This window comes from Stegodyphus dumicola, chromosome 6, assembly GCF_044657685.1.
Source record: "Stegodyphus dumicola isolate Sdum_Otavi_A_Nest chromosome 6, ASM4465768v1".
In the NCBI taxonomy this organism is placed as follows: Eukaryota; Metazoa; Arthropoda; class Arachnida; order Araneae; family Eresidae; genus Stegodyphus; species Stegodyphus dumicola.
In genome coordinates, this window is record NC_140773.1 from 16,828,509 (window position 1) to 16,900,597 (window position 72,089).

Here is a 72,089-nt window from a genome sequence, read left to right on the forward strand (position 1 = left end):
TATGCCTGAACATCGAATCCAACTCCAACATTACCCGTAGCAGCCTCTTGGGTGAGCATGACACCCTCTCATTGCCTATAGCACCAATATGGGCTTTCATCTAGTTCATATTCACTTCATGTATTTTCTCTCAACTTTTACAAGGAGATCTTTTATATATGAGACCAAAACATTAGTGTTATTAGCAACTATTGGTGTTTCCAAACCAGATAATGAGTCTGTATATACAGAGTGCGGTGACAAACTCTCAGGAGAGATAGAATACACCTGGGCGATGGGAAATCACATGACTAAACGCTTTTCTGGCCCGGTAGTGACGACACAAAGTCAAGAAAGAAAGGACACGGACGGGGTGAAAAAACATGTTTATTATTCTGAGCACAGCAAAAAAAAAAAAAAAAAAAAAAAAAAAAAAAAAAAAAAAAAAAAAAAGAAAAACCAACATGAAGAGACAACGATCATCATCAAAGAAGGTGTTCGAAATTAAATTGAATCCGAATCGTGATTCAGAACCCGTGCGTCATACATCTTCCATGCGATCTTCCATTAGATGATGCAGATCTTCTATGTTTGTTTGTTTCTATGGTTGTTTTTGTTCTTATTTGTAGGTTTCTGCTGCACTAAACATAATAAAACATGTTTTGTCTCACTGTTTTTGTCCTTCCTTTTTTACGTTCTGTGTCGTCACTACCCGCGCCAGGAAAGCGTTTCCGACCATGCATTGCCGTGTGATTTCCCATCGTCTAGGTGTACTCTATCTTTCCTGAAAGTTTGTCACCGCTGTACTGATACACCTTATACAAAGTGCTCTCCATGCTGCTGCATTGAACTCTATGCACAATGAACTCTGTACAAAGTAAACTCTGCAAAATCTGTGCACAATTACACAATGATACCACCAACACAAATATAACATAGCATTATAACTCACATCACATCCATCTTCCCAAATGCAAAGGCATTCCTCCAAGCACAAATGTCAAACTGAAACACCTAATTAATTGTAACATGTTATCTCGATATTGATTCTGTATACCAATATATCTGTACCTCGATTACCTGTACCCCAGTTTATCTGTATAATTGTTCTTCCTATGTAAATAACTTGTTACTTTAATGTAATTTACTATGTCAACTGCGTAATGTAATGACTTGAAATATAATCTTTTATCTTAATAAATGCCAGAAAAGGTTAGTGCAGTGGGGCAATACCATTTTTTGTCTATGACGATGTCGTGGTGCCCCCTGCACTTTTTTCTGTCCTGTCCTGTACTGATACACCATCTTCTGCATATTGTAACATATATCTCGCCATGCATCTTATTTCGCACCTTCTACCATGTATCCAGGCACTTATATCACTCTGCACCTCATATTATGTATATTTGCATCTGCATATATCTGTATCCACAGCATCTTGTATCATATATCTCGCAACATCCTGTAACATGTAACTGATTCTGCACCTATATATCTTATATTCATAAGTATGTGTTCGTCACTCAATGTGTGTCACCTTAGATATGTTCTTATGAATGTCGCCTTATACATCTCATGCACTCCATGTTCCTACGCAAGATGTATTTTGGCATCTGAATATATATATATCTTCTGCACAGTCTATCTGTAGCCACCGTATGTTCTTATGTATCATGTATCTAGGCAATAGATAAAGATGGACGTGACGCTATGCCGAGTAACCGTATTGGTAGAGGAATGGTGTCCACGTCCTCCGTTGCATGTACTGATACACCCTGTATACTAATATTTTTTTTAGTTAGGCTTTCATCAATCCTTTTAAGAGAAATTATGATAGCAGCCAATTCGGCTTGAAAAACCGAATATAGAAATATACTATCTTTTAATTGAATATTATAGTATCTTTTAATTAAACGTAGTTAAAGTTCCAGTTCAATTATGACGGGATAATACGTTTTATTTTCTCTTTTAATATTACGCAATTAGGTGAAATGGCGAAAATTCAGAAAATTTTAAATATATTATTATTTTAAAAATAGAAATGAAAAATAACCAAATTAAAAAGAAAGGGGCTAATTCAACTTTAACCTAGAATTTTGCCTTACAGATATAAACAAGCATTTATGTTATTATTATTATTTATTAGAGTTTTTTAATAAATACTTTAGTGTGAAAAAGTGGATTTCATCTGTCTGCGTAAACAATAATACATCTAACCATTTGCTTACATTTATATGTTTGTAACAACATAAGTGGTCCCGTTATGTTGCTATAATTATTGCAAGAAAACTTTCATTTTAAGTACCCGATGGCAGTTAAGTTACATTGAGAGTAATGAATCTAACAACAGAGAGAACGATACCTCTTCTCTAATAACGATGCAAAAAATACTATTCATAGTCATATGTTTTTCAGTCTGATGAGAGTCTGATTCATCTTTCTAATCAAATGGTCGTAAAAGCTCAATTTCCATCCAATGTTTCACCTATATTCAATTTTAGTCGATTAAGTGTGGCAAAAAATTTATCATAATTAATCAGAAATCAATAACGCGAACAAGCAAACAAACACAGAAGCAGACATTCTTCCTTATATGTATAGATTTTGTAAAGCGTGCAAATTTTTGCTTAACAAACTCTACGATTTGAAAGCGAGCAGTACACTTTTCGAAATATATTTTTATCTCCAACATTTGAGACTGTTGCCACTCGGAAAAATGAGTGAAAAAATTATAGCTTTCAGAGTTTTTAATTAGTATGTCGGCTGATTAAAGTCGTACGAAGATGGGAATAGTCGAAATGACTTTCCAGAATATTTGGAATCGTTAATAATGTATTTAATGTGTGGCATTGCTATTTTTATTTCATTGTAAAACTTAGAAGAAATTTTTTATTAGCAAACACTGGTGTGCAAAACTTAAGCAACAATGTAAATTTTAATCAGATAGCCATGAAATTGTAGAAAAGGGGTTCTTGCGTTCAGTACAATGAACACGCAATTCAGTAGAAAGGTCATGCGTATGTAAATGTCAAGAAAAAAACGTCACAGGCTACGTGAGCGTACACAAAACGCGTACGATCGGTGCCCTCAACTCGAGATTACCTCTAAAGGAAGGATGGAGATGCAAAGACATTCGCTGCAAGTGCAGGGAGTTCTTTCGTGAAATATTGGATAGAAGAAATGATCTGGATAACTTCACAAGTGGAAAAATGACCGAAAATCTGGAGTAGGGGTGAAGTGTGACCAGTATAGCTGAAGAGTTCGGAATCAACAGAAGGGGCGTTTCGCGCGTTTAGAAAGCCTTCCATACCATAGGTGCAGCTATTAGAAAGGTTGGTGGTGGCCGTTACAGGAAAACAACTGCAGCAAATGACCGATATATAGTCCTGCAGACGAAAAGAGTGCAAAACCAGCCAGCAAAGCGCCACAGCTCAACAACTGTGAACAGCAACGGGCGACAATTGTCGTGGTTTACTATGTCCAAACACCTTCACAAAGGTGGCCTATGTGCCTTCCGTCCTGAACGCTGCATCCCTTTGAACGTTGACCATCGTCATCACCATTTACAGTGGTGCAAGGAGCGCAAAAACTGGGCATCTCATCAATGGAGTCGTATCCTCCTTACGGATGAGAATCGTTTTAGTGCCACAAGCGATTCTCAACACAAATTGATTTGGAGAGAGCTCGGGACACGGTTTAATCTCAGTAACATTACGGAAAGAGACCGTTACGGTGTCCTGAAGATCTCGTGTGGAGAGGCATTATGCTGAACGGGCGGACGGAGCTCCACGTTTTCGACAGAAGTTCTGTAACCGGACATCGCTATCGTCAGGGAGTGATCCTTCCCCATGTGCGTCTGTTCCGAGGTGCCATTGGAGCAGACTTCGTTTCTATGGATGATAATGCAAGGCACACCGGACTCTTTCTTTTCAGAAGCTACTGAAAAGTGACGATATCACTCGAATGGATCGGCCAGCGCGCTCCCTTGATTTAAACCCCATAGAACATGTGTGGGATGCTTTGGGGAGACGCTTGTGACACGATTACATCCTCCGGGGAACACCCAGCAACTGAAACGGATGCTGATTGAGGAATGGGCACTTTTACCTCAAGATTTGTTGGAAAATCTGGTGCTGAGTATGGAGAGACCGTTGGAAGCAACCATTGCAGTAAGGGGAGGGCATATCCCATACTAAGGAACACCTTTTTATTGTTCTTCCTCTTGTACAGACAATCAAGTGTAACGATACTATGAGTATTACGCTTTCGTCATCGTTTAAATACAAAATGCTGTCTCTTAATTCTGAATTTCATGTCTCTCAGATGATTTCTCGTGGAGTTATGCCAAAAAGAACACCTGCTGCTTAAGTTTTGCACACCAGTGTACAGTTTGAAAGCGAGCAGTGGCAACACTTCTAGAAAATAAAGCACATTTTTATCTGCAGCGTGCAAGACTGTTGCCACTAGGAAAAATGTGGGCGAAGATTAGCATTTTCAGAGTTTTTAATTAATATCTCTGATTTTGGCTACATTTGTTTGGGAAAAAGTGGACGTCGACCTTTTCCAAGACCAAGAAAAAAATTGTAGAAAGTTTGCGAAATTGTAGAAATGGGCGAATCTACACATTTGTGCATAAAATGTTAAAATGGTTTCCTTATTGTGTTTTGAGCTAAAAAAAAAATGCATTGTAAGTCCTTACCTTAGGAGCGAAAAGACTTACAAGTAAAAACAAAAGGCAGATCAGAAATAATTGCTTAATATAAACTTTCCTGCAGCTTTCTATCACAAATGATCTGTGTATTTGTTTTGTACTTTTTAGAGGAAAGAAAATGACAGGAATTAAATATGATCTTTTGCTATAGCAGGACTGAGGAAATTTTGTTTGCTTTAAATACCCGGGCGACTTAAATTATAGTTAATACGGGTATCACTGTTTGGTTTATCGGAAAACGCAGATTTAATTGGAGAGATTTTCTTCAGCAAAAATTAGCTTTCCCATTAAATGTCCAGTTTCTTTTTCGTAATTGTTTTTCGTCACGATATCTGAACGTGCAGCCGAAAATCGATTTTTCGGTTTGTTTGCTGAACCGCCACGCATGTTGGTGGTGGCATAATAAAATAGAGATTGAATAGATAAGTGTGACTACTCAATTTTATAAAGCGATTTATGACACTGCGTTGAAAAAAACAACTGCATGAAATTTCTGGAGAAAAATAATCATATACAGTCACTTTGGAAAATATTTTGTTGCAGGTATCATTCTTAAATTCATCAGAATTACTTGGATTTTTCATTTTTTAGAATTCAAACATAATTTTGACAGCGATCTTTATCGAAAGTTAAGTCTGACCATTTTAAGTTTAACCTGACTTGAAATATGCCTGCTAGTTTTGTTTTTTAGTTTTCTTATTTGCGAGTTTTGGGCTTGATATCTTTTTAGACCAGTCTGCTTTCTTTTAACTTCAAAATATTAAATAATTTTTTTTTTGTTTAAGCCCCGGAAAAATCGCTAAATCATTCAGGTTTCTTTTAACATAAAAGCCCGATTTATATAATTGATATTCGTACTTATAGGCTAGTGTTCAGTAGCGAATAGAGAATCTCTAAACTTTTATTTAAATTTTATAGCTATATACGCGTTGCTGAAATATCTCTTTGATAAGGGATAAAATCTGCAAAAAGTAATTAAATTATATTTCATGCAAATGAGTTTTAGTTTCAAAGAATCGTCATTTCAATTTATCGATTTTTAACAATTTTGATGTTTACATAAAACTAACAGAATTAATTCTTTAATTTGTATGTATGGCTTTCATACATTTTCAAAGATGTTCTCAGACTTGCCCTGCATTACTGCGTAAGATTATTAAAGAATATAAGAGATTATATTAAAGAATATAAGAGATTATATTACAGAATATAAGAGATTATATTAAAGAATATAAGAGATTCTATTGAATATTAGAGATTATATTAAAGAATATAAGAGATTCTATTGAATATTAGAGATTATATTAAAGAATATAAGAGATTCTATTGAATATTAGAGATTATATTAAAGAATATAAGAGATTATATTAAAGAATATAAGAGATTATATTAAAGAATATAAGAGATTATATTAAATATTAGAGATTATATTAAAGAATATAAGAGATTATATTAAATATTAGAGATTATATTAAAGAATATAAGAGATTATATTAAATATTAGAGATTATATTAAAGAATATAAGAGATTATATTAAATATTAGAGATTATATTAAAGAATATAAGAGATTATATTAAGGAATAAAAGAGATTATATTAAATATAAGAGATTATGTTAAAGAATATTAGAGATTATATTAAAGAATATAAGAGATTCTATTGAATATTAGAGATTATATTAAAGAATATAAGAGATTATATTAAATATTAGAGATTATATTAAAGAATATAAGAGATTATATTATATTAAAGAATCTGTAGAGTTATTAGGATTGTTTGATGCCGGAGACGTGAAAACTGTGCAGTGTTCTCTCCGGGGCTCAAACCCAGGGCCTCTCGAATACACGCCGAGTGTGCTAGCCGTTACACCACGAAGGCATGCTGAAAGGAGGAAGGAAATAACTTACATACTTCGCCTTTTAAAGGCGAAAAAAATCATCCTTCCCTTTCTAGTTCTTGCGCCACTATAGAGTCATTAGATAATTTTCTGGAGCAAGGAAGCTGGAGAATGAGCAATGCCCTCCTCGGAAATCTAGCCTAGACCTCTCAAATACGCTCCGAGTGTGGTATCGTTGCACCACGAAGGCATGCAGAAAGGAGAGAGAAAATATCTTATATCTCCTACAGAGGCTGTTCGCACATTTTTTAGACGATTATGGTAAGTAATAAAGACGATTAGGGTAATAAAAAATCGTTTGTTGCAAAAGAAGTAATTGCAATTGTACTATGTTTTTAAAAGTCAACATTATCGTCTGTGGCTTGAAAGTTTTGTTTTTATTCAAAATGGCGAATTTAACAAAGCAGTGGTTCGAAGGCTAAATTTACGCTCTTTCCGAAGAGAAATATGCATACTCCGTTATCTAAAAATGATGTGAGAGTCATGGTTTTGTGATATCTAAAGCGTCGATAGGTAATATCATCAACAAGAAAGGAAAAAAAACGTCAAATTGGAGCCTCAAGTGGAACAAAAATTCCAAACAAGTATCCAAGGAGAAAACGGACATCTTCGACTATTGGAAAGGTACGTTGTTTAATGTTAAACGAAAATCCCCCTAGTCAAAGTACAGTCGCAAAATCGTTAAAATGCTCGGTGTCCACTTTAAACAAAATGATAAACGTTGATTTAAATCTTAAGAAAGCGAAAAAACGCAATGTGCATCGTCTTCTTTCAAAGCATATCGCTCGACGCAGGACACGCTGCAGAATTCTATATGAGAAACACTTATCCAAAGAAAAATGGAAAACAATTGTCACAATAGATGAAGCATGGGTGTATTTAAATGATTGCAACAAAAAAAGAGCCACTTATTATCATGAAAGGGGAAAAAAATGTAAGTACATGGTTCAAAGAATCGAAAGAACGTTTTTCTAAGGGATTCATGATTGTTGCTGGTTTTTCTTATAATGGCAAGTTAAAAATGAAGAGAGTACAAACAAATGTCAAGATTAACTCCAAATACTATCAGGAACATATTTTATCGCCAATTTTTCTGAATGAAATACCATCGCTTTACCCACAGTGGCATCCAACTGTGAGACTCCATCAGGACAAAGCTAGCAGTCACACATCAAAATCCACTGTAAATTTCCTAAAAGAGATGGAACAAAAAACTGGTATCAAGGCCATACCCTTCACTGATATCCCTACTAAATCTCCCGAAGTGTCACCTATGGATTTTTATGCTTTCGGACTTTTAAAAACTGTATTATCCAAACGTTGTCCCAAAACCCTAACAGGACTCTGGAAAGCTGTTCGGGAGGAATGGGATAGAATATCTCTTCTTCCACTTCAAAAGGCATTATTATCCAGGAAATTGCGGTGTCGAAAGCTACTTCAGAATAAGGGATATCAAATAGAAAATTTAAAACACAAGAATTTTATGTAGTTTAGTTTTGTTAATACAATATACATCGTCTAAAAAATGTGTGAACAACCTCTGTACTTTCAAATAGCTTAGTTTGTTAATCCATAACAGACAGATTCAGTCTGAAAAATAAATATCTTAAATTTTGCTCAATGGCTACAGATTCGAATGGAAAATGGAATGACACATTCGACACAAAACCTCATTTCGAGACTAATAGCCCTTAGCTCTTAACTTTTTAACTCGAAAAATAACTATAATTAAAATACGTGCAAAAACGCTAAAGCTACTCCTATTGCTTCTTTAAAACGTGTTCTTTGTACTTTTCTTACAACATATATCTATTATATTTAATAAACGTAAAATACGATTCAATACTCGTGAGTAAAATATGCATTCATGAGGCTTTACACACAGCTATGATAAATTCAATCTCACTACTTTTAAATGTTGTACATTTGCATAGGAAAGTCATTAGCCACACGCATTTATTTAACATGAATGTTTGAACTTGTTATAACAGAAAAGGAAAGGAATCCTGGCGGTTGATTGAGCAATTACACCAAGCCTAAAAAAGAAATGAGTAAAATGAAATAAAACTCTTTTAAATTATTTTTTAACGACCGAAAACTTCAGTTCTGAAATTATAAAATATGCTAGATCATTTCAGTGTTTAGAATGTATTATCACAATCATAGAATTAAATTATATGTTATGACTTCCATAAGTTGTTAGTGATGAAGCTATCATTCAAAAGTTCCTCAAAAGAAAAGACATCTTTTCAATATACAAGCAAACTTCTAGTCTGTAATTACTCTTTTATGTATTCGAAAAAATCAAGAAAATGCTTGAAAAAAGAAATCGTGTAATTCTGATATTCAGAACATGTGTTCAGACAGCAATTAAAAAGTTTTACCTCTTGCTTTTGTGCAATGTACTGAAAAAAAAAAAAAAAAAAAAAACAGTCAAAACATAATTTATATTGACTTGTTTTTCATGACATAATCTATGATAATTTGTCACTGACTTGTTTTTTATGATCTAAACTTGAATGTATAATAACTACTGCTTAGTTTTATTTTTAGAGTATTTTAGAAATTTTCCATACGCTGCAAGGAAATCAAAAATATTCCTCAGTTGTCAAGCTACCAATCCACAACTCTTGCAGTAGTTTTGTTTAGTTGTTAACCTGAGTCACTACTTACGATTAATTTGCAAATTAGCTCAAAACTATTAGATCCACAGACACAGCAAAATCCAAATCTTTTACCATAGGTAACATAACTTTGTACTGGAAACAAAACTTCTTCAATATATGCCGACTGAAAGGTTTTAATATCTAAAATGATATTTGCTTAAGACATTTCAAATGAGTTTGTAAGGATCCTAAGTTTTACTAACGTTTATTTTATTTTAAATCTTTACTATCACTTCTTATTTTCTACTTCCGTCCAGAATTAAAAGCTTTAACTTATTTATGCAAATTTGTCTTGCTAACGCCAAGTACTTAAGTTGTGGCTTTTTGCCAAGCAAGAGAGAGGAAGGAGTTATTAGAAGCAGGCCGCTTGCCATAGTAGTTTTACTCGGTTGCTGGTTGCCTTCAAGGCCAGAGGTTTAGTCCTCTTGATAATTTCAAACGTATCGTAGTTTTAGCAGCTCTCTGTACTACATAACGGATTTTGTTAAATAACGGCCAATCTTGAAGTTAGGCACTTGTATATTAATCCAAAGTTAGTTTTAGTTAGAGTTTTTAGTTAGTATTTTTATATTTTTACGTTCAGACCACAAGTGGTTGGTCTCTGTATTCCGAAGTTCCGGAAATCGCTGTAAAGATAGAAAAAATAAAGGGTTTTGTATACCCTTTCTGTGTGTATTGTCTATTTCACAATTTATTGAACATAGCTTTAGTAAGCTCCCTGTTCCGAGTCAGGACAGTTAATGTTTCCAAAGCAAGTAAAGAGGAATACAAGTCCTGATAAGTTCAGTTGAAAATTTTCGAACACCATAGCAGGCACATTAGAAGCCTCATAAAAGTTTTAGACTATTCAAGTAACTACTCAAGGAGGAACATTTACATATGCATAAATTGTGCGTATGTGTGTGTGTGTGTATATAGTATGTACTCTCTTTTGGCAGGTAGACAATAATTTAATTTTGATTTTCACATTTTTATTCCTATTGAGAAAAATTAACACTTGTTTCATTTATATAATTTTATAATGTAACATACGTATGTTCAGGTGAACATTAATAACATTTTTAAAGGGTTTCTATTCATTAGCCTAATTTGACATCTATTCCTCACACAGTTAAATTGTTTTAATTGTATATTAATTAAGTTTATTTAAGTTCAATACACTGAAATGCTGTTATTTACTAGCCAAAGAGGCCGCGAGTAATCTCGATGCGGAACAACTGGCAATAAAATTACCAAAATCCTATGTAAAGAAGGTTGTTCTAAACGCCGCACTCAAGCAATGGCAGGAAGAGTGGAAGTCTATTCCGCAAGGAAGAAGGACCTACGAATTCGCTCACAAAGTCAGCCTTGAGAGACAGATATCTCAGCCACACATCACCAGATTTATAACGGGTCATGGTCCATTCCCCGATTATTTTCTAGAGCGAAGAATAACAAACACCAACATCTGTGTGTGTGGCCAGCCAGGTAGCCCGGACCATTATGTCACCTTCTGCCCTCTAACACGAGAGTGGCACATGCCGTTTTACAACACAGATCCAGCCTATAAAAGATTCTTCATTCGCCAACCAGCGGTACTTAAAAAACTCAAAAGTATTATGGACAGACTGCAAGCATTAGGCCAGGACTTGTGTGATTCGGCTTAACCACAACCCTATCCTTTATGTAAATGTATATTAATGTATAAGTGTATCATTTCTATTACTGTATGTATAGCCACTTAGGATGATACACGATTACGTGTTACCATTATTCTTCATCTATCGTATAATGTATAAGTGCCATTTTCAGTATTTCATTTCCATTAATGTATAAGTCTTTAAGTGTATCATTTGTACTAATATATATGTATAGCCAAGTAAGGTAATACACGAATATGTGTAACCTTTAATTGTCATCGTTCACACTGATACACAATTTTCATTCTCAGTGTATCATTTCTGTCAACGTATAGGTGTGTATGTATCATTTTTATTGATGTGTGTATAGTCCAGTAGAATAATGTATGATTATGTGTTTTCATTTATCGCCATCATTTGTATGTGTTTATGCATATCATTTCTAGTAGTTTATGTATAGTCATATAGGATGACACACGATTACGTGTATTCATTAATTGTCATCTTCTGCATTATTGCGCCAGTTGCGTCAGTGTTTCATTTCTTTTAATGTATAAGTGTTTATTGTTTGCCTATCTCATTAACCCCTTAGACCAATATACATATGTATCCAATGTACCTATACCACCAATGTAGCTATGAATGAAACTTTTTATTAATTGTATACTGAAGCATATATATGCACACGCCCTTGTTTGGCCACGTCAATACCACATATTCTCCATTAATATATTTCCGATGCAGCCCTTTCAGGAAGTCGCCAGGGTTGTGTTGTTCTAAATAGGTGCGGGTACCGGACGACACCCGATTTGTCATATTAAGCCGTCCGGGTGTCCGGCCCTGCATTGACCTGTCACCTGTTCCTAGGAGATTATTAACCCAAGAAGGTCAATTTTCCCAGAATTGTATGTTTCTCGCACTGTGATAAAACAACGGTACCTAAAGACATCAAATTTTGAATAACACACACCTCCACTCGAATGTCGGCCTATGGAAGCCCAAATTTGTAATTTGTAATTTGTTTTATACTCTGTTTCATATTTTGTAAAATTTAACGAATTTTTGATTAACAAACTCAACGATTTCAAAGCGAGCAACGACAAAGGCGGGGGATCTACATCGCGCATTTTTAAATTGTTTTGTGATATTTCTGTTGAACTGAATTTGATGATAAAGGCGAAGAACATGATATTTAATAAATAAGGGTAACACTCAAAACGTTAAAAAAAATGCCCTTTTGAGGCGTAATATAAAATCTGAAAACTTTCAGATTTTTTAAATTTAATTCTAAAATTAAATATACAGCGAAGTTGTGTAGTGAGAAGTATTTAATAACTATAACTTACTGTTTATTATAAGAATTTTAACAAATCTTCGTCATCTTTTAAAAATCTCTATACTTTTTCTATAGGGTTTATACAAAAACCGACTTTTTTGAAAAACCGGTTTTCGAATTCAATATTTCCAAAAAAAAAACCGGTTTTAACCAAGTTTCAAATTTTTGTCAAAAAAAAAAAAAAAAAAAAAAATAGAATACAGAACAATATTTTATTTAAATCATATAAAATAACAAAAAACGAAATCAAAATATTAAAAAAAATTATGGATTACATATATGGAATACTCATACAAAATAAAGAAATCAATATTAAAGTCAAAATATATATATGTGTACTATATGTAATAATAAAATTCCATAGTCAAGAATAAATTTAAAGTTCTAACTGTATTTAAGACACAATAACACGCCGAATAAATACTAATTCAGAAGTCAAACAACAAAAATCAGCGTTATATTTTTAAAATTTCACAGCTGCAAAACCGCAATTTTTGCGGTTTTGCAGCTGAAGATGGTGGTTCGGTAAAACCATCGAAACTAGTCCTGTGAAAATTTTAAAAATATAACGCTGATTTTTGTTGTTTGACTTCTGAATTCTAACTGTATGTTCTTTTCTTTTTCAATGGCGACGTTCTCTTATTTGAAAGTACGTGGAATTAAATTCACAGCCCCGTAGTCAAGTTGTTTTTCCCGCCTTTTCTACACGTACAGTTATAGAATGTTCTGGAGATATCTAAAGCGAACTGGCTACTCGTCTTCTTTATTGAATTCGTTCCTCTAAAGCATATAATGATTTCAAACTTATTTCAGTGTTTAAATTTTTTGGTTCATTTAACAGAAATTCAAATATATCTTCACTTGTTAGTAAATTGGCTTGTTAGTGAAAACGTGTTTGTTGCCTCAGTTGCATAGAATTAATAGCAAACCAAATAAGTTTAAAATTAATTTTTACATAATAATATCAATTCTTAGTATAGAAAAGCGATTTTCGAATGTAACAACTTTGTAGAGACATTAAATATTTTTGAAGCAGGAGAGATGAAAAATGAGCAACGCCTTCACCGGGAATCGAACCACGGACTTCTGGAATACGCGACCAGCATGCAGATCACTACACCACGAAGGCAAGCTGAGAAGGTGGGAGAAATACCTTATATACTCCCCTTTTTAAAGGGCGACTGGGGTTTTAGGGGACCCAATCGCCAAATCCTGAGTGTGGAGAATTATCATCCACCACCATTTAAGTTCGGGCCATCATCCACCACCAATTTGGAAGCAGGCATCATGAAAAATGAGCAACGTCTTCACCGAGAATCGAACCACGGACCTCTGGAATACGCGCCCAGGGTGCGGACCACCTCACCACGAAGTCATGCTAAGAAGGAGGGAGAAATACCTTATAACTTTACTTTGAAGACTGGTTTTTAAAAACCAGATTTGAAAACACATCAAACCCTATTTTCTTATCTTTTTCGATTTTGGACTTTTTTTTTAAACTTCTAGCTTGTATACTGGAAAAAGCTTAAAATTTTTAGAATTATAGAAAAAGGCAACATATGCTGAGTAGAAGAAACTACAAACTTCAGAACAGAAATTTTGTTGTTCTTAAAAATACATAATAGCATATTTTGCTTCATCTTCTAAAGTTCATTGGCATTGCTTTGATTTAAAATATTTTAACTTATTAATTAAACGAAAGCACACTATATTTTAAGATAGTTCTACTTTCCTCACCAAAAATAATAGCGGGATATATAATTTTAACTTACAATAGAAAATGCATGCTAGAAATATAAGTTTCATAAGTGGATATAAAAAGTGACAGAAACTGTCCAATGAATTATACCGTAGATGGGGCTGCATCCCAAATTGAAATAACACATTTAAAAATGCTAACTATTCTCCAATACGAAAAAGTAAATAAATTTTTAATAAGAAAAATTTTCCTGGCAAATATCTATCGAAGATTTTGAAATGAAAAATCAGATCTTAGTCAGGAATCGAAAGCATCAAATCACAAAAAAGAAAATTCGATTTTTCGAATCTCGAATCTTCCAAAATTCCTAGAATTCGAGGATTCACATATCGCATCTCTAAGGTTACCTGAGGAAAAAACACCAAGTGCTAGTTATATTACATTTTTAAGGTAATATTTGCAAACGATTTGTAAAAGGCGTCGATCAATGCATTTTATTTTTTAGTTTTCCTGATAATATATCCTTATTTCCAACTTGACTTTTCCTTGAGCAATAAATATCTGTTATTTAAAGTTTTTAGTTGCGCTTAATAACTCTCAGAAATTTGCTTAAACGTCTACAATGCACAAGACAGTAAGGCGGTTTTTCCTCTTGCTTACAAATGTCACAGCGAGGATTAAGAAGATTCATGTCATTTATTGTTGACGTAAGAGTTCATTGTTGTCTTTGCAGTCTTGAAATACAGTCAAGGCTTAACGATGGGAATGTTTAACAATATGCATGATGTTTCTAAGCTAATGTTTGGTTAAAAAAGTTAAAAACTGTGAGGTATATTTATGGTTTTTATTATTTCCATATTTTTACTCGAGGTTTTTAATTTAATGTATGTTTAAAATGTTAAAAATTGTGAAAAACATTTATGGCTACATTATTTCTGCATAGTTATCTGAAGTTTCTGGTTTAACGCTTGGTATAAAAAGTTGAAAACTCTAAGATACATTTATTTCCACGTTTCAAATCAAACATAACGTTTGATTTAAAAAGCTGAACATTTTAAGTTACATAAGTCAAGTTTGCGTAAGCCGTACGCTCTAAGAAAAATAGGTGTACATAGTGGGCTATGGGAAAAAATTAAAAGGTAATAAATTTAAGTAATTGTGGTAATAAAATCTTGTGTTATCATTGCTGATATTTGTTGCAAAATATCCCATACAGTCTATGTTTTAAATAAAATTTATTAACACTAATTTAATACGACTTAGACAACCAGTAAGTTGCACTACGATTAAAATTGGAGAATTGTATTAAAATTCCTTTTCCTCAATTAATTTATTTATACAATTAATTACAGCAATGATCACGAAGATATTTTTTTCCTTTTCTTGTCAGCTCCATAAGTCGTGTACATATCCTTCACATTTTAGACACTGAATCATATTCTCTTCTTCACAAATATTACAGGGAGACGAATACGATGTGAAGCAATATGGTTGACTATGGCGTGACTGCTTTTTTTTTTTTTTTTTGGTAGAGACGCAGTTGGCGTGATATTCCTGATATAGCTTGGCGATATCTCGCCAAATTAGTGAGAAAGCCATTTACTTAACGTTAAATAGACTTGCTCCAGTATTCTTACTTTTCCGGCAAGCTTCGCTCTTTAGCTTTTAAGCTTTTAATGATACATTATACAAAAATATAAATAATATATATATATATATATATATATATATATATATATATACGTATACGTTTTGCTTATGCATAAATTCAAATATTGATTGATTTATGCAGGCTCATTTATTCCACCTATAATTCAAAAATAGTAATTTGTCAGAAAATGTGAAATTATCTCGTGTAAGATAAATAAGTGCAATAGGCAAAAAAATAAACAAAAACAAAACACACACACGAAAAAAAAAAAATATCCCTGAAAGGTTTCAAACTTTAAATTACGTCCAAAGGGGCGTTTTTTTAACATTTTGTGTGTTACCTTTCTTTATTAAATATCATGTTCCTCGCACTTAAACCATAAGATCCAGTGCAACAGCAATATCGCAAAATAGTTTTAAAACGAGCATATCTTTAGAATTTCCGATACAGAGACTCACGCGCTGGAGATAAAAATGTTTTTTCTGCACAACGTTGCCATTGCTCGCTTTGAAATCCTTGAGTTTGTTAATCAAAAATTCGTCAAAGTTTTAAAAAATAGGAAATCGATCATAAAACAAATTTCAAATTTCAAATTTGGTCTTCCACATGCTCATATTCGTTGGAGGATTACGTTATTCAAAATTCGATGACTCTATGTAGCGTTGTTTTATCACAATACGAGAAATATACATACATTTATGCAGATTTTTTATTATTTAATTTATTCAAATATAATGCAGGACTCTAACATTTGGTGGCAACAGTTTGAAAAGTGAAACGGACATTTATAGTGATTCAACGCAAAAATCGCAAAACGAAAAGAATAGTCCTTCAGAGACAAAGCCGTTTTGGATTAACAAACAAAAAAATAGCGCTTTGCACTGAAACAGTTTCAGTGTTTATCAAAATGACATTCAATGGAGTGGTTTAAAAAGCAATATGTGTTTCAAGAGTTTAAAATTTTCACAGATATTCTTAAATTGTTTAATTCCATAGGCATTAAATTCATCACTAATATTAAATATATCAAAAAAATAAAACTTCTCGTAAGAGTATATACGTACTTACGTACTAAGGAATAAAATCCCTTTTGAATCGATTTTAAATTCCTTTTATAATCTGTTTTGGAAAAAAAAGGTGTTCTTTATTCTGTGCGTACGTACAGGCATCACGCAAGAAAGCTCAACCAAATGGCTTCGGGAATGATTAAAATTAATGTTTTCTTTAAAACATGATACCCGAATTTTTACAATTACAATAATCTTACAAGGAATTAAAAAAATCTGATGTGTACACCACATGACTTCCTTGTATTGGAATATTAAATTATACGCATTTTTCTTGCATTTCATTTAAACTTATTGGATTGAATTAAATCTACTTCGCCGACAGCGCATAAACCACAATAGAATAAATGCATTCTTTAAAATTCACTCTAGTAGTATTTGTTTACCATAGCGACACTCAGGCGCTAGATTCACTTAACAGTATTAATAATTATATAACAGTTAACTTATATAATAATTATATAACGGAAACTAAGTTAACTGTTATATAATCCAATAATTATATAACAGCTAACTTATATATTTCGTTCATATTATAACTCATAATGCACAAAATTTATATCATTTAAAGAATAGAATTATCTAATCGTTGCCACATGTTCTATTCAAATACTATAATAAAGCTAGAATAATGTTTAAAAGAAATTAAGCAAATAAAACAAAAAAGGAAACAGTTTTTCACAGACGATTGAGTATTTCTCATTTAATTAATTCAGTTCTCACTTCGCGAGAAGGCAAAAATACATAAAAACTCAAAATATCTGTATTCAAAATTACGAAGTAAATCTTAAGGGCTTATTTCCTCGAAAAAATTCCAGAAAGGATTAAGCATGATTTAAATAATAAATGAAGGCGTTATCTTTGTTGTTGCGAAGCTAAGTTTCTCTAGATTGGCAACAAATTGGCTATCCTGCTGTTTCAAATGTAAACAAGAGCAATGGCCACCATCAAAAACATTATTAGGCTTAGTGGCCCTTAAACAATTTTAAAATTGTTGATAATTCTAAAAATATTGCATACAGATTTACTAAAGGCATAAAAACCTTAACCGGAAGATAAAAACAACATAATTCAATCATTTTTAAAGCAAAAAATGTACAATTTAGAAACATATAAGAGTAAAGAAACTGAGATCACTGAGCCGGGTAAGAGAATGGATATAATATATAAATATATTTATATACGTTTGGTGCGGCCTTTGCAACCAAAATACGAGGTGCACATCTACATGTTATAGCAGTCCTATATACAAAATTTCAACGTTCTGAGGCTACGCGTTTTTGAGTTATGCGAGATACGTACGTACGTACGCACGTACGTACATAAGTTTGTACAGACGCCACGAAAAATTCTCTTCAGAATTCATTTTAAAGCAGTTTTATAATTTTTTTGAAGGAAAAGAGTATTTTATTCTGTCCTTACGTACAGATATCACGCCAAAACATCGTTAAATTGCATTCGATAGCGGTCAAAATGGCATATTTTCGTTGAAATATGCTGCCTGAAACTTTTCGCGATTACAATAGTTCCTTTTTACTTCGTACAAGGAAGTAAAAAGAAGGAAATATACATTTTTTTTTGCAGTATCTCCTCATCATATACAATTTTCGGAAGCAGCGAATAGCAAAAGACTAATTAAAGATTCTATAATCAACTAGTTATAGAGTATTAGATGCATATTTTATTTATGAAATACGTTTTAAATAATTAACTGCATATACGGCTATCTACTTTTACAACATGGAAGCTAAATCAATGAACTAATATGCACCTTCGCCTGGCAATGTCTGTTTTATAACGGGCAGTGTTTTATGGCAAAGTGGAAACAATATTACTTTTTTGAGGTATTAATAATAATTCTTTGTAAATTAAAGTCAAACTTTCTGATAATGTACACAAATTTCATTAAAAAATCAAGAAACTTGTCGCTAATGGTATTCTGTTTCCCGCTTCTTCTTCAGAATATAATAAAACAGAATTTAGTGAAGTATTATTGTAATGATTAAATGTATTATTAAATATACGAAAAATTTAGCACCAAATACAAGTCAGAAAATCATTTCTCTGCATATTAATCTTTAAAGAAAAGTCTGGTGTATGGTGTATATAATTATAGCAAAGCACACTAGGGCTATCTGCCTAAGGGGAGGGATGCCTTCGTGGAGGACTTTCTAAGGGAAACTGGCTCATATACACTAAAAAAAAAAGTCTGAAGCTTTCAGATTTTATATTACACCCAAAGGGGCGTTTTTTTAACGTTTCGTGTGTTATCTTTATTTATTAAATACCATGTTCTTTGCACTTAAACCATAAAATTCAATTAAACAGAAATATCGCAAAGTAATTTAAAATAGAGCATATCTTAAGAATTTCCGATGCCCAGTCTCGTGCACTGGAAATAAACATGTTTTTTTTTTATACATTGTAGCCATTGCTTGCTTTGAAATTGTTGATTTTTTTTAATAAAAAATTTGTTAAAATTACAGAAAGTTAAAAAGTGATACAGAATATGAAATAGACAATAAAACAAATTTAAAATTGGGACTTCCATACCCATATTCGGTTGAGGATTAAGTTATTCAAAATTGAATGGCACTAGGTACTATTGTTTTATCACAATGCAAGAAATATGCATACATTTATGGAGATTCTTCATTGTTTAATTTCTTTAAATATAATACAGGGTGATAATATTTGGTGACAACAATTTAAAAAAAGATTCGTCGTTTATTCATGAATCAACGCAAAATGCCAAAACGAAATTAATAGCTCTTCTGGGCTAACGCACTTTGGGTTAAAAAATTTTTCACTTTACCATGCATTCATAATTAAATAAAACCGACATTTCGAAGAATGTTCATTCTTTGTATAAGTTAATTGTTATTCAAACCATTATTCTGAATTTTAATATCTCAAATATCTTTTGTTTTCATATCAACTTCCCAATTCTCGTTACTTAAATAAGCTAGAATCGAAATCAAGAACCCGATGATTGTGTAAGATTGTTTAAACATTCGCTTCACATTGTTTTCAGCAATATCATTTTTTGGAATATTAAATCAATGGTTTCAGAACTCATTCTGCAGAGATAAAATCAAATCCATAATCAAAAACAAAAAGGCTTTTTCCATGTATAACAAGTAACAATGGGCGTCTAAAGTAACTTTTCCTTCTGCATTAAGCAAAAGGAAGAAACGAAAGTAGGACGTTGCAGTTTTTCACAATGAAATTCTTGAAGTCGCTCTTACTAATGTGTCTACCTTCCAGTGAAAAGAGAATAATCCATCTTTTTCACTCGCTATGCATCACAAAAACATATGCAAGTATGCAACTGGTATTCATGTGAATTCTGATTCAGAATCTCACAATTAAAGATAAAGAATAATGTTTCTAAAAGGATATCTTAATTCTAATTCGAGAGTTTCATTTAAAGTTTGGCATTCCAGTAGCAGGTTAGTAGGGTAATTATTTTCACATCCGCAATGTACAAGATGAACTGATGCCTAGATTAGAAAATTTAATTTTATTCAAGAACTGCTGCTTAAGAGAGAAATCCGATTTGCTTAGTTTGAATTGCTAAGGTATTATAACTACGTTTCAAAACGTTACTTTGAAATTCTTCTCAAACAGGCTTTATTTTGAACGAAACGTTTCTCAAATCGCTTCAAACTTCAGTTATTTTGAATTTTTGTTATGACTAAGCAACAGTTATCAGAAACAAGAGAGTATTTTGTCGCCAATCGGTAATGTATGAAACCTCTTTCTTAATTTCACTATTATGAAAAACCTTTTCTAATTAACGTGAGGAAAAGGATTGGATTGGATTATTTTATTATGGCAAAACACACGAGGGCTATCTGCCTAAAGGGAGGGATGCCTTCGTGGAGGACTTTCTGAGGAAAACTGGCTCGTGTACACGTTACACATGGGGAAAACCACGAAAACACCCATGCAGCCAGCCCGTTCGCGGGATTCGAACCTCGGACCGAACTACCAGTGTTCAGCGACTTTACCGCTCGGCCGCTGGTGGGCTGTGAGAAAAAGAATTGTGTAAGAAGTTATTTTGTCTATAATTATTAAGAGTATTTTACGGTAAATGATGTTTATAGGTAAGTTTGATAATAAACTATGTTTCTAAATAGCCTATAATATGCCAAATGCAAAGTTCCACTTATTTATGCTTCCATCTACAGCTAAGAAATAATCGAATGATATTGAAAAAATCATGTGGTACGTTACACATTGTAATCTCTATTTATTATTAGCACAAAGGATTGTTTGGCATTTTGCGTTGATTCACTATAAATGTCGGTTCACTTTTCAAAGTGTTGCCACCAAATATTATCTCCCTGTGTTATATTTAAAGAAATTAAATAATGAAAAATAGGCATAAATGTACGTATGTTTCTCGCATTGTGATAAAACACCGGTACCTTAAGCCAGCCAATTTTGAATAACGTAATCTTTCACCTAATATGGACATCTGAAAGCTCTTACTTGGAATTTGTTTTATTATCAATTTCATATTTTGTAACACTTTAACGAATTTTTTATTAAGCATCTCAACGATTTCAAAGCGAGCAATGGCAACACTGTACGGTCCTAAAAATATTTTTATCTCCAATGCGCGAGGCTGTGTATCGGAAATTCTAAAAAGTATGCTCATTTTAAAATTATTTCGCGATATTTCTGTTGAATTAAATTTCATGATTTAAGTGCGAAGAACACGATATTTAATAAATAAAGTTAACACACCAAACGTTAAAAAATGCCTCTTTGGGCGTAATATAAAATCTGAAAACTTTCAGATATTATTTTAATACTATTATTAATATTATAGATATTATTTTAATAGATATTATTTTAATACTACTATTATTATATTAAATGTAATATGAATTCGTAATATTTTTCTGTGATACCATTTTACGTTCAAAAAGGAAGCGCAGAAATAAGTGTTGATGATTAAATTTTGATTTCATTCACAAATAGGTTTTAGTTTTATGACTTGATAACAATAGATATTATTTTTTATTTAAGAAATATTTATATTTTTTAGCTGAAAAATATTTTAATGATAACCTTTTTTCTGTAGTTTGAATATTCAGAAGTTAATTTTTTAAACTTTATTTATCATTTAATATTTACTTGATAAAGAGTAAACATTTTGTACTAATTTGCTCCAAATTACTTATATTAAAGTTCTTTAATTAAATATATATAATATATTTTCGGATACTCGGAACGAATTTCATCGTTTACGTTTTTCATCGTTTACGTTATGTATAATGAGTTCGTTTCATTTCGAGATTACCATTTTTGGAGATGCTTAAATTTAAGTTAAATTTCCTTTGACTTAAATCTAACCATCTCCAAAAATATTTAATAGAATCTAAATTCTACTAAAGACTAATTAATTCCCTACTTAAAGTTTCGGGATATAGCTGGCATGTTATTTTTCAAAAATAAGTTATACCCTATAATATCTCCAGAGGACAACAACACATTTTGAGTAGATATTTCCAAGCTTTGGCGTTATATGGAGTCGTTGCTTATCTTTTGTGAATTTATATAATTTCAGCCATTTTTCTTCGTTTATCATTTTTAAAATTTTGGGCTTCTTTAAATTGTTAGGATTTTCTTAATCACGTTTAATACCTAACATGAAAAAACGTGCACGAACTTTACATATTCATATCTCATGGCTTTACCTGGGATTCGATCCCAGATGTAATTGAGTGGATCCAATAATATTAAAATAGTAGAATTTTTCTCTAAGCTTATCCCAACTGCAAAACAGTTTTCCTTACAAACTCCTTCTTGAAAACATCTTTTTAAAGAGGATAGTTCTCACCTTCTTTGTCACAATCAACCTGCACACAGTAATTTATCAATTTTACTGCATAAATTGCTTTTCACTCAAAATTGAATTAGCGAAAATGCTTAATCAGAATGAGTTCTTTGGTGCTCTGCATTGGTTCTGGATCTCTTCAATTCACGGAAATATTTGGCCTAACTTAAATTGCCAGTTTGGCATCGCCTTATTACTCGAGTAAAGGACGAAACACCTTTTATTTCTTAATTATTGTTCGTTGAACGGGAGTTGGTTTGTTCCCCTTGAAAAGTCAACTAATTTCCGATCAATGACAATGATTACTTGCTTTTAACTTTAATTTAATTACTTGCTTTTAATTTAATTTCTTTTTACAATTGAAATTTTGTTATTCATGATTTAATTCAAGTCCCCGTTATATATTTTTAACAATTTACATACAAGTTACTTTAAAATAATTTTCGAAATTAAACTTACTAACTATGGATTCACTCTTTTTAGATAATTCTACTAAAATTAATCTTAGGAGATAATATAATCAATATTTCTTTAGTAAATAAATAAATAAATAAATATAATAAAATTCCATAGTCAAGAATGCACTTAAAATTCTAAGTGTATGTTCTTTTCATTTTTAATGGCGACGTTCTCTTATTTGAAAGTACGTGGAATTAAATCTACAGCCCCGTAGTCAAGTTGTTTTTCCCGCCTTTTCTACACGTACAGTTATAGAATGTTCTGGAAATATTTAAAGCGAAATGGATTGGCTGACGAGGCTGACGTCATTTCTTGGAAGCTCCGCCTTTCCAGAGGCTATAAAAGGACTCGCAAAAGGAATATCGGGGCTTTTTCTTAAATGTCACGATGCAGTAAACTTCATACAAAAAGTTATTAGTAATTCTTTTTATTTACTCCGGATATCTGATTTTGTAACTGCTATTTCTCCTGAATAATAATAAATGGATCCTGTTTTTTAAACTTATCGTCTGATTATTTAAGCTACGACTAAAGCTGATACATCACATATATATATATATATATATATATATATCTTTGTTAACAAAGATAGTGTTTACAAGTTCCTGTTGCATTTAAAATTGTAATACTGGGCGTTTTCGTGGTTTTCCCTATGTGTGACGTGTATACGAGCCAGTTTCCCTTAGAAAGACCTACACGAAGGCATCCCTCCCTTTAGGCAGGTAGCCGTAGTGTGCTTTGCCATAATTAAATAAACCAACCAAACATAAAATTGTAATACATTCCTCAAAATATAAACTGGTGTTTTTCTTCTTAAAATATCCTACCAAAACATGATTTGCCTTTTATGCACAATTTAAAATATGTACTTAAATTATTTACTATATAGTCCTTAATTATTAAAAGAAAAATACGTTTGCTTAATTTTTAGAAGAAAACTTAATTTTACATCAGGGTATGGTATTAAGACCATTTTATCTAGAACATCTCAACTCATCAAACTCTTGAACGAGAAGCTGTCTTGTGTTTTGTATGCAAATATATACTTTTTTCCAATACCTGAGGGGGGGGGGGGAAGGAAATTAAAAAAAAAGCTTTTCGAGGTGCCCTTGTTTTCATTTTCAATAAATTTATGTCTGCTCTAAATACAGTTGTTTTCAACCGAGAATAAATGGCAGTATCTTTCTTTTATATCCAATACTAAAAAAGTATGTTTCTCATCTCAGCATAAATTTATGGTTCAAAATGTAATTTTATGTGGACAATTAACAGCATTTTGCATCAAGTATTGGTACTCTTCTGTTATCGGTACCGGATTAAAAATGTATGTATGCATGAACGTGTGTATGTATGTATATATATGCATAGATGACAAATATATCCATTCATACATTTCTAAATCCGGTTCCGATAACAGAAGAGTAAACAACTATTATTTTATGCTATCATATATATATGTTTTTCTAATAACTATGTAAGATAAAAATTTCTAATTTCTCTCCGCAATCTTCCGCATTCAAAGTAAATTCTAACGGTTGTGATGAAAATTTGTAATAAATGTCCTATATCTAAAATTTCATGCAAAAGTAAAAAGGTATTTATTTTTTATAACATTTTGATTTCTTGAGCGTAGAATGGCATGCCACCTTATGCCATTTTTGGCTCAAGAAAGAAATGCAAGGGGGAAAAAAAAGAAGAAAAAAAAGAAAGAAAAGACCACACAACTTTTGAAACCAAAATTCTTTTAGAACTTTTAAGAACTTTAATCTTATCCCACAGTTAAAATTTAGTTTTCTGATCTGGCAATTGTAGTCATTTTCTTTTAAGAAGAGAAATATTCGAATGATATTTTTATGCTTTTCAGTTTTCATTTATCTGAATTAATTAAAAATTTATTGTTAGACTGTAATCAGATTGCAAGTCTACCTTCTCAGTAAAATATTTCCAAAAAAAAAAAAAAAAAAATATGGTTCACTTATATCACACTATAATTTAGAAAAGTGGAGGGTGTAGTCTGGTTTATATTTGTTTACACTGAAAGCAAACAACACTGAATAATTTAACCGTTCTGCAGCACAAGATTTACTATCTATTAATTACGTTCTTCAGTAATACCTTTAGCAATTTTCTTCTACCTTTTCCCTTTAGGTAACTTAAAATGTTTGGTTTGCAATTTACTTCATTGTTACTCAAAGTATCCCCTGAAGATAAGCAAAGATCTAGTCGAACTAGTCTGCTTAAGTATTATGAGCTTAGCATAATTTTCTTTCAAACAATACACTTCATTTATCTGATGCTGATGTATTGCTATTTCAGACATGTTTTTGTTCCATTTATTGGCACACAAAACAATCACTCATGCTAAATTCCAAAAATGATTGGGCGTTTGAAAAACACCCCTAATAGCTACTTTTCATTTTTCAAATCCATACACGTATTTTCAACTTCTGATCGAAGCGCAAAAAAATAATAATTCTATATCCCGAGATGCCATTCGCTCGACAATAGCTTAAGTGTTGCTTTTCCAATTACTCGTATTATAATAATTCACTTCGAATCGCTAGCGCCATCTATCACAAGATATAATGCTCGAGTTCAGCAGCTAAAAAAAAATAAAAAATTCCATCATCGTACCTGCTGTTCTGCCATTCTATAAATATATATTGATTAATATTAGCTAACGAATTTTTTGTTTTTATGTTCTTCGTTGTAGATAATGATAATTCAGCAATTAGTCATCGCTCCGAAACGATGAAAACGCCAGACGATTTGAGCGGAATTCGGCTCACTCAGTCAGTCACGTGACTGACGACCGAAATCGTAAAAGTCTGCAGTTTGACGACCACGAGCTGCCAGATTCGCAACCTATAATTTGTCGGTCACCGGTCGAGAGCATTAAGGCCTACAAAATCTCATTATGTTTCAGCTATCACAGGAGGGGCGTGTGGTAGCTAGTGGGTGGGGCCTGACTGAGACTTTTTTAATATTAATAGCGGTGGACAGACCGATAGACTGCATATGTCCGCGTACCCACTTTCTGAGAGAAAAATTATGCCGGTAATAACCGCGGATGGTTTTATAACCTGCTATGCAAGGAAAATATTTAGTGATTGCTTCATGGAATTGCATTCGGTTAAAAGCGATCGGCCATAAACGAGGATTTCCAATGATCACTACATAGTCACAAGAGGTGCAGTTTTGGTTAACCGATCATGTCCGTCGAAATATTAAACACGTTCGGCAATTATGTTTATACGTTTTGGGTAATTTCTGTAGTTAATTCTGCAAGTGGGTGTGAATCCCGCAAGGGTTTAAGATTTTCCCATATTATGAGCGAGTTGATGTGCGTAATGTGTTCTTGATGATTTTAAAAAGCTCTCACACGACGTGGAATAAAAGTTTATGACCACCAAAATGGTACTCAATGTTACGAAATCGATTGAATCTATTTTTACCAACAGCATATCTAAACTTCGTCAATCTCAAATTCTTTCCCAATGTGCATTTTCTTTTGCTAGTTATAACCCTTTATTCAATTGACTTAGCAAACTTTAAATTAGTTAAATTTTCTTCACCAAAAGTTCTTAGTTGAAAATTCTCACACAAAACGGACTCAGCAGGAAGTTATTTTATCAAAGTAACATAATACAGGGTGTTTATAAAGTCCCGGACCCATTTTGATGTTTAATAACGCATAAAATAATGAAGATATAAACAAACTTATGGCATTTATTGATGGAATAACTTATATATTTTCCTTTTCAGGTTTGAATATCTTTACTTTTGTAAATATCGTCTGCGCGTGTGGTTAATTTCAAATAATTTCATTTTCCATTCTAAATATCTGTACTTTTCTAAATATGATCTGCTTATTAATTGCGATTTTCTTTCTTTTGTTTTTGGCAACTATTGCAATATTATGTTTACTTTTGATGTGTTTGTTCTAGTACTTTTGTAAGTGATATTTTATCCGACCGGATATTAAGAAGAATGCATACACCACAACACATGCTTGCCAGTATCTGGCGAGAAATTGAATATCGACTTGATATTCTTCGTGCGACAAAGGGGGCACACATGGAAGTTTATTGACACGGGTCATGAAACTTTTTGAGTCTATCTAACCATTTATGTTATTAGTTTTAATCTATCTTTATTATTTTATGAGTTATTAAACATCAAAACGGGTCCGGGACTTTATAAACTCCCTGTATTTAACATCGCCAGTCGCAATATTCAATACCCTCTCAAAAAGGTCTCACAGCTCATGACACCATAAGAATATCGGTCCATTACAATGTAAAAATCACTGTTTCTAAGGATATTTTGAAGTTCTGCAAATGAATGTTACATCAGCCATATTAGAAATGCAATGCATAGTGTTAGAATTGGGATTTGAAATCAAAGCTCTTGAAGCAACAAGACCTGGAAGTTCGAGATTTTGCAGAGGAATCGAGATCTGTATATGTATCGCATCTTTTGCAGTGAAATAATTATCTCTGGGAAATTTGAATCGTCGTGTTCTTTGCTATGAAATAATCTTTTCTAAATGAGCAATTATTGTTATCTATTTTGAGTGCCTTTCCACAAGTTTTCATATTCTCAAGCTCTTAAATCCAAAATTATGCCAATATACAATTAATGCATATTAATTATTTGTTACCGCATTTTTGTTAATTATTTATTACTGAATCTTTTGATATATCGACAGAAAGTACGCTAGCAGTAAGATAATTTATAGAATTATTAATTTGGAACTTCACGTATAACTTTTCAAGGAAATTTAAAATTATTTCAAATAAACTTAAAATCTGAGAATTTTGATGCTTTCAAAGTTTAGAACTTATTTTAAGGTATTTAAGTACACTCTGTAGAAAATTAACTTACCAAGTAACTTTTGTATTATTTTTCAAATAATCCATTTATATTAAATAAATATATCCAACAATAGAGACAAAACACTGCCACTCAGAACATGGACATGGTAAGTTTTATTAATATATAAAATGTAGAATGTTAATATACGACTTACAGTAAGGTAATAAGTACTGTAAGGTAATAATTACTAAGATACAGTAAGATAATAATCGTAAAGGTATATTGTTTACTTATCTTGAGGAGAATGACGTCATGGAACTTTTCCTACTATCAGCGCTTCTCTTATAGGTAAAGAAATTTTCTAAATCGAACATGTAGCATCATGCACCCCTTCACCATTGCTAGACGCTCATCTCCCCTTTCCTTTTTAAAATTTGTTAAATGCATATATATTCATTGAATTTAGACTATTTTTAATGTGTTTCATAAATTAAGCAAGAAAAGTATAGAAAATGTTGAAAAGTACTGAAGCTTGAATAAAAGTAATATTTTACATTTATAAATTAAAACCTAAACAAGTAAATAAAGAACTGACAGTATTCCCTCTGGTTGAGAACCCCTGAACTACTCTGACTATTCCAAATAAAGCGAGGAAAAACTTTTTATGGTTTTATGATTTCATCCAACCATTATGGTAAATTCTATATAAAAATTTTTAGATAATTTGGTTTTGGTAGAGTATGTGAGGGTTAAAAAGAAGGCGTGCTTTCGTAGAGAACATTTTTAAGGGAAACAGGATAGGTTTTACGTTATACAAGCAAAATACCACTAAAAATCCCCCACAACCAGCTCATTTGCTAGGATTTGAACCCGCGTTGATCTTACCAATGTTCAGAGGTCTTATTGCCTTCACTTGAAAGAATATTATTTGCTACAAAATACAATTTGTAAAATAGTAATTTATTTTATACACTGAAATGGCTGATATTCAAATTTAAAATTATACAAAAGCGACAAATTTTTAATGCTGTCATTTTTTTCAAATTTGTACTGCTGTTTATTTATTTGTGATTTTGAGACTCTCGTGTATATTATTAAAAACGTTTTTCTAACCATACTATTAATACTAAAACGATTTCTAATATCATTCTCATCAAAACACTTAAGCATCCTCTGAGAAACATTACGTTGAGAAAATTTTAGATGTTTGGTCAATTGAATATGACAAAGCCCACGAAGATTACCTACTAAGGGAAAAGATATCTTCATGGAAAATTTTAAAGTGAACTGATCTCAAATTTACGTTACACATGGAAAATTTTAAAGTGAACTGATCTCAAATTTACGTTACACATGGAAAATTTTAAAGTGAACTGATCTCAAATTTACGTTACACGTGGAAAATTTTAAAGTGAACTGATCTCAAATTTACGTTACACACGGAAAATTTTAAAGTGAACTGATCTCAAATTTACGTTACACACGGAAAATTTTAAAGTGAACTGATCTCAAATTTACGTTACACATGGAAAATTTTAAAGTGAACTGATCTCAAATTCACGTTACACATGGAAAATTTTAAAGTGAACTGATCTCAAATTTACGTTACACATGGAAAATATTGAGAAAATACTCCCCAGGATCTAAACCTGGTTCCGGCAGTTTCATGCACTAGGCAGTTACAGACAGAAAACTACAGACTTCATTACTCAGAGCAGTAGCAGCTGTAGTTTTTGCACGTGAGATAAAAGGATATAAGGCATTTCTCCCTCCTTCTTAGCATGCCCTCGTAGTATAGTGGTCAGCACGCTCGACGCGTATTCGAGAGGCCCGTGGTTCGAGTCCCGGCGAAGGCTTTGCTCTTTTTTTCATCTTCCCTGCTTCGAAATAGCCTAATGTCTCTACAGTGGCGCCCGAGCTTAAAGGTGCTGGATGATGATTTTTCACCACCAGGATTTTACGGAATTGTTTCCCTAAAATCCCAGTCGCCCTTTAAAAGGAGTGTATATAAAGTATTTAATATATAGTATATAAAGTATTTCGTATATAAAGTATTTCGTATATAAAGTATTTCTCCAACTTTCTTAGCATGCTTTCGTGGTGTATACGTCAGCACGGTCGACTCGTATAAGAAAGGTCTGTGGTTCGACGCCCTAATGTCTAATAATAACCTGATGTCTCTATAAGGATAGCTATCCAATTTGCACAATGAAAAGCTGTTGTTTCGGCTGAAGTTTGAAGGGAGTACGAAGAAGAAAGGGAGCGAATTTTTGGAATCGGAAATAATGTATTTAATGTCTGACAATGCTATTTTTATTTCAGTGTAAAACTTAAAAATTTTTTATTAACAAACTCTACGATTTGAAAGGGAGCAGTGGCAACAACTTATGAAATGAAGCAGATTTTCATATTCAGTTTGCTAGACTGTTGCCACTCATAAACATGAGGGGGGAATTATCATTTTTTCGAGTTTTTAATTAATATCTCTGATTCCAGGACCCAAAAAAGAATTGTAGAAAATTTGGTGACGATAGCTACAGTAGTGAGTAAGTTATTAGCAAAAAACACACACACAAACTTTCTTCTTTATATATAATCTAAACTAATTTCTGATAAAGCTAAAGTAAAATAGTTTTTTTTTTTTTTTTTTTTTTTTTTTTCCCTCAAATAAAACTAAATGCAAATGTAGCACGCAGTTTTCAAGATTGGCGACCGAAATTATTTTTAGTACCTTCTTTATCATATTTCTATTTTACAAGCCGCTAGATAGAGGCTAATAAAATTTCTCCCTCTTCGTTCGCGAGCGAAATGCCAGACGCTCATTCCATGATGTAATCATTGTAACACAGATTCCAGCTGAAGTATTATTTCACCAGAAACGTGAAAATTCAATTAAGATCCAAATGGCAATTACAATGCTTTCCACTGATACCATTTTGTCTAGATAATCTTTCAGACATGAAAAGTAACCAACGCAGGTGTTTGAATTTCCGGAGTTTTATACATCCACCACCATGATGTCGATGCCGATGAAGACCTAAACGGATTAGCTGCCACCTGTTTCAAATGCTGTTGTTCCTGGTGCAGGGAGTTGAGTTGCAATACAAGGAATGCTTTCATCGCGGGGAACACGGTAAGTTCTTTTCATGATTTCTGTCTTCTGCGAGTGTGAATGTTATATCTTATTGCATGGATTATTATCAAAGAAGATAATCGTCACGAATCCTTTGACCTTCTGGTAACTTCCCACGGTAATCACGTACGATAATACCGCTTGCTCTTCTTTTGTTTCACAATTACACCCCAAATTTTGCAGATTAGCTTTGCATTGTAAGAACCTTGATTTGGAAGATCTTATAGGGTTATCAAAAATGTCTACTTGAAATTGGATTACATGAAATTAGAGGTACTCTTAACAGAAAAAGAAGTTATTTCGTGGAGGTCTTTGTAAGGTACATTGTTTCATATTCGATGAGATATTCTTATTTTAGGAGCTGAACAGAGAATTCGGAATCAAGAAGTAATATAGCCAATTTTATTTTTACACTAGAGATTTCTAAAAAAATATCATAAAAAAGAAACATGTATAAGAATTATGGCACACGTAAAAAAATTGGAAGAAAGGCGAATTCTAAATTGTTTCGAATCAAAATCCTCAATATCTTGAATTTTCTGGATCATCGAATAGCTATGATCATTTAAAAATGTGTAATAATCAAGGGGAGGGTGTTTCACTTGCTTTTAAAAAATTTTAATTACAGCACAACTTAAAATATATTTTTAATGAAACCTGAATTCAAGAACAGTTTTTAAAAATACACCTACGTTAAATTAAAAGAAAAAAAGAAAATTTATTAAATGAAATGCATAATTAACTTTTTTTTATTCTTAAAGCTGGGTTTCTGAATATAATTTGACAAAAACATTTGATTAACAATTCAATTTTTTTTTCTGCATTTTTCAGAATTTTTTTTGTACATACAGTGTTTCAAAAAAGTGATGGGACACTTGTGCTTTACAAAAGGAAACTGCAATAAAATAAATTTAAAAAACATGTAAAATTTTTTGTGGGTGTGTTTCATACTTAAATTTAGTAACAATTATTACATAACATACATTTTCTCAAAATATTAAAATATTAATTTAATAAAAATACAATTGTTTAGAACGGAGCAGAAAATGGCTCACTTAAGTGATGGGACACTACGTACTATGCAACAAAAATTGCCTGAAGTAAGCAATAAAAATATCTTTTGGGGTATTTATTTTTACTCAAAAGCAATTGCCAATAATTTATAAAATCGTCTGCAGTATTTCTCTCCAGTTTGTTTCGGAATTTTTGTGTTTTTTAGCTCTGTGCAGCCATAAATGCTAAGCCATGAATGCTATTAGAAGAGTAATTCGATCTACTGGATATCATGGTAGAGCAGCCAGGAAAAAATTCTTCGTAAGTGAAAAAAATAGAAAACTCAGACTGGCTTTCGCAAAATCCAACATAAATAAGAATTCTGATTACTGGAATGAAGTTATATTTGCTGATGAGAGTAAATTTAATATATTTGGTTCTGACGGTAGAATCATGGTGTGGATAAAACTCAGGAAAGAATTTCGCAAACAGAACTTGGTGCCAACAGTAAAACATGGGGGAGGAGGAGTTATGGTATGGGGTGTATGTCGTCCTCTGGAGTTGGTAATCTTGTTTTTATTGACAGTATAATGGATCAGTACAAGTATATTGACATTTTAAATCAAAGTTTGAAATCTTCAGCACGAAAATTGAACCTTCATAACGATTTTAAATTCTACCAGGACAATGACCCCAAGCACAGTGCTTTGAATGTAGACTCTGGCTGCTGTATAACTGTCCTGAAATAATAAAAACACCCCCACAATCTCCACAATTAAATTCCATAGAGAATATTTGGGAAGAATTGGAATCAAGAATTCGCAAACACACCATTTCTTCAAAACAACAATTAAAATCGGTGCTTCAAGAAGAATGGGGTAAAATCATTCCAGAAATCACAAAAAAATTAGTCGAATCCATCCCAAGAAGATTAAATCATGTTTTAAAAGTAAAAGGAAATCCAACAAAATATTAAAACCTTTTAAAAAGTAAAATTTTTGGATAAATATTTGATGGAAAAGTAAGTGTCCCATCACTTAAGTGAGCCATTTTCTGCTCCGTTCTAAACAATTGTATTTTTATTAAATTAATATTTTAATATTTTGAGAAAATGTATGTTATGTAATAATTGTTACTAAATTTAAGTATGAAACACACCCACAAAAAATTTTACATGTTTTTTAAATTTATTTTATTGCAGTTTCCTTTTGTAAAGCGCAAGTGTCCCATCACTTTTTTGAGACACTGTAGGTGTATTATAAAAATAATGTAATGTAGGTATGTATATAATATAAAAATAATATAAGTTTATAATATAATATAGATGTATAAATATAATAAAGGTGTATAGTGTAATATTAGTGTGTTAATATAATATAGGTGTACAACAGAATGCAAGTGTATCAATATAATATAGGTATGCTATAGAAAACACATATATTAAATAAAAATAAACAAACGAAATTTATTAAGTGAGATAAGCAATTAAAAGGTTTGGTTCTTGAGGCTGGGTTCTTCAATATAATTTGCGAAAATATTTGAACAGCAATTCAAATATTTTAAATTTTCTAAAAAATTTTTAATTTAAAGTAATTGTAGAAAAAGGAGAACTATTTGAAGAATTAGCGGAGGTAAATATTAAATAGGGAGCTTTAAATTATGTACAGCAAAATAAGAGTGTGGCACTCAAGTTCGCCACGTGGTAACATCGGTTATCCAAAAATTGGAAAAACAACGTTCTTTCTTATAATACGCTTATATTGGACTCTATAAAATTATTTAAAATTTTAGAGTCCAATAGAAGCATCTGATTTTACAAATTTATGAGTTCAAATGTTTAAGTATTTCTTATGCATACTAGATTTCAAAAGATTAGACTGACGAAAAATGTGGAAATAAGTTTTCGAAAAATGTACCTTTACTGAGATGCGTGAGATTTGAGGTACCATTTCTAGAATTTGAATGCTCGATCTGTGTGTGTGTGGGGGGACCGAAAATTGTTTTCAGACATGAAAATAAAGCTCGACAGATACATTTTGTTTTTTGTTTAGATAAATCACACGGTAGTTTTAAATTTAAACTTGATTCCGTTTGCAGTCATTTAAATACCTATTTTTTCTCAAATTTTCAGAGATAAAAGTAATGAAAAAAACAATATGATGTAAATTCACTGAAAATAAAAAATAAAAAAAAAATATGAGAGCAAAAAATGCAATTTCACATATTTTAGTTAAAAAGTGGTTCCTCGTTGCCACTTTCTGAATTCTATTTTGTTCTTTAATCCAAAAAAGAGAGGTTTGTATGCATTTGAGTGAAGCGTTCCGCATTTAGAACAAACTTTTATTCTATTTTTCTCAACATTTTCAGCTTTAGTTTATCACTTTTACTCAGCTTCTTTTGCATTTTGTTTACAACAATATTTTTATATTATTAGCTCAAAGGGCTATTAATTTCGTTTTAGCATTTTGCGTTGGTTCACTATAAATGTCGGCTCACTTTTCAAATTGTTGCCACCAAATATTAGAGCCCTCTGTTATATTTAAATAAATTAAATTATGAAGGATCAGCATAAATGTGTGCATGTTTCTGGCATTATGAGAAAACTACGGTACCTTAGAGCAATCAAATTTTGAATAACGTACGTCTCCACCCGAATATTTGTAACACTTTAACGAATTTTTGATTAACAAACTCAATGATTTCAAAGCGAGCAATGGCAACACTGCGCGAAAAAAAAAAACACTTTTATCTCCAGGGCTCGAGACTGTACACTGGAATTTCTAAATATATGCTCATTTTAAAATTATTTCGCGATATTGCTGTTGAATTGATTTTTATGGTTTAAGTTCATGATATTTAATAAATAAAGATAGCACACAAAACGTTAACACTCCTTTGGGCGTGATGTAAAATCTGAAAGCTTTTAGATTTTATTTTTTATATTATTTCCATTTAATGCACATTTATGTCTGCAGATCTACTTATATCAAGAATTTGTTCTAATCTTAATTCTGCTTCTATAATAACATAGTTTTGACTGCATCGTCTCTAGTACAGCAAACATTTTATCTTTCATTTAGTTCCCCGTGAACTGTGCAAATTCAGATTATCTATCTTTGTTTCAATGGGATTTATATAAGCATTTATATACCCACTTATTCTAGTGCGGCTTAATTTCTGATTAGGATTAATTATCTTTCATATGTCATACTTTTCTTAGATATGTCTATTCTATAAAACTTTTTTTTTTTTTTAATTTCATCTAATTTTTTTAAAGATTTTTACATGAAACGTGATGATTACGTTACATGATTTTACATTTTTACATGATTTTTACATTTTTACATGATATATATATTTCAAGAAATGTATCATGTTTCAAATTCCTGTTACATGAAAGTTAGTTCTGAAACGAAAACCTGATATAATTCATTAAAAATGTAGTATAGCTGGGAATATAGATAAATGGAACACAAGCTGATTATTTCATTATGGATCAGAGTAACAGTGATGGTAAAGATGAAACTATATTCGATGATGTGCCTGATGATATAACTGGAGACGAATATGACGAATTTTTCATGTTATCAGATAAGGAAATTTTTAACCTCATAATTAATGTCATTTCTTTTAAACAAACAGCATTTAGGTACATGTAGAAATAAAATTTTTTGCGTACTCGTGTTTTCCTCATTTTTAAATCTATTACTTATATATCCAACTTAATGTGCACCCTTAAATTTCGATCTTATATTTTGCACTAGCAGTTACGCGGCCAGCCTTCGTCTGGCTTTTAAATGTGCCGGAAAAATGCCTAAAGGGAACACCAAACATTAAATTTAAAAACTGCACAGAATTTTACTCTGCAGAACAACTTTATCAAAAAAAATCAGTAAAAAATGTATTACATATAAAAAAATACAATGAAATAAGCAATATCCCTTAATACAAATATTAATTATCCTAAAAAATAAATTAACCAACTTCCCGTTGCCTTCTCTCGAGAAACGTCCAGTATCCAGGAGACACATAAAATTTAAAAACTGCACAGAATTATCGCCTTCATTTTTCCGAGTGGCAACAGTGCTGATATAATTATCGATTTGATGCAATTTCATCAAAAAAACATAAAATTAAAAAAAAAAAACTCATTTGAATTTTGAAAAAATCGCTTCGAGGTTCACTGGCTCTAGTCTAGATGCACCTATGTACCAAATTTCGTAGCACTGAGTTTATTAGCTTACACGCAGCACAAACGAAAGACAAACACACATAGACAGTTGAACATGGGATCTTAGAAATGCATGGAGCTTATTTAATAAGAAAAACATTCGGTTTGAATTTTGTCTGATATTAAATTCGTTATTAGTGTGTTTCCATACACTGTAGTCAGTTTCAGGTTATTTAGTCTATTCTCTTTCCAAAAATTTAAAATTTCTTAGGCATCTGTTATAAATTTCAGTTATATGTCTTTCCTAAGCTAAAGCGAGATTTTATTTTTCCACAAGGAAACTTTGCAGGACAGGAGACAGGAGACCGCTGGGTGAGCAGCTGTGTCGCCATGAAGACTTTCAGCTTTATTGCACACTCAATGGGACCACGTTTATTTAAAATTTTATATTACAGTAAAAATTTTGATTTTGATGAACACATAATTTTGACATACATTGACAGAATTCATAAAGATATTAACAGAAATTTTGATGGTACGTACATAGAATATAGAATGCGTAATGTAGAGTACAAATAAAGATTTAGATAAAAAATTTTGGTTATATACATAATAAATTAAATAGGCTTTTGATGGTATGTTGAATTGCAATAATAGTTCACAGTTGGTAAATAGTTCATAATTCATAAATAGTTCACTGTTCATTATAGTGCACAGTTCATAAGTCTGTTAAAGTATATTTATCTGTTGAAGTTAATAATTATTCTGAAGTAAGTTCTGATAAAGCTCTGAGAAATTTTATAGTTAGTGTGAAGTAAGTTTCATATTTGTTGATCGAAGTTGGGCTGTCTTGAAGTGATGCTAATTATGCCGAAAAATGCTGATTTGGAATTGTGATGCCTTAATTTATGCTGCCTTTAGATTATCACAATTTTCTATGAGATATTCATTAAATTATGAAGTTTTTTGCGAAGAGATTTACTTCTGAGTAGTTGTTTGAACCATTCTTGGGCATTTTCACTTGTGAAAGGACGAAAGTGGAGGTCTTTAGTGATTGCACATTCAAACAGGTAATGATCTATTGTTCCTGTTGATCCACATATACAGTTGTCTGTATGTTACAAGCCGAAACGAAAAAGATATGAAATGAAGGGTCCATGTGCTGTTAGAAGATATGTTATTGCATTATTTGTTGTAACTAAATTTCGTGTTGGTTTTGGTAGAAACATAAAAGTTCGTCTGCCCGTATTATCTTGTGACCACATGAGTTTCCATTGTAAAATCAAATCTTGTTCAAGTCTTGATTTTAAAAGTGATATTGGATTTAGTACATAGGTTATTGCTGTTATAGTACTATTTGCTGCTTCTTTTGCCAAGCTTTACTTTGCAGGACAGTCATAAAAAGTATGGATTAAGAGAATTTCTGATATTATTTTATCTTCTGTTATGTTACTGGCCATGATTACCTATTGAGACATCTGCAGCGAATGAATGTTATCTAACCCCAAAATTGCAAATTGTGCAACCTTCATGACGAAATGGATGCCTCATATCTGAGTCGTTGCCTTGAACTTAATGCTGGATTACTCTGGAAGAGATATTGGGAGGAGAGTCACAAAATAGATTTATAGATTATACTGTAGACTCTCTTTTAGTTTTGTTGTTCTCTTTCATCTTTGCTTGTTTTGTCTACAGCTGTCTTTGTAATCTGCCGTTAGAAATAATAATAATAATAATAGTAATAGTAGTAGAAAGAACCTTTACAAGACTAACTCCTTTTCATTTTCTATTTGTCACAAACTTCATGGAGGCTTATGAATAACGATCGTTCTTGGAAGTGATGTCCACAGAGCCACAGCCGAGAAACGCTGATATAAATCACAAAGAAGCTTTAAAAATCACTCTATTTATGGTACGAAGAATTGCAATGAAAAGTTTTCTACTATAAAAGCATATTTTGCATACTGCATTGTACGAACGAAGTTGAGTGAAGCATAGTATTGAACCCCACGGCCCGTGTCTTTAGGCATGACAAAGTACACGTACCAAATTAATTACGAAAGTAGAAAGTAAACAGAAAATCCACAATATCCACAGGTTCTTTTGTTCGAGAATACTTATGAGGTGTTATTCATGAACGAATGGGCATACTTCAATTTGTAATCACGAAAATTGTTTCGAAAAGTAACGCCTACCCACTACTAATATGAATTTTCCACTCAGTAACAACAGCAGGAAGTTTTTCAATAGAACGCATTTTGTTTCTACGAGTAACACAATCTACTGCGATTCTGTCACGATACCATTCGTTTTTTCAAAACACATTCAGATAAATATTTAACGTGGAAAATACGATCATCCATTATTTGTATTGCAGTAGCTTGTAGGGAGTTGCCATCTTTTATTGATCAACAAGCGAAAACGATACCATAATATTTCAATATGCAAAATGAAATAAAATTATGTGTTCCAGTTCTAGCGTGTAAACACGGGAAAAAGCTGCGAAAAGAATAACAAAAGTACGAAGTGGCATGTCTTTTATGGTGATCGCATAATATTTTTCCATCCATTTGGCCAGATGCGAATTTATAGAAAGAAGCACTTTGCTTGTCATGCCATTTTTTGGAAGGGCGGAGAGGGAGTACGTGCTTAAAGTCTTTAATTTTGTTTTCTATTTCATCTTTTGTTTGAGGTGTTCCAAAGCATAAAAAATCTCTTTTTCGTTCTCTAAGTACATACAAAATGTTATATTGAATTGGTAAATGCGATGTTTAGGCTTTGAAAATTTGTATTTGCGTTCCCACGGCAACAGTTACAGATAAACATTAAGAATACTGACTAGGTTTGAACAACTTTATAATTTTCGAATGTCGTATGCATTCGAAACGTAAAACTGGAATCGTAAATAGTAGTAAAACTCATTTAGAGTCACTTCATTTCTTTTCCTCTAAAAATAATTGCTTTCCTCTCCTCTCTGTCGACTTTTATTGTAGCTGTCTTTACACAAAGCAAATTGTAGGAAATATCCAAGTATCATCATGATCCTTTTCAGTAAAATTACATTAACTTCGAAAATCGTGCCATTAAAGTTTGAGGCAGTTTAGATAGGCCAAATATGTATAGTCTCCGGATATGACCCCTTTTTTTTAAATAGTAAATTCAACTTTATGTTATTTTAGTACTTGCAAGAGACGAATATTTGATTATACACAAACATATTTATTATATTATTAATATTTGATTATACACAATATTGGTATATACACAAACTGTGCCATCTATTCAATTTAAGCATAAATACATTTTTAAAAAAATTATTTAAAATCTTCATAAGATTTTTTCGTACATTTTCGTACATTTCAGACTTAACAAATGCTAACTCGCTTGGACATCTACTAGGATCTAAAGGACTTGAATTTAATATTTCACAATTAAGGCCCTATAATATGAAATGCTGAAAATAACGATTTGAAATCAAGCAAAATATTAAAAATAAGCTGTTGAACTGTTTTGGTTTAATAATCTGAGAACACGGGAATCCTTTCTACTAGTTCGAAATTGCAAAAGAAAGTTTTGAGATTCAGCTCAGTGACATTTAACCTCTATGCCTTTAAACAACATCACAAAAATTTCAAAAAGTTTTAAATGTCTCAAAATATTCTACCCATTGTTTTAGGACGCATTTTATATATTTTTCTATATTTTATAATTCTTACTTTTCTTTCGAGTGCAAACTGAAAATTTTTAATGACATTCATGGTGTTTAAGCAGCGGTGTTCATGTGTGTATGTGTGTGTGTGTGTGTGATTAAGGCAAAGCCACGAGGGCTATTTGCCTAAGAGGAGGGATGCCTTCGTGGAGGACTTTCTAAGGGAAACTGGTTCGTATACACGTTACACATGGGGAAAACTACGAAAACGCCCAAGCAGCCAGCCCGTTCGCGAGATTCGAACTGCGGATCGAACTACCAGTATTTACCGCTCGGCCGCTGGTGGGCGCAGCGGTGTTCAGCTCCTGCTTTTAGGGGTAAACCCCCATGGTACTTACGTAGTAACGCAACCACCAACGCACCACATTTGACGATTCTGACAAATAAAAGTAGGAATAGTGTAAATCTCGGCAACGCCAGCTTTCTACCAAACGTATCTCCTCCTTGTTCCCTTTTAAGATTTTGTTCCCTTTAAAGATCTTCTTGCCGAAATTTGGCGACTGAAAAGGCAAATTACTTATCGGGTGCAAGTTGGTGGTTTCCGTGGCTTTTATTCTAAAAAGATTCCCAAATTACCGACATTTGTCGTGAGTTGGCAAATGCTATCAACATATGAAAAGGAAACATACTTTAGAAGTTTAAAATATAAATTTGAATAATTAAGTAAGATTTCCGTGATAAAAAAATAAAACACATTTATTCTTCTTCAAAATTTTCTGGAATTTTTTTTTTTTTTTTTTTCTTCACTGTTCTTTTTTCCCAACTTCTCAAATGTTGCTAAGCAAATTTTACCAAGATTTGAGAATAATCTTGCTAAGATTTGAATCTTGTAAATCTTGTTCTCAAATCTCTCTTCTATTTTTCAAGCGAAAACAGCGATCTGTTTTCGCTTTAAAAAAACATTGAATGGAACGCAAAGAATTGCAGAAGCTCGGTATTGCGCAAATAAGAAATTTTACACAGTTTCTGGCAAATTTCACAATAGCATATTTTAAAATCAAGGTAAAATTATCACGATTTCTTTGCAAACAGCGTTAGAACTTGGAATCCAAGAAAAAGAACGCATCAGAAAGTGGCAACGTTACTTGACTGAAGGGGTTTGTTATGAGCATGGTTGCTTGAAAAATGGTTATGAGCATGGTTGCCAGAATTTGGCAAATTCTGAAAATTATATGATATATTAACTCTAAAGTTTCGGGTTTTAATGGACTTAGGAATAAACGGTCTGAAATACGCGAGTTTTTTTCCTATTTACTTTACTTTTAGTCAATTTTTGGATGACTCTGGGTAAGATCTGTATGCAAATAAGCCTTTAAATAAACCTTGTGCGCTGGCGAAACATGCACTGACTTTAAACAGTCTAAAACCCTCCTTAAACTTATATCTCTTTCTGCCTCCTTTGAATAAACGCGAACTAAAATTAGTAGGAAAGTGGGTTGGTTTGGTTTATTAGATTACGGCAAAGCACTCGAGGACTATCTGCCTTAAGGGACTATCTTGCCTTCGTGGAGGATTTTTTAAGGGAAACTAGCTCGTATACACGTTATACATGGAGAAAACCACGAAAACACCCATGCAGCCAGCCCGATCGCGGGATTCGAACCTCGGACTGAACTACCAGTGTTCAGCGACGTTACCGCTTGGCCGCTGGTGGGCGAGCAGGAAAATGGAAAGGGATAGTGACAGTAAAGATACTGAATATAAATTAACTGGTTAGATAAAATAAATAGAAATTTTGCAACTTCGTTCTTTGCCGAGAGAACCATCTTTGTTAAAGACATGAACCACCAATATTTTACGTTCATTCCAATTATTATAAGAATCATAAATCCTTTTTACCAAAAAATTTCAATTTTTATATCAATTGCCCATCTAGAAAAATTTATCCTACTTTTTTTTATTCTTATTGGAAAATGCGTAGATAATTACCAAAAGGTATAATACAAAGTTTGATATATGTACTAATTACATGAATAGTTATACATTTTGATTTAAAAACTTCTTTTGATTGCCTGAAATCCTTGCTGAAAAAACGAAGTGTAACTTCTTGATAGGCAAGGTGGAATGACCCTGATTCCAACGAAAGGTTCACTTAAAATTTAATTTCAATAGTAAGTGAAAGCAGTAGCGTAACTAGAACTCTTGGGCCCCCGTGCAAAACGTTTTCCTGCCCCTCTCTCCCCAATAAATTTACTGTGCTTAAAAAAGGGGGGGAAGAAAGTCTAGATTTGCGGAGATTTTAAAATAAAATCCAGTAGGTTTTACGTCCAAGTATATTTCGAGTTTCTATATAAAATTTGCGCCAATCCAAATTTTTAGTAAATAACTGGTTATATTATAAACTGACAGACAACATGATAAGTACAGGTACAAAAAAGAAATTGCACTAATATATAGCGCTTTGGTGAACAACTGAGCTTACGAACATGACTTATGTAATAATACACAAGTCATAAATAAGAACTTTTGTAATGTAAATGATACATTTATTAAATATAAAACATATTTATCATAAATTTCATGAAGAAAACTATTTGAACATACAATTTTTTTAGAAAATATGTATTTTAAAGTTTTGCTCCCTTTCTTTTAAGAACACTTTTTGGTACACTAAACTACTCAAATACATGATTTTTATTCGTGTTTTAAGTTTAAATATGTAAATGTAGTTCAGCAGGACATTCATGGGCCCCTAACCTTCGGGCCCCTATGCAACTGCATTCCTTGCATACCCTTATTTACGCCACTGAGTGAAAGAAGGTGTATGCGCGACAAGTATAATCAAGCCTCGACACATCATGGACATTTACCATCTTACTGCGAAAGGTTTTCGATTAAAAATTATGTTTATTCTTGTGGTTGTAAGAAATGCTAACTTACAGCACCTGTTATTTAGTTGTTCCTCTATGAAAAATAATCTACAAATATTTATCCCTAATATTGTTAAATTTAATACCTTAAGTAATGTACAAATTGTCTAAATTAAGATTGTCAAATTTCGTAAAATATGTGTCTGTAAACGAGATGAATTGTGTATTGTCTGAGTTCAGGCTATTCTATTTTATTTAAAACTAAAATGTTCATATGTATTTTAATCTCTTGTATATGTAAGTAACATGTGCTTTGTGCGTGTAAGTAACATGTGTTTTGTGCATGTGAGTAATATGTGTTTTATTTTGTATTACCAAGGTTTGTAATTAAATACCGTATTTATGCGAATCTAATGCGCCATCGAATCTAATGCGCATCCCCATTTTAAAACTTTAAATAATAAAAAAATTGTTTGTCGGTGAATGTAATGCGCATCAATGGTATGAGGAATTTATTGAATCTTATTTTATACAACAATGGATTTGTATATAAACTATCAATCAATGGTATGATAATTTTATTTAAATTTAGATACCATATTTTATACAACAATGGATTTATACATAAAGTAACAGAACATAGAATTAACCTATTAGTGGGCTATTGTTATGTGAAACAATCATTGTTAATTACCACTACCGTATATACGGTACATATCGTAAAGTATGAACATGAAATAAATGGTAACATTTCTACCTAGCTGACAGTTTCTACAATCAGTGATTAATAGTAAACGTCTTTATTCACTAATTTGATGATAACTTTTTTAGTCCCCTTCTCCGTAATGGTGTAGTTACGAGGCATATCAAACAACCAAATTGGCGTCTCGTCAGCGTTGCCAATTTGCCCCATTGAAAAATTCTTTTCCTTCCGAAGTGTGATGAGATACCGCTAAAATGTTAGTAGTTTTCCCTCAAAATCTGCAGGAAGCTTTTGGGATATTGTTGTACGGCGTCTTAGAAATAAGCCCATCCGCTTCATAAACCGATCCACCCATCGACGGCTAGCTTTAAACTCTCGTTTCGGTATTCCAAGAACCTCAGCCTCCTCTTTTGCTTTATTTCTTATAGTGTCACTAGTCACAGGTTGTCCATTCTTCCTCCTTTCACGTACAAATTCCAAACTTTTTCTTCAATTTTAGGGTGTCTTCCTTTGCGAGGGCCAGTGAATTTCTTTCTACTAGTTTTAGTTGCAAACAGTGCCAATTTCTGTTGCCGCCACAAGCGAACATTGCTCTCAGCTACGTTTAACTCTCTCCCAGCCTTTCTATTGCCATTTCTTTCAGGATAAAGAATTACTTTACGTTTGAAAGTAGCGTCATATGACATTCTACTCTGCTTGCCCTCCATTTCGTGACTACGTACTCTGCAATATGCAATAATGTGTCAACGATAAATGTAACGGTAAATGTAGTCGAGAAATACAGTAATCCATTGTTACGATTTAAATTCGGTTGACGTCATCGGCGAACTTTGCACTCGAATCTAATGCGCCATCGAATCTAATGCGCACCCCAATTTTGAGTACTACATTTGGCCAAAAACGATGCGCATTAGATTCGCGTAAATACGGTATTATTTGTTGCTGCGGCTAGTAGATTTCATCAATCTTTAGAGAAGAAGTTTAAATCTGTAGTTGTTAATCTTTGAGTTATTTTAAAGCAGTATGATGGCTGCTCTGCTGTTTGTGGGCCTGGATTGTCCCGTTTTAGTATTTAATGTTCCGTTTATAGCTCTACTAAGCCCTGTTAAGCCCTTAACGATGCTACAGGTAATTTTGATCAATCATATGTAAACTTCGGGGAAAAAAAAAAAAAAGAAAAAAAGAGGACAGTTCTATGTATCCCGTTCTACTGGGACGATTGACAAAATTCAAATTGCGTTGTTCATCTCTCAAAAGCGCGACTTAGGATATCTATTAGATTTATATATAGCATTGTATTATAGGTATTTTCACACAAAATCGAACTTTTCTGAAATAACTTACCAATTTTTTTTTCCATATTTCGATTCTAAAACTCAAATTATAGCTAAAATTTAAATTTCGTAAAATTTGGTGCGAAATTTACGGAGATATTCACAAATTTATCTTGGCGTGATTTTTTTTCAGTTGCGCCAAAAATATTTCACTTGGCGGATTTCTTAATATATGGCAACAAATTTTTCTTTCCCTTCCATTGTGCAGGACCGGGAAAAAAGTCACATCGTTCCTACCTTTTTACATTGTGCATGAGCGGAATAAAAGTCACTTCCGTCTTAATTTCAAATAATTTTAACAAAGTGCCTAAGCCCCATTTGATCTTGCTATCGCTTTCAACAAATATGCCAAATTTCAAAACGCGCCAAAATATAAATTCACGTATAGCTTCGGAAATTTTGAATAAAAAAACTCTAATTTTATGCAGGTATGCTTAGAAATAAATACATCTACTTTAAGAGAATGGTGAAAATGTTATAAATTTTAATTCAAATTATGTTTCGAAAAATATATAAAAATTATTGAAAAATACAAATTTAAAAAATAATTCATAAAAAATGAACAAATTTTATTTGGTGTGTGTATTTAATTATGGCAAAGCACACTAGGGCTATCTAGCCTAAGGGGAGGGATGCCTTCGTGGAGGACTTTCTAAGGGAAACTGGCTCGTATACACGTTACACATGGGGAAAACCACGAAAGCACCCATGCAGCCAGCCCGTTCGCGGGATTTGAACCTCGGATCGAACTATCAGTGTTCAGCGACTTTACTGCTCGGCCGCTGGTGGGCCCAAATTTTATTTGGAACGAACCGAAATGTGAAACAAAAAATCAAATAAGTTTAATAAAAAAATATACCAAACTTAATTAACATTGAGGAGCTAAAATTTTAAGAGCTAATTTTTTAAAAACTACCCATGCGATTTTTACAAAAGCTTGGCAGTTTGGCGGAATTTGAGTCTGAGAATGAAAAAAAAAAATTCGCATGCCATTTCAGAAAAAGTCCTATTTTGTGTCAAAATACCTGTATTAGAACAATGCTATATATAAATCTAATACATATCCTAAGTCGCGCTTTCGAGACATGAAGAACGCTATTTCAGTTTTGTCAATCGGCCTAGTAGAATGGGAGATAGAAATATTCCCCCGCCTGTTATTTTATTTTATTTATTTATTTATTTTTAAGTTTATTTTTAATTTTTTAATTTTATTTATATTTATTTATTTATTTATTTTTGGCTCAGTGTGCTAATGTTATAACAGTGTTTCAAGAATTTTTGAATTTTAAACTTTTATGAAAAGTTTTAATTTTGTCAAATTTCAAATTCAGTAATAAAATCCTGGATAATCAAATTGCATTTTCGTATATCTGGTTTCAACAAATTGATGAACGCCTTCATTGTGTGTAGAGTACTCGAGGAGGAATATATTCTAATGACCAGCAATTATTATGATGTATTGTGCAGAAGACATTCGAGCTTGCATAAAACATTAGTCATTTGCTATTATTCATCTTGCGATTATTAGCAAACACCTTGCACCTTTTAAGTAGTTCTTTCAATTCTCAATCTATACTTATTAATGAACAGCAGTTTTTAACGTCTCATCTGTATGTTGAGAATCGCAGTACTCTGAACTTTCACTCATATTTCATAATTAATTATAATGCAATTGATCACTGACAGCTAAATTTGATTTCCTTGGGGACTTACAACTTTACTTTTATGTATTTATCAACTGATACAAGTCTTATAAAGATAAAATAATTGCTGCTTTCTTGTACCCCAATCCCTAAATATATTCACTAAAGAATTAATTCAATTTATTATTAAACAACTCGATGAAAGCCCATTCGAAGTGTTTATTCTCCTCAGCACGGGGATATTCTTTCTTGTAAAAATAAAAAGTATTTCCATTCGAAGGAAATATTTATTCCAAACCTGCTGAGCAAGCGATCTAAGTTACTTTTTGCGTAGTTACGTTTTGAATAATTAAGTTTTCTTTATTTTCAACGTAATTACCGTCAGTAGCATGCATGTATTTGGGATGAAATAACGTTCCTCTTCAATTTAGTTTTGTTATTTTCAATACAGAATTTTAAATATAAAGGTTTTTGCTTTATATCTTTAATTTCTGGAAGACTAATTTAACCAGTTGACTTATCGTAATTGCTTAATTTGAAACTATTTCAGGCGTTAATTTGGAATCTGTATACCAAGATCTAATTGTAGGTGTTCTTAATCTTGTGATTTTGTATTATAAGGTATTTCTCCCGCCGTTTTAGTATGCCTTCGTGGTGTAGTGGTCAGCACACTCGGCGCGTATTCGAGAGGTTCGAGTCCCGGCAAGGGCCTTGCTCATTTTTCATCTCTCCTGCTTCCAAATAACCAGTGGCTTCGCTACAGTGGCGCCCGAAATAAAAAAAAAGTAGGTAGATGATGATTCTCCACCACCAGGATTTGGCGACTGGGTCCCCTAATCCCCAGTGACCTTTTAAAAAGGGGAGTATGTAAGGTACAGGGGTTGGACAAAAGTATGGAAACACCTTTAAAAAGACATGTTTCTTTGCTTAATATGGTGTAGGAAACCCGTTGGCATCCAAAACAGCTTTCAGTCTTCTCGGAATGGATAAATACAGTTCCTGTACGTTTGCCAAGGGAATATTATACCATTCTTCCTGCGAAACGGTGGCAAGTTCAGATAACGATGTTGGCGGTGGGTAACGAGAATGCACTTTCTGTTCCAATGTAGACCACAAAGGTTCGATAATATTCAGGTCTGGTGACTGTGGTGGCCAGGGGAGATGGGACAACTCATCCTCGTGCTCAGAAAACCAGTCCTGGACAATGTGAGCTGTGTGAACAGGGGCTTTGTTGTCTTGGAAGACACCATCACCATCGGGGAACAAAGTTTGTACCATGGGATGAACTTGATCGGCCAAAATGTTCACATAAGTCTTGGCAGTCATGTGCCCTGACACAGTTATCATGGGGCTAGCAGAGAACTACGATATGGCTGCCCAAACCATAATAGAACTCCCGCCATGTTTCATTCTTGGCAACAAGTAGTCTGTATTATAGGCTTGAGATGGCGTTCTCCAGACGTAAACTCGGCCAGAAGTGGGAAACAATGTGAAAGAAGCCTCGTCAGACCATATTACTCGCTTCCACTGCTCTATAGTCCAGGCTTTATGACTTAAACACCACCTTTTACTGTTACGGGCATTAGCATCACTGATGAGTGGCTTCTCAATTGCAGCACGGCCAGGAATTCCCTGTTTATGAAGCTCCCTTCTAATTGTTTTGGTACTCACAGGGTTCGGTAACACAAGATTCATTTCAGCAGTAACTTTTGCAGCTGTGGTCTTCTTATTTTTCGTCACAATTGCCCTTAATGATCGTCTGTCACGATCACTCAGAACACACTTTCGTCCGCGCTGTGATTTAGCAGATGATGTTTTTCCGCTTTTCAAATATGCGGAATAAATCTTCGATACAGTACCTCTTGAAACACCAAACACCTCGGCTACCTTGCTTACGGAAGCACCTACCATACGTGCTCCAACAATTGGCCCACGTTCGAAGTCTGTTAACTCTGACATAATGCAATGACAACCTCACATAACTGTACTCCGACAACAACTGAACTGTTTAGCACATTTACGAAGTTGTATAGGTGGCGTCAGTAGTCAAAAACGCCAGTGCCACCTACATATTTCATTAAAATCAATCTTTCTTTTCAAACATGCATTTCACAAGGTGTTTCCATATTTTTGTCCATCCACTGTATTTCTACCGTAGCATGTCTTCATGGTGTAGTGGTGAGCAGAATCGGCGCGTATCCTAGAGGTCCGTGGTTCGAGTCCCGGTGAGAGCATTGCTCATTTTTCATCTCTCCTGCTTCGAAATAACCTAATATCTCTACGGTATATACTTTTAAATTTTTTTTTAATATTTTAAAAATAATTAAACATTTCTCTGCGTTAAAATGTAACCTGATATTTTCAGATTGTTATGTTCTCAGTTTTTTTTCCCCTAAGACATTATATTAACTACATTGTTAGTTGTAAATAAATAAGTAACCCCTCCCCCGTAAGCAATAATTATTAAGAAGGGACGATTTACGCTTTAAGAATAGCAAATACGTGAGGCTCTCTTTTATAATTTAGTTAAAACAATTAATATATTAAACGTTTAATTACTTCAGGAAAGTATTTTTTCTTAAACACTCCATTTATTTATTAGAGTAAACCATGCTTCATAGTATCAATTTTTGAACTATACGTAGAATTTGTCTGCTTACGATACGTGACGCTTCGAATAAAATTCCTTTTCTTTCCGATAACTCGAAAACGACAGCGAACGTAAATCATCGAACAGCATTTATCCCATTTCTTGATTCCAAAGGAAGTAACAGTGCTTAAAAAATTAATTTAAAATGTTAAAAGTATTGCACATTTCATTGCAGTTCGCTTTTCTGCTCCCGATCCAAAACACTATGCTAAGATTCGCTATTTGAGCATCGTGCTTAAAATATTGTTGGACATACAAAAGTTGTTCGTGACGATTTTTTATTATATTTACAAAAATATATCACTTAAAATTTTTGTTTTTTGAATGCTCCCTTTGATAACCTTTATTCTTCATTATCTTTCTATACCGTAGTTTCGAAGACAATAATAAAGCCATTTGCAGTATCGGAAGAGGTATTTTATCCCTTTTATTTTGAACAGCTTTTCTGTTCAAAATAAAAGGGATAAATTAAATATAAAAAAGGGAAAATTTAAATAAAAAAAGGGATAAAATAAAAATAGGGATAAATAAATTAAAAGGGATAAATTAAAAATAAAGGGATAAAAGTCCAAGGAGGTGGACGTTAGAGCAGTATGCTTTTTAGAAGTCCAACAGCGCAGAAATCCATAGGAATACAACAGAGGATTTAATAGGGATATGATACCGCTTTCTTGTTCCATTTTTTCCAGGAAATTAACAGTGGATTTTGACGTACGGTTTCTTGCTTTGTCTTGATGAAGCGCTCATGATTGATAGCACTGAGGGTTAAAGAGAAGGTATTTCATACTTAAAAATTGGGTATAAAATATGTTCCTGATAATATATGGAGTTAATCTTAACATGTTTCAACTCTCCTCATTTTTAATTTGCTATTATATGAAAAGCCAGCAACAGTCATAAATCCCTTTGAAAAATTTTATTTAAAATCTTCGCACCATTTTTTTAAATTTCTTTTTCTCCTTTGGTGGTAAATAAACGAATCTCTTTTTATAGCGGTCATTTAAATACATCCAAGGTTCAACTACTTTGACAGCATTTTCCCATTTTTCTCAGGATAAATGTCTCTCATAAAGATTTCAGCAGCATGTTCTGCGTTCGGCGATATATCGTCGAGAATAATGATGGAAATTATGCTTTTTCGCCTTTTTAAGATTCATATCAGCGTTAAAAACTTTGTTTAAAGGCATTGAGCATCTTTGTGATTTTGCAATTGTCCTCTTTGAGCTGGCGAACTTTTATTAACTTTAAAGATCTTACCTTTGCAAAATTCGATAAAATTCCGTTTTTTTTTTTTCCCCTTGTATCTGTATTTGGAACTTTTTTTTTTTTTTTCCCTACGTCAAGCCAAACTTTGACTTCCCCCCTTCTTGTTTGACCATCGTAACTATAGAAATCGAAATATCATAGCTTTCACGCAGTTTTTAAATAACTAGATGCGAGTAACTTTCTTCGGGAAAAGCATGAAAATAGCCTTACATCCACTGCTTCTTTAAGAGCGTTTATTTTGTATGAAATCAAGACTGCCAAGTAGCAGACGATAATTTATACTTTCAAACATATAGTTGCAGCCCAAAAAAAAAAAAAAAAATTACAAGCCGACTATTTTTTTAATAGCAACGCAAAATCGTCTAAATGTGCAAATTGCCTCTGTAATACAGTGTAATTTTATTCATCATTCTCTCCTTAAATGTATTATTAGTTTTATAATCCACTTCAACCATAATGTCATTATATCATCCGTTCCGTTCCAACTGTCTTTCTAAATATATGTTAATGCTTGTCAGACTGATGCTGGATAGTAGATAGAGACTTTAATCTTGATAAATATGCTCTTCTTTGTCAAGAAGACCTATTTATAGCTAGAAATTACTTAAGAGGACTCATACACCTTAAAACCCATAAGATCTTCGAATATGTGACTGTTGCAAGAATTGGGATAACTTATTTATTTTAAAAGCAATTACTTCCAACTTTTGATAGCTGACTACATAATATAGCTGCTTTCTGAAATAGTAATCAGAAAGTTTGTGTTGCCACAAATATTTTATTCCGCTTTGTGACAAAATGTTTTGTCATGTTCCCACCTTGCGCCCACAGTTTAAAACATTCTTTTGCAAAATTTTATTCCGTACTTAATATGTATCTTTTATAGCACTTGGAAACTACTGTGAACCAAAAATTCTAAGAATTCCATGTTAAATTTTTATTTTATTTAAAGTTGAGTTTAAAAAGTGTATTTTATTTAAAAAATCTGTAATGTTTTTGTGCATAAAAATTTTTAATATTAAAATATTCATCATATTTTTGATTCAGTTAAAAGATAGTGCCCATATAAAGAATTCCGTCAACTTTCAAGTACGTACCATCAGCCATTTTTAAAATATCATACGCGCAAGGTGGAAATATGACGAAAACTTTTGTCACAAAGCGGATTAAATTACAAAAATATTTGTGGCAACACAAACTTTCTGGTTACTAGTTCCCAAAACAGCTATACTATGTAGTCAGCTGTAAAAGATTGGAAGTAATTGCTTTAAAAATAAATAAAATATCCCAATTCTTCAAACAGTCACATATTCGAAGATCATAAGGGGTTTAAGGTGTATGAGCCCCCTTAACTTTAACATCAGTTTCTTTATATTTAATTTTGTTTGAATTTCAGTTGTTATGTAAAGCACAAATTGAGGAAATGACTATGGAAAATTAGACAGTCATAATAAATATGATTTTGATTTAATTAGTCAATTTTTAATAAAGATGTAGATTTCATAAAAGCTACGGTATCTTTTTGCTGAATTGAGACTAATATTACAAAAATAGCACCAAATGCGTTTGCACATTTCTATATCTTACCAAGTTTATTTACTTGAGTATTGGATTTGGATTTGGGTTTTATCAGATTACGGCAAAGCACTCGAGGGCTATCTGCCTTAAGGGAGGGATGCCTTCGTGGAGGACTTTCTAAGGGAAACCGGCTCATATACACGTTACACATGGGGAAAACCCCGAAAACGCCCATGCAGCCAGCCCGTTCGCGAGATTCGACCCTCGGACCGAACTACCAGTGTTCAGTGACGTTGAGTATTGAGCTTCATTTTATAAAACTTCGCATACTTCTTAGCTCATTTTAAGCATAAACACATTTAACTCGATTGGTGCTGGTCAGTATTTTAATTTATAATAAATAAATGGTTTTTTGTGGTTTAATTTATAAAACACGTTAAAAATAATCTAAATAAATAACGCATATTTTTTTCTTTTCAAGTTTTGGAAGGGAAGGGAGGGGAATGAATTTCTAGTAGTGGTGAAAGGAATGCATGGGGCAAAAAAGGTTGGAGAACTTCTGTTTTAGAGCATATATAAATACTATGAATTTGACTTCAAAACAAAATTCCCAGCTCAGAACAGTAAATTAAAATGACCTGCTTAGGCAACATGTTAGAAATGTCATTTAACATGATGACTTCTTGCCAGAAATTTAATTCATTACGTACAAAAATTAATTTAAATTGATAACATAGTATGTTAAATGATCTCGCATTTACTCGAAAATAAATCCTCTTTTATTTTTGCTATAATTTTGTTCTAAAATTTACGTGGTTCTTATAAACGGATATGCTATTTAATGACTTGCACGATAAATGGAAGCAGTTTAATTATTACGGAATAACAGTTACAGTTATGTACGCTTACCCGGAGTGCAAGAGAGAAATACAGAAAGAGTTTTAAGGAAGATTTTAAAAGAAACTATTCAAACTTGAAAGATTTTGCAGAAACAATAATGAAAATTATAAATACGAACAAAGATAGAATTGGAATTCGGCAATGAGACTCAGATTTTGGACTTTTTCTTTTTTTGCCCACCAGCGCCCGAGCGGTAAAGTCGCTGAACACTGTTAGTTCGGTCCGAGGACCGAATCCAGCGAACGGGCTGGATGCATGGGTGTTTTCGTGGTTTTTCCCCATGTGTAATGTGTATACGAGTCAGTTTTCCTTAAAAAGTCCTCCACGAAGGTATCCTTTCCTTAAGGCAGATAGTCATCGAGTGCTTTGCCGTAATCTAATAAACCAAACCTATATCTGTTTCTTTCTGGCCAGTCCTATTTTGTATCATACGGTCGGCTTGTACCAGCCAGGAGGATCGTGGCTGTGCCCTTATAATAATTTGATAATGATAATGATAATGATACAGTTATACAGAATGACTGCACAGTTTAAACACTAAATAATTTAAAATATTTGTACTCAGTTTTTGACACTGTCTACTCATTCCGCATTAGACGAACATTCTATCGTTACCCCTTACCTTAAAGATCAGACACATTCTTATATTTATTTTCTATATTTTATAACTCTTAAAAAGAATTGTTTGTTTAAATGCATTGTGTGTAACCTATCTCCACTTTCATAGCTGGATTAGAATATGTTTGAATACTTTTTCAAGATCTGAAACCATATATAGCAAAATATAAGTAAATACTTCTATCTAGCAGAGATACAACACAGTAGGATTAAACAACAGTATCTAATAAACCAAATCTATATTCTAATAATATATTTATCTAATAAACAGTAATCTAATAAACCAAACTTATATTTGTTTTTTTCTGGCCAGTCCTATTTTGTATCATACGGTCGGCTTGTACTAGCCAGGAGGATCGTGGCTGTGCCCTTATAATAATTTGATAATGATAATGATAATGATACAGTTATACAGAATGACTGCACAGTTTAAACACTAAATAATTAAAAATATTTGTACTCAGTTTTTGACACTGTCTACTCATTCCGCATTAGACGTATTTATTTTCTATATTTTATAACTCTTAAAAAGAATTGTTTGTTTAAATGCATTGTGTGTAACCTATCTCCTCTTTCATAGCTGGATTAGAATATCTTTGAATACTTTTGCAAGATCTGAAACCATATATAGCAAAATATAAGTAAATACTTCTATCTAGCAGAGATACAATACAGTAGGATTAAACCATGCAGTAAGAATAAGCTGTAAATAGTTAATCTTTAAGTTTTCGGAGGCAGATAAGAATGGAAAATATCGAATTAATGTCCGGAGTCTCAAACAGATGCTACAAGCAAAATGAAACTGTTGCGCAAGAGGACTAAAAAGTAAAACGTGTATGAAGGAGGACAACAAAAGAATCTAATCACGGAGGTCAAAAGTATTAAGCTAATACTTCAAGTTTAGGAAGCGTCTATTGGATTTTTTATGACCCATTAATACAGTTCTTTGATGCATCTTCACAAAAGACATGCATGCGAAACCTTGTATACTAATTTAATACTTACTCTTCCTAGAAAATTACAAGTTAGTACCGAAGTTCGGGGATTAAGAGCTATTTAGCATCCTAAATATCAAATTTATAACCTTGTCACGTTGTACGTTCTAAATTCTTATACGGGTATGATTGGCGACAGGGATTCGCTAACAAGGCAGCCGTGTAACTTCATCACTGCTCAATAATTCCACAATCCGTTCATCTGTTCTTTGCGAAAGTAATGACAAAAGAGGACAACTGGTCGTCGCACTTACATCATTAACCGATGATAAATGACTTCGAAGAGCGTGGACAAAACTTTCTCTCATATCAAGCGACAAAACAATCGAAGCTATTAAGGACTCGCAAGAGGTGCCTTTAAAAATTTCTCTAAAAAAAGCGAAAAAAATATACAGATATTGTAAGAGAAAGGCTTGGTCACTCTAATGATAGGACTATGTGTTAACCACGCATCACTGGTGGCTTTAGAACTTTTTAGCGCGATTATTTTATTTTATTTTTGTCATCAATCATTTTCCATTGCATCTTTCAAACTTCAAGTGAGGATTTCGATGGTAACATGACAACTCAAGCAATGAGCATTCGTACCACAAAAGATAAGGCTGTCGAAACAATTTAACATCTATTGTTACTTATTTATTGTTCCTTTATTGGTATCAGTTGATGCATACAAATGGCGAAGGTAGTTGCAATTCTTATAAGGTCGACATAAGAGAATCGACGCATACCAGAGATATAGATTATATTTTGTAGTTTATACTATTGACTCTTTTTATTAACGGAAAGATTCTTAACGCATTTTAGATTAGATTCACTATTAAACTTGTATCTGTTTTTACCTCTATCTTGTTTGTATCTGATTGTTATATGTTTATTGATGATATGACGGATAATTTTCTTCAGTGATTGATACTTTAAAAAGATGTTACTATAAGGTACTTTCTCCCTCATTTCCAAATGTCTTCGTGGTGTAATTGAAAGCATGCTCGACGCGTGTTCGAGAGGTCTAGGGTTCGGTGGTGGGGTGTGTTGGTGTATTTAATTATGGCAAAGCACACTAGGGCTATCTGCGTAAGGGGAGGGATGCCTTCGTGGAGGATTTTCTAAGGGAAATTGGCTCGTATACACGTTACACATGGCGAAAACCACGAAAACACCCATGCAGCCAGCCCGTTCGCGGAATTCGAACCTCGGACCGAACTACCAGTGTTCAGCGACTTTACCGCTCGGCCGCTGGTGGACCCTGTCTAGGGTTCGAGTCCTGTGCGACTGAACTAAAAAGGGATGGACGATAATTCATCACCACCAGGATTTGGCGATAGGGTCCCTAATCTCCAGTTGCCCTTTAAAATGGGGAGGATATGAGGTATTTTTTCCTCCCTCCTTTCCGCATGCCTTCGTGGTGTAATTGGAAGCATTCTCGACGCGTATTCGAGAGGGTTCGAAACCCGGCTAGAGAACTGTAAATTTTTTTTTTGTCTCGTGCTTCAAAAAAGTAAATAAATAAATCGTATTGTTGTGCCTTATCTCACTTATATGCAGTAACATCAGAACAAGTCCACGAAATTCACAGCAGCAAGGAGAATAAGGCTGTGTTCAGACGGCGGCGTAAAGGGCATAGAGGCGTAGTCATATAAAAGCATAAAATACGGGAATTCCGTTCACACTTGCGAGAACGGAGTGTAACCCGTGGCCAATGAGAGAAGCTAAATTTGCACATGCGTGGATGGGTCTACAACTTTCCCGCGCTGTTCTCCTGCTGGATTGATTTCTGGCGTTCGCTCTGCTTGTTTTGTGACAGCGAAATCTTCTGTAGAACGCCGCTTCGTTTGAGCTTCGCTCTGATTGGTCGACGCTTATCCCAAACTCGGCGTAAAGTTGAAAACTTTGAACCCTATGCCACGAGCCCTAAACCAGATTTTGTGACGTTGCACAGACTGTTTGCCTTGGCAACGGAGCTCGGCTTTAACCACTTATGCCCTTTAATGGATGTTCCCACTGGGGTTTATCTGAGCTAACGGAGTCAGTTCCCTGTGTTGAATAGCTCCGCTATGCCTGAAGTTCAAATTTTTCAACTTGCTGCCCAATGTAGAAAAAATTGTTTTGGAGCTGGGTCGGCTACGTTAAGCGCCGTTCCCACTGGAGTTTATCTGAGCTAGCGGAGTCAGTTCCATGTGCCGACTAGCTCTGCTGTGCCTGCAGTTAAGATTTTTCAACTTGCTGCCCTATGGAGAAAAACTGGTTTTGGAGATGGGTCGACTACGTTAGTTGTGTTCGTTAGCTCAGATAAACCCCAGTGGGAACGGCCCTTTTCGCCCCGTCTGAACGAAGCTTAAGACAGCCTCGAGCACCACAGAAGTGACAGTACGACTTCGCTCATTTCCGCAACCAATTATGATAGGGAGCATCCCTGGGAAGGGACGGTTCCGAAGGTCTCCCACCCCTCTTCCCCTATCACCAACCTTTCTTTGGACTTTCGCTAGCCATATATTTATATTGTCTTTCTGACGCACAGACATTTATGGAGATGACACAGACGCACATACATGGATGTCACATTTACAAACACCCATAGCTTTTTCAGGATTCGAACCCGGGACTTTCGATACCGCAATAGGCGCCGCTAACCACTATACCGTCTGGGCGGCAAAAATGCTCAACAGGTACATTAATTTACTCGTTACCTCCCTGGGTTACCTGTTTTAATAAAATTCTCTTTCATGTCATTCCGTTAAAAAACTACAAATATAATTCAAATATTTATAAAAATCTTAACCTATATTAAATCGATAATGCTATGTTTATTGAAATCTGCATATTAATAGTTTTAGGGAGTATTTCACTATTCTTTCAGAGCAAACAAAATGTTAAATACTTGAAAACATAATGCTTTAATGCTAAGAGAGGGAGGATAAGACCCAGAACGATTGATTATTTTACGTAAATCTATATCAAATTTAGCCGTACCCGTAAAGATAATATGTTTATTTAAAAATGTGATTTTTAAGTTGATATTTTTCCTCTACCATGCCGCGGATCATTACCACAATAAACAAATTATTACAATACACTAATAAACAAATCAAGCAATTATCAAGAGATACTGTGAAACCTGTAAAAGTTACGGAAGGAAACAAATTCAGATCTTATAACCTGCGACACAACCGTAACAGTTAGCAACAGCTGATTTCTTCAATTTGTAACTTGTGTAAATAAATATATCTAATTGAGAAAGTGACATTGTTTCTAAAGGGAGAACTTCAGAAGACCCTGAATTCACCGAAACTAAGGATTAATCAACTGCAGAAAGATATCCTTGAGAAAGAAAGAAAACTGCTTTAATTTTATATAACTTAATAGCTTCGTAATTCGAAAGCTTGAGAAATATACAGTGTTTCAGCGAGAAATCATTATAAAAGAAAATGGGAAGGGGGGGGAATAGCAATTTAAGCAGAAGTGAATGAGTAATTATTCAATAATAGAAGTTACATTACACAAATCGCCCGGTTGTCGTTAGATAAGGCAGTTAGATAAGCTGCTACAGCTTGAGAACAAACAGGCTAGAATCTTACGGATGTTTGTAAGAGTATTGTTGCGATTTTCTTTTTCTGACTCCAGTGATTACGTTATTTTCTTCCTTCACGTTCGTACGGGGCTTGTATGGATTTGGAGTAAATAATGACGACACTACTTGATGAAGTATCGAAAACTCTTTATTAGCCAGTGTTGTCAGAACAGCTCCAAAACACGTTTTACAGTCGTCGATGAACTACTATAAACACGCTGACACGATCAGCGATACAGCCTCCAGGTTATCAGGCTATCACAGTGGAGACAGCTTCACTGCAAAGCACCAGTGAACTCGACTCTGCTCGGTCGTTCTCGGAACTTCACTTACTCTCGAGACTCTCCACGCTAAAACTCGCGATGCACTCGACAACACACAGAGCACAACTCCCGACTCTTCGGTTCAGTCGTTCCCGGAGCTCAACACGCTCTCTCGACGATGCACTAACCGCGATACACTAAGAGACTCCTTCGGTGAACTCGATGACCCACTCGGCACTCGCTGCCCGGCTGTCAACTCGGGGCATCGACTCCGCAGGGATTGACTCGCTAGACGAGACACCAACTCGATACTGACTATCTCGCACTCGACGAGGCACTCTCACTCGCCCTCTCGACGAGACACTTACTCGATGAGGGACACACACACTGACTGCGGACCAGCAGGGTTTATATAGCTTTCAGCTTATGTTCGAGAACATTCTGGGCTAAACCGGTAAGAATTCGTTCCAGAAGGTTCTCTATCCGGCCATGGTTTATCGCCAATTTTGTCGCCAAATTGGCGATTTCTTGCCAAATATGGCAACCTTGCCGTCCCCTTGCCATTTTATGGTAACCCTAAAATTGCTTTGCGGGGAAGCCATCTCACCGCGCCTGTACATTTCGTAACAGTATTTTGGGCATAGGGGTACTTAATAAACTGTCCAGGAAAAAGTTCTTTCGAGCAGGTGGTGGTGGAAGAAGATGTGTGAGAGACTCTCAGACCCAGACCTTCAAGGAAGTTTCTGTCAAAATTAAGACAGAGCTGGGCTATCACTTAGAATAAAGTCGTAAGCTATGATTTAGAATGTGTCCAACGCCTAAGACAATGAAAGAGACGGCTTTTGACTCTCAGCTACGATAAAATTCGAAGGCCTGATCTGGCTGTTTATAGATTGGGTTCGGTTGATTGATCAAGGCAAAGCAACTCGTAGGCTATCTACTTGTAGGAAGGGATGCTTTCATGTAGGTATTTTAAGAGTATGCGTATCCTCCATGCCTATCCAATTACGCATGGAGAGGCTCATGAAAAGTCCCATGCAGCCAGAATTCGAACACGGGCGGAACTACCAGCGTTCAGAGACTTTACCACTTGGCGGTAAAGTCTCTGAACCCACTGGCAGGTGGTTATAGGCTCAGATAGGAGGATTAGGTTTAGTTTGGTGTGGTTTATTTGATTACGACAAAGCATGCAAAGGCTATCTCTATAAGGGGAGGCGTGTTTTCGTCCAGGACTTCTTAAGGGAATTGCCGTGTGTGCAGGTTGCGCACAAGTAAAACTATGAACACGCTCATGCAGCAAGTCCGTTCGCCGCGATTCGAACCTCGGATCGAACTACCGGCGACTTCATCACTTGGCTGCCGGGTGGGTCGAAAGAATTAGAAACAATAGCAAGAATTAGAAACAATGCAGGCACAAAAAACGCTGCAGTTTCAGAAGAACAAGCCTATCCGCATTAAATTTTAAAAACTATATTTCGTGCTTTGAAAAGTTTGCCATATTTTACATAAATACCAATTTCATAAACAACCATATTTAATTAATTTATAAACAAAATAAAAACATTGAGAAAGAAGATAAAAGTTTCAAAACTTTAGGAGCTTTTACTTCCCAGTTAGAAGACATTATCCTGAATGGCTAACATAAATCTATATGCTCGAAAGCGAAATAACAAATATATGTATTATTGGCTTTTCAGATTGAATTCAAAACTAAGAGCGCATCAGTTTATTTTAAACCTTCTTTAAGAATAAAATGTTTCACGTTTTTATGATAGCATATTTAAAGAATTTAAGACTATTTACCATTTTATTGAACTGGTGCACAGAGACTGTCGGCTTTATCTCGCACGATAGCCTGCCAATTTTCAGCTGTGGTAACTTAAAGTGGAATGCTTATAAAACATCACGCACTAAGGTTATATCATCTTCCGGTGATATGTGCGCTTGTTTTTTGATGGGTATCGCATTTATTTCAATCCCATTCAACCATCACCAGTCGTCACTCAGCTATGAACATACACACGCAAAAATAAAATAAAAAGCAATGAGTTTCTTGTATTATCAGAATTCGTTCACTTGTTTCAAAATAAGGCATCACCTTAGAATAGATACATTCAATTTAGACACATTTAGCCATCAAATTTGATATGTGTTGTTTTTTATTGTTTACCAGTATGAGACGATAATGTTTGGATTGCTTTTTACCTCGGATTTCAGGAAATTTTCTTTGTTGCATCGCCAAGGCACTGCAGCTGTATCTTAATCCCCAAAGGAAACATTGTTAACGCAAACTTAATGTTTAATTATATGTTTCAATTATTTACATTTATTTGTCTTGTGTAAATGCAGATGTATAATTTATAAATCTATACTATTCAAATCTGTGCGAGTTGTTTACTTGTTGGTTTGTGACATCATCTCCTCAGGAACAGCGGGGAGGAGTTTCGAGAGAATTACCAGCCCCCGGGATTCCAAATGCCATATTTAGGTTACGCACAGGAAAACTCTCTTGCAGCCAGCATATCTGGCAGCATTTGATTACGATATAAAGTCCGCTTCTCTAGCGTGCCTTCGCGGTGCAACGGTAGCAAGCTGGGCGGGTATTCCAGAGGTCCGTGGTTCGATTCCCGGCGAAGGCGGTTGCATATTTTTTATCTTTTCTGCTTCCAATTAACCTAATGACTCTACAAGGAATCAACTAATTAGTGTTCAATGATCTTAATCGTTTGGCTACTAATTAGCGAACAATGGATGAAATCTCAGTAATTGCTAACATGTTATTTTATTAAAATTCCGCTTTCTTCTTGAGATATTAGTCTATCATTAAAATTCTTTTGATCACAGAGCTATTAGGAATTGAATAAATATGAATTCTTCAAAAACTTTTCGTAAAAAAAAAAAAAAAAAAAAAAAAAAAAAAAAATTAGTTATGTTTAGTGTTTAATTTTCAGATTAGCCTATATCATTCGTCTATGCTATAACTGAAGCTTCTGTTCTTTTTCTCTCTCTCGTTTTAGGGGAGAAGAAGGGATATGTCTGAAGAGGAATAAGGAATAATACATTTCAAAGATCTGCACTAAGTCAAACTCTCAACGTACTTTTCCTTTTTACTCATATTTTAATCATTAGACTATTTCTTTTCATTCACTTCAGATCCTTTTATCTGAGTTGTAAGATACAAAAATTACCTCCTACATTTTGCGTGTGTTTATTTTTCTTTGCATTTTCCTATTAATTTAGATTAAAAAAAAACACTCAGCCTGCCATAATAGAAAGAGAGGCAATTTATAATACAACTGCACTATCTATTTTTACTTCCTTGTACGAAGTAAAAAGAGAGTATTGTAATCGGGAAAAATTTCGGGTGTCATATTTCAAAGAAAATCTCCATTTTGACCGCTATCGAATGCAATTTAACAATGTTTTTGCGTGACATCTGTACGTAAGGATTATTTTTCCCCAAAAAGTATAAAATTGATTTAAAATGAATTCTGAACAGATTTTTTTCGTGGCGTCTGTACGTACGTATGTATGTATGTATTGCGCATCACTCAAAACGAGTAGCCTCAGAACGTTGAAATTTTGTATATAGGACTTCTATAACATATAGATGTGCACCTCCTATTTTGGTTGCAATCGGCCGCACCAAAAGAATATGTATATATCCACTCTGGTATTCGACTTAGTGAGCTCAGTTTCTTTATTCTTATAGGTTGGTAAATTGTGCATTTTTCGCTTTAAAAATGACTGGATTATGTTGTTCTTATATTCCAGTTAAGGTTTTTATGCCTTTAGTTAACCTACATGTTATAGTTGTAGAATTATCAACAATTTAAAAGTTCTTCAAGTGCAGCTAAGCCTAATTTTTTTTTTGTCCATAGCAGTCATATTTGTTTACATTTGAAACTTAGCAGAGTAGTGGATTTGCTGCCAATCTAGATAAAATAAGTTTCGCAAAAACAAAGATAACGCCTTCTTTTATTACTGCGAATTAAATCCTGCTTAATCCATTCTGGAAATTATTCCAGGAAATAAGTGTTTAAGATTTACTTCGTGATTTTTAATAAAGATATTTTGAGTTTTTATGTATTTTTGCCTTGTCGCGAAGTGAGAACTGAATGAATTGAATGCGAAATACAGAATCGTCTGTGAAATCGTCTGTGTTTCTTTTTTCTTTGTGTGTTTAATTTCTTTTATACATTGTTTTAGATTTATTATAGTATTTGAATAGAACATGTGGCAACGATTAGATAATTCTTCAGGTGATATACGTAATTTTTGTGCATTCTGAGTTATAAAATGAATGAGATGTAAGGCTGTTAAGTGAACGTAGCGCCAAAGTGTCACTATGGTAAACAAATATAGTGAATTTTAAAGAGTGCATTTATTCTATTGTGTTTTATGCGCTGTCGACGAAGTAGATTTAATTCAACCCAATATGTTTAAATGAAATGCAGAATGCGTGTGATTTAATATTCCGTGAAAGGAAGTCATGTGGTGCACACATAAGATTTTTTTAACTTTATTTTGAAACATGTTTAATTTAGCAACAGTATTAAACCTAAACTATTTGAAAGATTTGTATTCTACGTATTCTGTTTTTTCAACTTAAATAAATTTTGAAAAATGTGGTTGTTTTTATTAAATTGCTGTTGATAATTAAAATTAATAATAATATAATATGAACTTTCACAGTTTTTATCATAAGATTTACCAGGTAGGAAACCTTACGAAGTGTTACTTCTGATTTAAGATGGTACAGCATTATCACGAGAAAATAAAAGGCGATTTTAAATACGATAATAATCCATTAATATACAGATAAAAATATTTTCAGAGCTCTACCACGCATCCCGGTTAACACATGATGGGTAGATAACAAATAAAAAGAACAGAAAACGTTAAATCTCAGAACTATTTTGGAAAATTTGTAAAGAATTTACTCGCCAAGTCGCCAACTAAATTTTCACGGCAGCAGCAGACCTATTTTAAATTTAAGTAGCAAGCTATTTCTGATACGCTACGTCTAACACTTGGCAACATAATTTTTCCCGTCTCACGCCGCGTTCAACCGTAGGTTGATGGGTTCCTAAGAAATAACACTGTTGACGTTTGACGCCTTTATTTTATAAATAGTAATACCTTTTTGACTTGGAAAGAAGGTGTGTGCGTTTCGACGTTTGGAAATAAATGATAATAATAACAGTTGAAGAAATGTCAAACAATGCGGTTAATAAAGCGATTTACATGCTCTAGCACGCTTCAACGAACATAGAAATGGTCAATAAAAATAATTTTATAAACAAATTGCAGCTATTTTTCATCGTCGGTGGACATTATTTTATTTTGGTGCATATTAAGTAGGGGCGGGAAAATATGATTAAATTTTTCTTCGTCTTTTATTGCATAAGTGACTAATCAGACTAAATTCTTTTTAAATATATGTTATGCATAAAGAACTGATCATGCTTACCGGTTAAAATAGGTTTTGGATCCATTATTTATAAAATATGGAGCAGAATGCTAAGCATTCCATTGTAAAAGTAAACAACCACCCCGTTGGTACAGTAGTTAGTGACGACTGCCGTACGAAAGTGTCCGGACTCGAATTTCGCAGAAGAAAAGAATATTCATATGCGTATAGTGTCTGTGCGGCTAGGAGGCACTTAAAATATGCAGAGAGCCTTGTCAAGAAGCTGCGGAAGGGGAAGAGGAGTGCTAGTCCCCGTGTATTCTGCTTCAAAAGTGGGAAGAAAGCTTGAGAGTTAGTTCAGCACAGCAATACCTCAATAGCTTTTGGTTCTACAGAGCTTCTGGCCTAGCTTAGACCTGTGCCTGGAAGTAGAGATTGGTAACTGTGGCTTAAAATATGATATACGTCACTTATATACGTTGAATGAGGTATATTACATTCAGTTAAAATGTAAAATTCTTCTTGGTGACGTAAAATTCGTAAACAAGGTTGCAGTTCAAAAATCTAACAATTCAACTAAATGTTCTTTTCTTATAGACAGTTGAATAACTGGTTTCCTTGTCCCATATTTATATAATAATTTGAAATTGTTTCTACTGTGTCTAATTAAGTCAATTCCGTAAGTGGCGATTTTGTGATTATTTTATATTTCTCTGTTTACTTACTTATATTTAAGATAATTTGATTGCCAACAAATAATCTTCTTTCTGTGTGCAAATCGGGAATCCATTTATTGTTCACACTTGGAAAAGGTCATTCATTACCGGAAACACATTTGCGTTACCTGACAAAATGCGTTTCTCCTTAGGGTATGGTAGAAGTCCGTGCAAATTACGTCCGTACATTTCTTAAAAAAGCCGCAAAGAACTCTTAGTTTTTCTAGATTTTTTGTAGACATACGTAAACATTTCCTAAACTGAATTTCTGGTATTCATTTTCATTCCAATAGTTATTTTGGTAAAGGCTATAGTTGGATTTAAACATCTTCCTGCTATGTTGCTCTTAGTTAAATCTGAGATTTGGCTTTGGTATGATGAATTCTTAACTGAATATTTTGCTTTTGTATACTCAAAATCTTTCTGGCGATATTTTAAATCAATTTAATTGAAATATGTTGAAATAATTAGCGTGGGTACTGCATTTTCGTGTGATAGCAAACTTATATTTAAGGGGTATCAGAAACCCCTATACCGACAATGTTAAATTGGCCATTTTCGATGTACCTTTTCTCAAAATCTGCTGTAGATACAAGCTTGAAATTTTTTCTGTAATTAAAGTATACCTATCTGATTACACTGAAATGAGCTTTTGAAATATTTTGAATTTTAGAGTAAATTACAGAATATTATGTTAGGCATAGTAAAATTTAGCACTTTTCTCACACACAAAATTTTTTAAAAAATTTTGTTCTAAGTTTATTACAAAAAGCTCGTTTCAATAAATATTAGGGAACCTAATAAATAAGCCATAAAAAGTTTAGATACCTGTGAGGAGTAGTTCCTGAGAAAAGGTACATCGAGTATAAAAAAATCACGTTTGGAGAAAAACGCGTTTTTATGTAAAAATCCTCATTGATCAAAGCAGTAGATGACAAATTAAAACTAGATTTTTTACAGTTCTAATTTTCATAGAGATTAAAGAATGGTATTTTTAGAAAGATAAAAGTGTAGAGAATTTGAAAATGCAAAAATCCGAAATCACAATTTTTTGAAAATTTTAGGGTTCCAACACCCCTTAATGTATTAATATCTGGGAAAGATTTCTTTTTCCAGTTTCGATAAATTCTAATCCAGAGGAAACAGATGCTGTTGCCAGTCGACGATGAATAAGATCTTCCATTTGTCTTCGATATTATAAATGGGAATTACTGATACAGCATTTAGTTAATCATTCGAAAGATTATTTTATCTGGACATTTTTATCAATATTTTACGCAAGTGCCAAATTATACTATGATGAAAAATATGTATTTCTAATATATTCAAATAAATCAATAGCTGAATTTCTAATTTTATTTGTACACACTGTCATCTATAATACCCAAGTAGTCAAAAATGCCATCCGGGTGTTTGGCCCTGCTTTTCACCAGCCACTTGTCATCTATAGTAAAAATAAAATCTAACGGTTACGATTATGTTTTACAGTAACATACGGATTTAATTTTTTTTACATAGTTCTGTTTAAAAACATTTTTTAAACCATAATGTATTTTCTTTTTAAATGTTTGTCATTTTCTTTTTGTGTCTTTTTAGGCAAGAAAGAAATGCAAGAACAAACGTTGGATCTTCCAAAATCGAAATCTTCAGTAAACATTGCTTTTTATGAATTTCCAATAATAAAATAATATTCTTATTTAAAGAAGAAATAGAAAACATTTATACGACTTTTAAAAGGCCTTTTATATACGTTTTAATGTTTAACTTTTCAACAATAGACTCTTTTCTAAGATGTTATACTGTAAACTGAAATTTTGAGATAGTAAGTTTTTAGAAATTATTTAAAAAAGACTTTGCTTAATGTGTTAATTACATCCATTGTGTTAACTTAAAACATTCACGAGTTCATGAATAAGTTAATATTGCATAGGTTTATGCAAACTGAAATTATATATTTTTTATTACTGCAATAATTAGATCATATTTCCTTTATTCTATAGACTTTTAGCAACGGGATAGAATACATTTTTACATGAGATTTTACTATTCATATTGCTTAAAAATATTGATTATGATGAAATATTTACAGCTTCCTATAATTAATTATATTATTACTATTAAAAAATAGTATAAAATATTACGATTTGTAACACTGCAAGAAATGTGCTTTGGTATTTAATAATATCTTTTAATTTTTAATATTTCGAGACCTAAAAATGTATATTATTGTAAGATAGAAATGCTACAATTTTAAGAGACAGAAATTCACTAAAAAGTTAGACATTTCAGTTTTTTTTATATTTCATTTCAGGACTTTAAATACATATCAGATCTTAGGTATTAGAGAAAGAGATTTCTCTCGTTTTCTTTATAACATATTATAATTCTTCCCCTAATTCACCAAGTGATGGAAGTTTTTAAATTAAAAATGTTATTGCCCAATGAGTACACAGGTAATTCTCTAAGATTCATGAAGATCATGTAGGATCACGTAGCTTTGGTATTTAAATATATCTTTTAATTTTTAACATTTCGAAATCTAAACATGTATATTATTGTAAGATAGAAATGCTACGATTTTAAGAGACAGAAATTCACTAAAAAGTTAGACATTTCAGTTTTTTTATATTTCATTTCAGGACTTTAAATACATATGAGATCTTAGGTATTAGAGAAAGAGATTTCTCTCGTTTTCTTTATAACATATTATAATTCATCCCCTAATTCACCAAGTGATGGAAGATTTTAAATTAAAAAAGTTACTGGCCAATGAGTACACAGGTAATTCTCTAAGATTCATGAAGATCATGTAGGATCATGTAGCTTTGGTATTTAAATATATCTTTTAATTTTTAATATTTCGAAATCTAAACATGTATATTATTGTAAGATAGAAATGCTACAATTTTAAGAGACAGAAATTCACTAAAAAGTTAGACATTTCAGTTTTTTTTATATTTCATTTCAGGACTTTAAATACATATCAGATCTTAGGTATTAGAGAAAGAGATTTCTCTCGTTTTCTTTATAACATATTATAATTCTTCCCCTAATTCACCAAGTGATGGAAGTTTTTAAATTAAAAATGTTATTGCCCAATGAGTACACAGGTAATTCTCTAAGATTCATGAAGATCATGTAGGATCACGTAGCTTTGGTATTTAAATATATCTTTTAATTTTTAACATTTCGAAATCTAAACATGTATATTATTGTAAGATAGAAATGCTACGATTTTAAGAGACAGAAATTCACTAAAAAGTTAGACATTTCAGTTTTTTTATATTTCATTTCAGGACTTTAAATACATATGAGATCTTAGGTATTAGAGAAAGAGATTTCTCTCGTTTTCTTTATAACATATTATAATTCATCCCCTAATTCACCAAGTGATGGAAGATTTTAAATTAAAAAAGTTACTGGCCAATGAGTACACAGGTAATTCTCTAAGATTCATGAAGATCATGTAGGATCATGTAGCTTTGGTATTTAAATATATCTTTTAATTTTTAATATTTCGAAATCTAAACATGTATATTATTGTAAGATAGAAATGCTACAATTTTAAGAGACAGAAATTCACTAAAAAGTTAGACATTTCAGTTTTTTTTATATTTCATTTCAGGACTTTAAATACATATGATCTTAGGTAGTAGAGAAAGAGATTTCTCTCGTTTTCTTTATAACATATTATAACTCATCCCCTAATTCACCAAGTGATGGAAGTTTTTAAATTAAAAAAGTTATTGGCCAATGAGTACACAGGTAATTCTCTAAGATTCATGAAGATCATGTAAGATCACGAATTTAATGAGATAATTAGACGTATATCGGGGAACCAAACCATTTGTTTTTATATTGAACGGCATTTAATAATTTTACATGAAATGTAAATTTAAATAAAACTTTTAAAAGTAAATTAATGTTGTTATTTATAGATATATCGATAATTTTTTGAATAAAATGGGAGTTTTTAATGGGTTACAATATATGATTTCAAGGTTTCAAAAACCTATAAACAATTTTGAACTTGCTAAATGGACTTTCCTGAATGCTCTTGACAATTAAAATTTGAAATAAAATAAAAATGTATACTCTTATATGCAGCTGCAATATTTGAGCATCTCACAGGAGCAGAAGAGATTAGACACCTGTCACCGGAAACTATCAGTTCCTACTGCCGACAAAGGTACACCTTTTCGCGGCATCATAAGCGACAACTTTCCGGTTTTCCCCAAACAGCGGTAGCAGTCAAACTTCCACCGGCCGGCTACGAGTGTACTACCGGTGAATGCAATTTAAATTGCGTTATCACAAACAGATTTACTAATGGACTTACGTCATTTGTTAATGTGAACGAAAGATGACTAAAAGCCGAGAATTAAATGCTTCACTTAAGGAATGTGTTAATTTATATCAGGCGGGGGGAGAAGAAGAGAAAATCTGAAAAGCTTTCAAATCTTATATTACGCCTAAAAGGGCGTTTTTTTTTTAAATGTTTTGAGCGTTACCTTTATTTATTAAATATTATTCTTAGCACTTAAACCACATAAAATTCAATTTAACAGCAATATCACAAAATATTTAACAGCAGCAAAACAGCATATCTTTGGAATTTCCGATTCACAGTATCGCGCGCGCGCTGGAGATAAAAAATGTTTTTTCCGTACACTATTGCCACTGCTCGCTTTGAAATCGTCGAGTTTGTTAAGCAAAAATTCGTTAGAGTTTTACAAAATTTGAAATCGATAACAAAACAAATTCCGACTTACAATTGCCCATGTTCGGTTGGACGTTCATTACGTTATTCAAAATTTTGATGGCTCTAGGTACGGTTGTTTTTTCACAATGCGAGAAATATCCATGCAGATTCTTCATTATTTAGTTTCGTTAAATTAATACATGACCATAATACTTAGTGGCAACAGTTTGAAAAGTGTATCAACGCAGGAAGTGAAACGAGGCAAAATGCCGGTTTGGAATTAATAGCCGTTTAGGTCTAACTCCCCTTTGGGATAAAATTCACTTATTCATTTAATAAATATTTGCTAAGGAACCTCACTTAGCAAATGATATTTGTTGTATTAAAAGATAGATAGATATAGGTGGAAGAAATAAATTAAAATTTTTGCATAACGGTTTATAACATCGGTAAGTACTAAGAAATAATGGTACTAACAATGGTAAGTACTATGAAAGTAATACTATGTGCTATTAAATATTTTATAATAAGTACTAAGAAATAATGGTAAGTACTATGAAAGTAATGCTATGTGTTTGTAAATATTTTATAGTAGATGTAACAATATCTATTTTATGCTAAACATATGTTACGGTGAAACACCGAAATCTGGAGAATGTCGACTTTCACCGGTGAATGTTCAACATTCACATAGTCGCTTGGTGTATGTCCGAAATATTTTCCAAATACTCTTATTTCTGACTTAATCGGTGAATGTCGACATTCACCATGTACTAATGGTGAATGTTGAACATATAAGAATATCATATTTCCTTCTCTGTAATTCATTCGCGAAAAAACGCACTTGAGACTCAGAATAATAAATATAATAAATACATATGAGATCTTATCAGAATAAGAACATAATAATCTTATCAGAATAAGAACTTAAGAATATAAGAACTTAAAACACACAGTACATTCAAAATGAGAAAGGAAAATAATAGAAGTTGTAAACTTACCAAATTATGTGGTTCAAATCTTATTTATTGCAACAACTTAAATTATTATGACACTTTGAATTGCACAAGAGGCCCTTGCTTTTACAACTGCATTTATTTGTGGAACACTTCCTTTTGGAATGGCAGCGTGTACATATACTCCTCTCTTTTCGACCTACATCAGAGCATATCTGTGATTGTCGACATACACCGGTGAGGGTCCGAATGTACAAGAATGTAAAGAAATATTCGATCTTTCACCGACGTATTTGGTGAATGTTGACATTCTCCGGTGAAAGTCGACATTCTCCAATTCCGGTCTTTCACGGTAACATATGTTATATGTCAACTTTAGGTCAATAGAAAGAAAATGCAATGATGAGGCAGACATGTTACTATGCAGTTTATTGCAGACACTATCATATTATGAAGAATAAGTAGCTGCATTAAAATTTAGGCAAGCTGAGTATTAGAAACATCTGGTTCAGCATTTAGTTTATAAAAAATTCCATGCATTTCGAGAGTAACTGACATGAGTCTCTCATTTTTAAGGAGCAAACTAATTCTTTTCGAATACAGTGAAAGTTGTATTTAATTCCAGAATAATTCCTTAATTATTTCTCAAGAAGCTAGATAACGATTCTATTGAAGGACGATTTCTTAACAAGTTAGATGACGATTCTATGACAATCAAGAAGGGAAGGAACAATTGTAAATAAAGAGAAGTAATTTTTCCTCTAAAAATTCTAATTCCCTACATTGAGGCTGTTGACATACATTTGTAGTAATCCAACCGTTTTGTTTCATACTGCACAAATTTTATGATTCAGCAACTCGGTGGATTTGTTCAAACAGTTTGTTAGAGAGGCAAATAAGGCTCTTAAAATGACATGTGACACATGGAATGTTGAATTCTGATGCTTCGGTTGATTTCTGAGATGACATGCTTTGCGGAAAACAAGAACATCGCAGAAATGCATTGTTTTAAGCTTCATGAAATATCAAAATATTTATTATAAACGTTTTAGACTAACAATGCTACATAAATACTTATCGGCCGTTGAGTATGATGATGATGTACAACGTTAATTAAAATATCTAAAGCAATTAATTAGTCTTTCCTTTAAATCTGGCCAAAAAATAAGAACTTGTATCGGTACAAAGTTTGCATAAAATTCTATCGATTTCGACGAAGGCAAAAGAGATCGATGTTAAATTGCCTTCGAAATCGATAGCGTTGCATTTAAAATCTGAGTAAATTTAATTCATTTGCCTAATTTTGAATTTTATATTAGCATGTTACTTTTCCAATTAGCCTTTACTTTTCAACCTGATCTTGGATTCGTAAACAAAAACGGAATTTATTACTTTAAATTTGTTATTAAAAGCAAAGCACAGATTTTCAGAAGTTATGTTACAGTTATTTAGATTTATCCTTTCTTTGGCCGTCATTTATGTTGCTTCCTTGTACGGAATACTAAATTATGCGCACTTTTTGCTGAATTTCATTAGAGATGTATTTCTCATTCAATTAATTCAGTTTGTTCTCAGCTGGCGGCAAGGCAAAAATAGATAAAACTTCAAAATGTTTTCATTAAAAATTGAAAAATAGAGGAAAAAATACACCAAATACAGTTAAAAAAACTTAATTTTTTTTTTTTTTTTTTTTACAATTAAAATTAAAGTTTCAAACACAAGCAATTCGGCCAGCAGGCAAGAAGGCAGATTTTTTGGCTCACAAAAATGAAAGTTTAATTTTGGTCCCACTCGGCAGGTGACAGGTGACAGGTCACCTGCCGAGTGGGACCAAAAGCCGAGTGCCGAGTGCCGAGTGGTCCCACTCGGCTAAAAGACACTGAAGGTGCAGAATCTGAATTCCTATTCTGCTAAGTTTCATATGTAAACAAATAAGGTAAACAAAAATTAGGCTTAGCCGCACTTAAACAACATTTAAATTGTTGATAATTCTAGAACTATTGCATGCAGATTAATTAATGGCCCCAAAACCTTAACCGGAAGGTAAGAACAACATAATTCAATCACTTTTAAAGCAAAATATGCACAATTTACCAACATATAAGAATAAATAAAAAAAACTGAGCTCACTGAGTCGAATAACAGAGTGGGTATTTTATAATTCGTTTGGGGGAAAAAAGAGTCCTTTATTCTGTTTTTACATATAAATGCCACTTAAAAACATCGTTAAATTGCATTCGATAGAAGTCAAAATGAATATTTTCGTTGAAATATAGT